The sequence below is a fragment of the Pinus tabuliformis genome, chromosome 5_1 (genome assembly GCF_031772625.1).
Source record: "Pinus tabuliformis cultivar Carrire ecotype Pingquan chromosome 5_1, CPIR1, whole genome shotgun sequence".
Lineage (NCBI taxonomy): Eukaryota > Viridiplantae > Streptophyta > Pinopsida > Pinales > Pinaceae > Pinus > Pinus tabuliformis.
The window spans coordinates 522,068,124-522,140,212 of record NC_142305.1 but is presented as its reverse complement, the minus strand read 5'-3'; the positions used below and the strand labels follow the sequence as shown (position 1 = coordinate 522,140,212).

The window sequence follows — 72,089 nt, the reverse complement described above, 5'->3', positions numbered from 1 at the left end:
TTCTGCTGTATTTACATACTGAAAAAGCAAAAATATCTGCAAGTGTATATGGACTTATAGTCCATCATTCCAAATGTTCGTCAAACGGCCGATGGTAGTACTGATAAAAGGTACCATCGATGTCCTCCTGGATCCACCACTCCTCCCCTATTCGGTGCGCTGCCTCTTTGGAGAGCAGGTCTGCAGTGGTGTTCTGTTCCCTGTAGATGTGGTGACAGACAAAAGATTCAAATGACGTGATCAATCTCTTAGCTTCATCAAGTATATGTCTTAAAGCAAATGCATGACAATGAGATGCATTATTGAGCCAATTGCAAACAACTTTGGAATCGCCAAAAATCTGTAAGTGTCTACATTGTTTTAGGATAGCAAAATGAATGATATGCTTGGCAGTGATGAGTTCTGCAAAGTTGTTAGTGCCTCTGCCAAGGTTAATTTGAATCTTGAAGCAGTGTCTGTCATTTAGGTGAAGTATGGCGCCTCCCCCGCACCCATCATCTTGGGCTGAGCCATCAAAGAAAGCCCAGGGCTTTGTGTGATCAATGGGGATAGGAGTGAGAGTTCTAGGTGCAGTGACAGGGTCCTCTTCAGGTAATAAGTTGTAATCTGCCACAGTGTGAAGTATGATCGAAGGCCAGTGTGGCCTCTTCAATTGGAAGATGGATTGGTTACGAGCTATCCATATAGCCCAACAGATCAGCAGAGGTAGGTTCTTGGCCTTGCCTGTATGCTCTGAGCACCAGTTTGACCAAGCCTCCTGAAGGGTGATCCCATGCCATTGCTTCAGCTGCGGGATGTGTGAAGAAAAGGACCGCCAGAAGTTAATGGTCGAGCTACAAGTTAGAAACAGGTGCTCTGTGCTCTCTTCAGCATTAAGACAAAGATGACAGCGAAATGGTCCATAGAAGGAGCGTTTCATGAGATTAGAACCTGTAGGGATCTTGTCAAAGATGATATTCCACATCAGAAGTCTTGTCCTGGGCGCAGCTTTGAGTTTCCAAATCGACTTCCAAGTGGGAAGGATGTCCGGTGGTTTATATGGCTCCATAAGCTTAAGGTATCCCAGCTTAGGTGAATACGCACCATGTTTAGCATATGCCCAGATGATCTCATCTGGTCCCTCCATAAGTCTGATATTAGCTTGAGTGAGAGCAGAAGTATAATCCTTCCAATCATCAAACCATTGGTGAGGTAGATTTAGAGTTCTGGCAGATAACCAAGCCTGCTGAAGGAATGAAGAATTAGCTTGGTCACCAATGTGTTTGATAAATATGATACCTCTGTCATGGAGATAGCGAATAAGATCAGCCGGCAGTCTGTGGGCATTCCCGCATCCGACCCAAGGGTCCATTCCAATACGAACCGCATCCCCTTCTTTGATCTGCCAAGTGATGCCTTCTCTCAGCAGTGGAATTGAATCAATGACAGCTTTCCAGATGTTGGAGAAGTGATTATTGTGTCCATGTCTGGTGCAGAACCAATCTAATATGGGTAATGGCTTAATGTACTTAGAATAAGCCACCCTGGTCCAGAGGCTGTCTGCAGTGAGTAAACTCCATCCGAGTTTGGCTGCCAGGGCTTTAGAGAAGATAGCCAGTCTCTTAATGCCCCATCCTCCCCAGCTCTTAGGCTTAGTAATGGTCTCCCATTTCACCCATGCAAATATGCGCCCAGGCTGGTGCCCTTTCCAAAGGAATCTGCAGCATATGCTCTGGAGCCGGTTCAGTATGCCCCTTGGTATCCAAGCCAGGGCCATCCAGTATACAGGTGTAGCCTCAATGACCGCTTTAATGAGAACAAGTCTACCGGCTCTCGAAAGATATTTATGGTACCAAACTTGAAGCCTCTTCTCTACTTTGGAGATGAGCCATAACCAGTCTGCAATTTTATAGCCCGATGGCTTCAATCTAAACCCCAGATACTTAATACCATCTGATAATTCCATGGTGACAAATGGGAATCGCTGCGAGGCATAGTTGATTTCATGTGCCGAACATCCAACTGATGTAATAGTGGATTTGTTATTGTTAATCTGCATCCCCGTGGCCTGCTGGAAAAGTAGGAAGGAGTTATGAAGAGCGGAGGAGTCACCAATACTGCCATTAAGGAAGATGAGAATATCATCAACGAATAAGAGATGAGTAAGGAAGAAATTGTCCACTATTTTGATTCCAGTGATAAGGTGTCGATCTCTGGTGGATGAGATTATCTTACTCAGCCCTTCCATAATCAGGAGGAAGAGCAGCGGTGAGAGAGGGCATCCCTGCCTGAGCCCTCTCTCAGCAGAGAAGAAGGGAGTTGCTTCTCCATTGAGGAGAACGCTATAAGATACATCAGTAATGCAGCTCATCATCCATTTGATAAAATCATATGGGAAACCAAGATGAGTGAGCAGCATTCTAAGGTACAACCAGTTTGTTCTGTCAAATGCCTTGGATAGGTCTACTTTGAGAATCATGCCTTTCTGCTTTTTGATATGTAGAGTATGCATGAGCTCCTGTGCTGTGGCTATGGCCTCATGGATCTGCCTGTGGTGGAGGAATGCAAACTGTTCTGATGATATATGCTGAGAGAGGATGGGCTTGAGACGGTTTGCTATAATCTTGGCAATAATTTTGTAAAGGCAGTTGCAGAGTGAGATGGGTCGGAAATCATCAAAGGAGGTCGGATCATCAGTCTTAGGAATGAGGGCGATGAAAGTGGATATGATGGCTGATGATATCCGACCTCTTTTCCTGCTGTCCTCCACAATACTCAATAAATCATGTCCCAGAATGTCAAAGAAAGAGATGTAAAATTCAATGGTCCATCCATCTGGACCAGGGCTTTTGTCCTTTTTAAACCATTTCAGAGTTGCTTCTAGCTCATCCATGGTCACTTCCTTCAAAATCTCTTCCGAATTATCCTGATCCACATATCTGGGAAAAAGTTCAGCCACTCTCATGATCTCCAGTATATTAACATTCCCTGGCGCCTTATAGATACCTCTAAAGTGATCGGTGGCCAGCCTGGTTAAATTCTGCTGATTGGAGATGGTGAGGCCCTGCTCTTCTTTTAATTCCCAAATAGTATTGATGGCTTTCCGACCATTGGCAAATTTGTGATAGAACTTTGTATTATTGTCTCCCTCGGTGAGCCAAATAGCCCTACTTCTCAATCTCATGCTCTCTTCTCTTTCCTTCAGAATTTGAGATCGTTTAGCAAGCAGATGGTTATACTGCTCCTTACTCTCCGGGGTGTTGAAAGTTCCAGATGAAGAGTTTTCATACTCAGTGATGATCCTTTCAGCCTCCATGAGAGTGTGGTTATCCTGGATCCTCTTCTGATGTGCCCACTTTTTAGTAATCAGCTTGAGTTCAGTTAACTTCCTGACAAAGCCAGTAGATAGATCCTCTTCTTCCCGGATCGGGTTATTTAGCCAGTATTCATGGACCAGCTGAATGAATGATGGATCTTGAAGCCATGCAGCATTGAATTTGAAGGGGCTCTTAATTTTGCGAGTGAGTCCATCTACCTCCAAAAAGATAGGTCTGTGATCCGATAAGCCTCCCGATCCTACCCATTGTCGAGCTCTGGGTAGATCACTGTATAACCGTTCTTTAATGAGGAAACGGTCGAGTCTTCTGGCCAAACTCTGATCTCCACTCCTATTATTAGTCCAGGTATACTGGAGTCTAGCAGAGGGTATGTCAACCCAGTGGTGGTCCTCCAGGAGGGAAGAGATGGAATCAGAGAGGGTATCCACTTGGGCCATATGCCCCCATGATTCACAATAGCCCAGGGAGAAATTAAGGTCCCCTCCCAAAATAATGTTATCAGCTTGAAAGATCCCCCTTTCAAGAAGGGATCTCCAGAAAGTAAGTCGATCAGAACAGGGTCCATAGACATTTATTAAGCGGAGATCCCTTTCAAGTCAATGTTCATGAATGTCGATGCCTATGAACCCCTTGCCTCCCCAAAAATGGCAAATGTCCATAGTCTTGTTGCAAACCCCAATAGCCAGACCCCCAGATCTGCCAGATGCATCAAGTGCATGGAAAGTCCAATTCGGGAGCCAAGTAGAAAGAGAGCGAATGAGGTGGTCCGCTTGGCAGAGGGTCTCCTGTAGAAAAATAATATCCAGACGATCCGAGGTTAATAACCTCCTGAGTGCTAGTTTTTTGGCTGAACTAGCAAACCCTCTACAGTTGTAAGAGAGGATTTTCATGAGGAAGGTGGGGGAGGGCCATCCTTCGCTCTAAGGGCCCCAAATATGGTGTGCTGTCGCCCAAGGGCGACCTCCTCATCCGCAGTCTGCCTTGCTTTAGTGATACGGGATGGACGACCATGAGTGGTCTTGTGGAAAGAGGGGGGACTAACAGGGTCAAGACCAATGACATCTGGTCCTCTGTCTTTGATCCGAGGACGAAGGGAATAACGGGGAGGTGGCTTGGATAGTGCAGAGGTCGAAGTAATCAGAGGGGGGGAGCCAAAGGAGGAGGGGGCGGGATCGTGCAGGTAAGTGATGAATGTGCTTGAGTGTGTGAAGATAATGAAACAGGGGGAGCAGAGTGAGCGGAGACCGATGTAATGCAGGATGCATAAGATGTCAAAGAGTTAGGTGGAGATGACATACCCGTAACCGCTGTGTCCGTCGGAGGGGTCAGTGCGTGCTCCTGAGCCTCTGAGGACGATGGCGGTGCCGGGGGAGGTGCAGCAGTCTCAATATTGGCAGGTCCAGGCCCATCCTGAGGCGCATCTTCCCCTGGTGAGCGCTGATGGGTCTCAGGAGGCTGAACCGGATGCTGATCCAAAGGTGTCGACCGGTTGATATCAGCGACCTCTTCTTGCTCATTCCTTTGCGCTTTCCTTAGAAGCGGACAGTCTCTGTAGAGATGCCCTACTTTGTGGCATCTGCGGCAGCGATAAGGGATACCCTCATAGTCAATGATCTGCCTGCGCGCAGAATCTCTCCACTGTATAGTAATGAATTCATAAAGTCCTCCCCGAGTATCCATGTGAATGAGAATCCTGGCATAAGCCATCATGCCCGTCTGTAGATAGGACTTGTCATAGCCCATATAAGTTCCGAGTGCATTGCCTATGCGCTTGAAAATTTCTTCAGACCAGTATTGAAGAGGGAGTCCAGGTAGCCGAATCCAGATAGGGCCAACCCCAATCTGCTCTGTCTCAGGATCAAATAAGGGTGTCCATCGCTTGAGGAGCACAGGCGCGTGGTCAAAGTGCCAATGTGAGGACAGAACCCAGTTAGTGTGATCGGCACGCGCGAACCTGAGTGCAAACCATCCCCTCACAAATGTCTGCACAAACGGGATATCAACCAAATGATGCCCCCAAATCTCAGTTGCCCAAGCCTTCAAGCGTGCCGCCGTATAGCTGCGACCCCTGATGCGCCCGACCAAAACCCGGTCCGCAAAATCCATCGCTTCGCCCCACTGAATGTCCTCTTCCAGTCTAAGAAAATAATCAACTTCTCTAGTTTTGAAACACTTAGATTTCCTTTTAGAGCCACCAGGGGGGATAGGGTTCCGCGGATATCTAGAAGCCGGAGGAGGGATATGAGCTGGTGCTGAAGGTTGAAAAGTTGCAGGGACACCAGTAGGAGAAGCGTGAGAGAAACCGGAAATGGGGCCCGAGAGAGGGGGTACGGAGGAAAAACAGCCTGACGAGGGGCCAAGGTAACCCACAGGACCAGTTGAGGCAAGAACCAGGTTAGGGTTGTGTGGAAGGCGGTGAGATGAATCGACAGTCTGTGGGGTAAACCCTAGGGTAGGGTTAAGGCTACCAGCAACGAAACCCAGGGTCGCCGGAGAGAGGGGAGGCGTCGAAAGAGCCGGCCAGGTGGGAGGTTCGTCCGGGAGGACCACCGGCAAGGATCTGGAAGATTCACCATGCGAAAACTGAGTGTAAACCCCAGAGTAGTCATCGAAAAACATACCTTCTGAGCTGGCATTGGGGGTTCGCCAGATGGAAACCCCTTCCAAGGGGTCAGCTGAGTAGTCCACGGTCTCCAGGTCCTCCATAGCTATTTGCTCCTCGTAACGGTGAGCGCTTTGCGGTGCAGTGGATCCCGGCGAAAACGACATGTAGCAGTTGAAGGTTGAAACCGCCGCAATGGTAAACGATAAACAGCAACAGGTAAACGAAATGACCCCCAAGTGTCGTGTACCCGGAAAGTGAAAGCGTTAACCAGCTTCAGGTTGACGTGAACCCCCGAATGTCGAGAAACCGGACGGTGACAGGAAAGGTAGGGTATCCGATGGTGGAAGTGCGCAGGTAGGTAAAACGGAGCCAGTTACCAGCGTCAGCAGGGAGGTGAAAGGTAAACGGAGCGGGTTACCAGCGCCTGCAGGGTTACTGAAACCCTAACCAAACCCTGTACGCACGGTAAACCCTCGCGAGGTCCGCATCGCCCCATTTTAACCCAAATCCAGAAATTTTGAAACCCCTCTTGTTTATGACTTATGTTTACTTATATGTATCAATAATCATATATAAATGTGAAATATAAGTTTTGAAATAGAGCTCTTTGCAAACAAAGGTTCTATTCTTACTAAAGAAATTATAATAATTTACTTGATAAATGTTATGTGCATTATTCACTATTCACAATGCATCATTCACTATTAAGGCTAATGAGAAATGTTTCATAGGTAAATGATTTGACCTTTTTGATGCATAAGATATGTGATTTCTCAATCGATAGTTTTCATAAATTTATATGCTTAAATCAATTAATGGTTGTAACTGCAATCATATTTTATTGAAAATCAACAAGTCACAAAGTCAGTTATTCATTGTTTACATATAAAATGCACTAATATGAGTGCGTAAATTTGATATGTAATTTTTGAGATAAAAATATATTGTAAATAATTTTGCATTTCTTAAAAAACATATATATGATGATAATGATTGATAAGTGGATTATCAAGGTTTGATTAGATAATATCATGGATGAATTATGTCATTGGACTTTTTGAACCATAAGGCATCTAATTTCATTATTTAAAGTCATTTTTTTGTAAATTTGTATTTTAAATAAACTGAAATCATATCACTTGAGCTATAATTATATATTGACTTGTACTTAGTTATGTCCATTAATATGAGTGTATAAATGTGATTTATAATAGCCATATACTATGATGCATTTTTTCGAAAAATAAGTCTTTTAATTTCTTGATAATAAGTATTAAGTGGACTATTTAGGCTAACGGGTGATGACTTATAAGTGAATACTACTCGTTAAATTGTATGGCATTCAATTTTTAACCAATATTTTTTTTTCATATATTCTTGAATCAACTATTTGTATATGCAATCATTTCATCTCATTTAATTTAATAAGGAATCCATTTATTGACTTTTATTTGTCTATCACGTAATCTATTAAGACTGTATTAATCTCATATTATATTGTTTTGAAACAAAACTCTATGAAAAACAAAATCCTCTTCTTAATAAACATGGAATAATTAATTAACAATGTGTTAAGTGGACCATCTAGACTCATTACAGAGATGGGTAAAAAATGGTTGTATTTAAACTTTTGCACCATAAGACATTGATTTTCCAATCCTTATTAGAATTTTGTCATTTTCAATTATTAAATAGTTTATTTGTGGTTTAAATAATTTCATAGAATCCAATATGACTTGAAGAATTCTATTTGGCTATATGCATTGATAGAAGTTCATAAATGTGATGCATTTTTTAAATGTAACTCTTAATGTAAGTAAATATATATATTTTACAAAACAAATTATAATTAATTGATAATGAGTTTTAAGTGGTCGACATAAAGTCATTTATCGACTTTTATTTTCATATCGTGATGTTTAATCTAAGTGTGTAAATGTGGCACTTTTTTTTTAAATAAAATTCCATGTAATATGAAATGTTTTTCCTAACAACACATGGAATAATTAATTGGTAATGAATGTTAAGTAGATTGTTAATGTTATTTCAAGGTACGGGTCATAAATAAATGTATTTAAACTTTATGCAACATATGGCATTTTATTTTCCCACCTTTATTAACATTTGGTAAATTTCAATTCTTAAATAAATTATTTGTAATTGAAATAATCTCATAGAAACCAACAAGACAAGTATGCATTAAATTATATTTAGAATGTATGTATGTATAAATGGAATTAATTTTTGAAATAAAGATCTCAATGTAAGTAAAAATATATATATATTTTAAATTAATAATTTAAAATCAATTATTTATGAGTTCTAACTGGTTTATTCTATTTTGAATTGACAACTTTTTCTAATTATGCATTATTAAATCAATTATTCCTATATGTAATCATGTCATATAAGTCAATAAGTCAAGAAAGCATTAATTGATTTTTATTTAACTATCATGTGGTTTAATATGAATGTATAAATGTGAAATTGTTATTTCTAGAATAAAAAACCATGTAAAGAAAATGAATTTTCTAATAAAACATGGAGTAATGAAATTACCATGAGCATTAAGTAGACTATTTAAGCTCATTCAAGAGATGGGCAATAAATGGATGCCTCTAAACTTTTTACACCATATGACATGCTTTTCCCATCAATATTAACATTTTACAAATTTCAATTCTTAAATACACTATTTTTACTTAAAATAATCTCATAGAATCCAACAAGACTCAAAAATTATTTATTGAATTTCATTTAGTTATATGTATTCATATAAGTTTATAAATGTAATTTATTTTTGAAATAAAGCTATTAATGTAAGTAAAGATATATCTTATACAAAACTATTTAGAATTAATTGATAATCAGCTTTAAGTGGTTTATTCAGACTACATGAAAAATCAAGTGTCATAGATGAATGCCTTTTAATACATATTTAATCTTCAAAATCAATATCTTAATGAAAATTTATTTGTATTTACATTAAGTATTTAATAATTAAAGAACACGAGGACTTATATAAATTTCAACTAAAATACATGAGTTATGTTTCACATTTATTTCTTCCCCATTAAAAATGCTTATCATTTTCTCTTCTTAGTGAAAGTAATGGTCAATCATGGTTTTCCATACAATTGGTTGACACTAAATTTACATCGAGACTATTATTGGTTTTGACAATGTTGACAAGGAGATATCAATATCCACACTACCATCAACTGTGCTAATATTTGAAAACCTTGCCTCCACTACTTACAAGAAGTCACCACTAAAGTTTCTTGTTTACTTCAATTTGTGACATTGTCCAGCATAATGGAATGACTTGAATACCCATTTAAGAACTCTCATTTGATGTACTTGGAATTGAGTGGAGATAGATCCATAGTGCCTAACCTTCTTGAAATACCTAGATCAACAATGTATAACTTTTATAGTGGATTCCTGCATGCTTTGAAGATGAATTATGCCCCCCTCATTAGTGCTTCATAAAGGCACAAAGGGACCATAGGAAATTGAGCACAAGAACATTTTACTAATGTTTTAGTAGACTAGTTTCAATGCAATGCAAGGGACACCTATTTTTGTCATTTACAATAAGATCCTCACATCACCATCATTCAATCAACAAATCCCCCGTAGGTTGGGGGAAAGGGGGTTAGAGTTGCCAGACATAAAATTTAAACATCGAGGAATCTAGTATGTTATCCATAACTATAATATCTTTATTGGATGTTTGACATACTAATATGATTTAGCTTAAGTCAATTTCTTCTAAGAGTTTGATTTCACACTCCTATTGTGTATTGATACTATTGTACATAACAACCCCATGTTTGACCTATTCATGATCTCTAATTGGTTTGAAATTACTTGCAAATTATTTTAATGTTGAATCAAGTTAATATGGCGATTTACAAAAGAATGAATGTTGTTGAAGGCCTTGTAATAAAATACTTCCAAATTTAATGAAATATGTGTTCTAGGCCTCAATAACAACAATATGTTTTCATCTAAAAATAAATAAATACATGAAAATTTAGTCAATTGTATGTAAGTTGTGTAAAATATGGAACATAGAGCTTGAGGAACCCGAGGAGCTGGAATTGGTTAAGGAAGACCAACTGTAAACCAAATATTACGTGAAGAAGTAAGAAGCATATGAACAAGATTATATGTAATGGAGATGGCACAAATAAGAAGAGTCGACATTGGAAACATCAACAATCCAGAAGAATCATAAGAAGACCAAGAATTTAACATTGAAGTGGAGACTCCATAGGAGAAAATGATCAAGATAATCGTGGGAATGAGTACCGAACCCAGGAGGTACCCATGTATGAGGGAAATTTATATGTTAAAGAGTTAACTGATTAGATCAATTCTATGGACAAATATTTCAAATATGAGAATGTAGGTGAGGAGAAAAAGGTGAAATTTGTAGTGACTAGATTGAAGGGACATGCGTCACTATGGTAGGATAACTTGAAAAAAGAAGGAAGAGGTGAAGGTAAGAAGAATATTACCAATTGGGATGGAATGGTGGCGTAATTAAAAGGTATTATTTTTTCCTCAAGACTATTAGATAAATCTTTTTATACAACTACAAAATCTCAAATAGAAAACAATGTTTGTAAAATAATACATAAAAATTATTTATAGGCTAAGCATAACATTTGTTCATGTAGAAGAAGGCATTGAAAATGTTGTTAGATATATTAATGGTTCAAGATACGAATTATGAGATGAGCTGAGAATTTTTCCTTTAAGAATTGTTGAAGAAGCATATCAAGTAGCTCTTAAGGTGGAAGAGAATATGTCAAGGAAACAAATACATAGAGAAAAGGAGTGAAGTACAGTAGGAAGTAGAGGAAAAACAAGTAATTGAGGAATATTTCCAGAGAACCCAAAAGAGGGAAGCAATTCTCATCAGCCAAAAAAATCGTCAGGAAGTGGATATTTCAGAGGAAGAAGACTCTATCAAAGAGGTAGAGGACAAAAATTTGATGTTATATGTTATACATGTAATGCAATTGGCCATAAATATAATGATTGTCTATAAAACACTTCCAAAAATATAGGAAATGTCCACATTACACAAGAAAATATAGAAGAGTCATCCATGCATGAGAACACACTAGAAGTTGGAGAATCTCTGGTAATGAAAAGAGACTTGTTGAAGTTTTCCAAGGAGAAAAAGGAGCCTCCACAAAGAAAAGCATTATTCAAAACCAAATGTAAGTCAAAACGTAAATGTTGTAAACTTATTATTGATAGTGGAAGTATTGAAAATTTGGTGTCTATAGAAATGGTAGAGAAGTTAAACCTAAGGAGGAAAATGCATCCTACTCCATACAAAGTGTCATGGCCATAGAAAGGACACCAGACATTGGTAAATGAGCAATGTGAAGTAGATTTCCAAATTGGGTGCTACAAAGATAAAGTACTTTGTGATGTCATGCACATGGATGCATCTCATGTTATGATAGGAAGAGATTGGTAGTATTAAGAAAAATAAATGCATGATGGGAGGAGAAACACATACACTTTTGAAAATGATGGCGAGAAACACATATTTCTACCATTAAAGGATGAAAGTAAAATGGCAGAGGTTTGTATTCAAGTGTTAATGATGAGTGAGAGGGAGTTTTGAAACAAGAAACTAAAGAGGAAGTAGGATATACATTATTTGATGAGATATAGACATTTGTTGAAGTAATTTATTTTCGTTCATAAAAAGAGATCTTTCTAAATGACCATGTTAATATGACGGTTGAACTAAGTGAAAATTTGGGTGCCCAAATTTCTATTGTAGCAACTGATTATGTTTCTTCCATTTGTTAAATACTAAACAAAAATATTTACTATTTCCTACAGTAAAAACCGAAACTAATACACTGCAGCCTTCACCATTTAAATAAAATGTGGAAACAAGAAACTAAACAAGAAAGAGATACAACACATCTACACAATTATTTTTGGAAAACTTTCCCCGTAAAACCCAATGCAGGAAAATTGGTGCAACAGAAGAGGGTTTGTTATTAAGCAGTAGTAATTTCTAAATACAATATCTGGATACCTTCCCAGAAATCCAGTTACAGAGAATGTAAATGAAAAAAATATAAGTGAGGTTACATCACACTATCATTAGAAATCCTAGCTAATCCAGCCACTAAATGGGCTTCCCCTGGTTGCCTCTGCACTGCCTCTGCGCAGTCACTGCGTCAGCCCAATGTCACACCCTCTAAGGATAGTGTCACCCTTTCAACTCATCGATTTACTGCACTGTAACTTCAACTTTCACCTCTCGGTCTCACACCCCGACTCCTGACTTCTTCAATCGATTCCTTCAACAAATTCTCAAATTCCCTCTTGGCTTCTATGATGCCTCTGCGAGGCCCTGCGTGGCTCTACGTTAGCCTCTTTGTCTCTGTGTTTCCACTGTTGGATCTTTCTCTACCTTCTCTGTTGAGTATTCTCTGACCAAGAAATATTTCCCTTTAGATACTATCCCTGCCCCTCTCTGCAAAAGATCACTATAAAAAATATCTCTGGTAGCTGCTTTGCTTCAAAAAATCGAACTTCTAATCTTCTCTCTGCGTGTTCTCCAAGTTCCCCTCAAGCCTCTTCTTATATCTTTCTGTTGAACAACCAACGACCCAAATTAACTTCTAATCAATGGCTTAGATCATTTAGGCTTGATTCTTGTCTTCTTCTAGAAGTTTTACCCACAATTAGTTTAATACCCTTTAATTATTTTAATTTCCTAAGTTTAGAATTAGGGTCCCATTAAAAATAATTAATTAATTTAATAAAACTGTCTCCAGGTGGAATCTCCCAAAATTATTTATGGGTATTGGAGAATGCACGCATCTAAGCCTCCCTACAAAATTTGAGACTTAGAGCACATCCAATGCTACCAGAAATCAACACTCACTCTTAGCGAGGAATGTGCTCTAGCAATGCACCTTGTTGAAGCATCACTCTGTTCTGTAACATCTCCTTCTGCATTGCTGATGTCTGAAATCCTAGACACCAACTAGTGCACAAATTCTACATTTGTATTGTTTCTGACCCTACCATTGTTAGCACTGCATTCGTACTACAAATCCCTCTCAATTCTGCTTTCGTGCTCCTACTCGCACTACCACTGTCAATACTACATCTGCAATGCAACTTTCTCCAACTACTACTGCTACTACAACAACAATGGAAAATCATCCCAAATTCCTAAAATGGTGTTCAGTATGATACATCTCGTTGCTAGAGTTATGACTGCTGCTACTCTCTACGCTGACCCTTTAAAGCTTCTACACTGTTGATGACTTCTTCTCTGTGCCAACTGCACTGCTGCCTAGGAAATATTTCCCTTCAGATATTATCCCTGCCCTTCACTGTAAAATATCACTATTGAAAATCTCTTTGGTAACTGCTCTGCTTCAGAAAATCGAACCTTTGATCTTCTCTAGTGTATTCTCCAAGTGCCCCTCAAGCCTCTTCTTATATCTTTCTGTTGGACAACCAATGGCCCAGATTAACTTATAATTAATGCATTATATCATTTTGTCTTGATCCTCATCTTCTTCTAGAAGTTTCACCCACAGTTATATTAATACCCTTTAATTATTTTAATTTCCTAAGTTTAGACTTAGGGTCCCATTAAAAATAATTAATTATTTTAATAAAACTGCCTCAGGATGGAATTTCCCAAAACAATTTTTGGGTATTGGAGAATGCATGTGTCTAAGCCTCCTTGCAAATTTTGAGAGTTCGAGCACATCCTCTGCTACCATAAATAAAAAAACTATTTGGTGAAGTCTCGATGAGAGCAGAAATAGATCATCGATGATATCTACTATAAAGGAGAATTTTCAAAAACAGATTATGATGGACCGAAATAGTGAATAAATTTTCATATTTGAACAATAGGAAGATAAAGAGCAAGATGTTTTCTTCAGAGCCAATGATGGGTTTTTGTGTGAAAAACCTAAAATTGATCTTGAAAATAAAGTTTGTTGTGAGTAGATTATGGAAGAGGAAGTATTTGTGGGTTTGAGGAAAGATGAGCATGAGAAAGTGATATAGATACAAGTCCATGAGGCGTAAAATGAGATAGTGGAGCATAAATGAGTGGAAGAAAGGAAGGAAGGACAAATGAATATGAAGACAACTTCCTTCCAAATTTTCCTGGGAGTTATATACATGGAAATGATATTGATGGCTAAGGATGGGCCTCATAAGCCTAATGAACATTTTTTTTTCTTTACTGTGTTTGTTTCATGTGCAATTGAAATCAAAGAAGATGGGAAGCGATTGAAGATAAAAGTTGAATAACTAACTCATGAAAATATGTCAGTTATGTAGATAAAATTATTATGCTTTACTCAAATTCAAGAAGAAATTAACATTCCAAATCAAAACACCAGAGTACAATTAAGAAGCAAACTAGGTCTACATATAACACATAAACCTTGGGATCTAGGAGGAAAATAATTGAAAATAACAACTTATGCACTTGAATGATTTCAAATGAAGGCAACATTAATGAAAAATTTATGGACAAGGGTCCATGAATAATTTTGTTCCCTAGGAGTAGCATCCTAATGAAATGTGTATTTAATTTTCTAAATATAAGAAATTTTAGAGAATTCAATATTTTGTATATTTTTAGAAAATACTAGACTATGTAAAGGTTAGAAACAATTTGTTTTAGGAAGAAGTTATGATATGTTCCTAAAATCAAGAGGCTTTCTCTCAACTTCCTCCAAAAATAAAGAGGAGGAATTATCTCTTAAGAAATTCTAGATATTTTCTTCTCTAAGTATAAATAGGAATCTAATGTATTTATTGGTCCAAGCAAGAAGGGGCAAATGTTCCAAACTCCATGAATAATTTTTTTTGTTGTTTTGTTTCGGCTATATCATTTAGTTTTGGTTCATGTGTAGCTTTTATTTTGGCACTCTTACATCAACTAATCACTACTAGAAAGTTATCACCTCATAGAATGTAGTGAGAACTTCCGGGAACATTTTCCTTAAGGTCAAAGACCCAAAATTCCATTCTTTGACCTTAAACCAAATGATTATCAATTCTAACCTATTTATGCGATTTTTAGCATTTTTTCTAAAGTGTTCCTTCTTGGTCCCAAAATTTATCTTATGTACTCTAAAGCGTTAATAAATTCATATAAAAACTATGTACATCTATTTTAAACCAATGTTCTAAAATTTTACACATGCAACATCCACTCATTTAAAATAATAAATTAACCCTAAGTTTTATTGTTGCTAGATGAATATATATTAATGATCCATTTTTATAGTGATCATGTTAACGAACAATAAAAAATAGGAATAATTAAGAATTAGCATGTAGGAGACCTCTTGCATTGAAACAATATATTATCTCCCACATCTTTCACCTATTTTCCCATAAAATGGAACCATAAAATGATTTCACAACCAGAGTTTTATATATTTAAAACATGCAATGGTAATATCCCCTTAATGGTGTTTTTAATGCATATACACTTATGCAAGCTACACCAGTATGTTCCTCGAGTCATCAATATTAATTTACCTTGTTGTATTCATTATTGATGTAGCTTTCCCAGGTCATAACCAGAATGAGGGAACCTAACAAGTATGTTGTTGGCACGACAATGACAATAGGGAAAAGACCTTAGGTTCAGGCACAAGGGGCCAACAAGACTCTGCAATAGTCTAGGACAATGCTAGGATTTTCACCTTACCCAGAAAGGCAATGAATCTCACCCGAGACGTGTCACGGCTAAAATTAGATGAGGTAAAATAAAATATCAAGGAATTTAAAACCAACATATATCAATACCTTACAATAATCAACCATCTACACTATCCAATCATACTATTCTACTCATATTATTACGAGAAACCATCTATCTTATAATCATTAATTAAAAGTTTGAAATCACCCACATAAAGCACATCAACACATTATAGATCGCAAGTTGATTCTTTCCTTAACTTGAACATAAAAGAGTAAATAACAGGTTACAAAAGAATCAAAGCTGGATCATCAAATACATAAAGAACATAACCAAATACAAAAGAATTTTATGCGAGTGATGGGACCCCAAAGTCTAAAACCGCCATTTTCTTCGGAGACAAGGAACGCACTACGTGAGAGTTAATATCAATCTATGTTTTGATAGAGATATTCTTAATTACTTTTTTATTAATTAATCACAACTCTCAGCTGGCTTCCCTCCATTGAGTATTGTTTATCGAGATTTTATAATCGCTACAACTCATTGCTAGCTTCCCAGAATTGTTATTTCACTTTGAGGATTCGTTGTGGAGTTGTCATTATCATGTTATTGGAGCATCATAGCAGCACTCTATTTTTTTTTTCAAATGGTTTATGTAAATAGGATGGCATGGGATAAGAATTTAATTAATTTTCAATTTCCATTATTCATTTTTTTTAATGTTGAATTTAATTTAATTTAATTATTATTAATTGTTATAATATAGATTAAATGATGTAATAAATTATTTTATATATTTGAAAGATTTTATAATTTTTTTTAATTTATATAAGTAATTTAGAAATAGTTTTATTTTTGTAAAATTTATTATCAACTCATTTTCACCAATCACATGTTACAATGTTACAAGTACGTTTCAATTTGTGCAAAAAATCCAAAACCTTTATATTTGTTAACAATTGGTATTTTTTCAATCAATATTTCTTTAATTTCTTAAACACTTATTTTAGCTATACAACATGCTTTTATTGAGTATAATAAAATATCAAAAAGTTAATAAGTATATGATGACAAATGAATCTATGGAAGCTCAGAGGGTTAATTTAATTGGTCGAGTTCTCATTGTTAAAGCACCTCACTAATGGGAGGTCACGAGGTCAATTCTTCTCGATGCCCTTGGGGTTAGGTTCTACTAATAAGCCAACAAGATGTGTTCCCTGTGGATTTCCCCAGATATTTCCGCAAAAAAAAAGAACAAATGAATCTATGAATGAGCATAACACACCAGCTTAGATCCATCTTAAATCCGAATCTACCAAGCATCAAGTGGGATCAAGTACATAGTTAGTGGATTGAGATGGATCGAGCCTAGTAATCTTGCATTCCATAATGGATTTGCTCAATCCTTTAAATAGACTCCATCATAAAAAATGCCATGGACAAACGATAATTTTATACTTTAATTTAACTTTATAATTTTAAAGTTAAAATTATAATTCATAATTCATAATTTCATATTTTTTATTTTTTAAATTTTAATTATATTTTCCCCTCTTACTCTTTTATTTTATTTTTAACCAACTCAAAATATTTATGTTGAAATTACAACATCACTACCATACTAGGCTAGAGACAGTCTCTTCTGCAATTATTTGTTAAATGCATAAAGTTATTTGGTGCACACATCTCTTTCCTTGTAGTGGACTTTATGATATTCATATTTCATATCCAACATGGTGAGGTACCTCAGATATTGCAATTAATCTAATAATTCATTTATTTGGGTAAGGATACTAATTCTTGATTGTGATCTCATTGAAAGCTTTATAGTCAATTCACATTCTCTAAGTCTCATCCCTATTTGTAACTAAAATAACTAAGGAATCACATAATAAGGTACTTGGTCTTATGACTCCTTCAATAATTTCTGTAATCAGTTCTTCACCTTGTTTCTCCCTGATATGGATTGGGTTGTATTGTACTATGTTTAATAAAGGAGAATATGGTAGTAACTTTATCTCGATTGCAATACTTATTTGTATGCATATAAAATATTAACAACTAGTACCTATATTCTTTGGTACATCTTCCTAGTGCTTCCTTCACAACCACTAACTGGAAATGTCATTGATTATGTCATAAGAAGAGAACTACATGCTTCTTATTTGAGCTAATCAATCTCTTAACTTAGAGGGAATGCTGGACAGTTGGCATTGTCTGTTTGGCTAGTGGCAGTAAGTGTGTTAGCATTGATGTCAATAGTCATGCTTGGACATCAAATTTGGCAGTTGGCATTACCTGACAGTTAGGCAAGACACCACTGATGTCCACTGGGCTAGTTGTGATAGCATAAGGTGTTAGCATTGATGTGCTTAGTGTATCAAGCTTAGGGGAGTCCTATGTTTGTTGTAGTCTTTGGTAGGGAATCACCATAGTAGAAAGCTTATTGGAAAACCATAAAATGATGACTATGGTGGTTGGGAGTCTCAAACTTTGAAGGATATTTTTTCTCAAGAGATCAACTTAGGTACTCTCTAAGATAGCACAACTAGTTAGTGTTTAGAAAGATATTTCCAATGATATATGGAAGCCCAATAATGAATCTCAGGATCAAAAGTTATTGATAGTCAAAGTAAGGGTCTTCAAGTCCTCAGGAGGAGGCTGAATTTCGGATGCAGGGAAGCAAGCCGAATTTCAGAACCATGGGACCTGAGGATGTCAGAAAATTAGAATGTCAAAGTCTCAGTCAATCGGAGCAAGCTAAATATTAGAGCAGGCTAAATTTTAGAAAGACGTCGAATTTCGGACCCTGAACCTTAGAACCTTGAAACTAGGGAAGGTAGGAATATCAGAGCCTAGAGATTTTAGATTTTTGGGATTTCGTAACTTCTTGTTAATTAAATTATTTTAAAAGTGCTGAGAGTTGCAGGGAACAAAGATTACAAAGGAATTAGTTGCAAAAACAAAGGACTGAGGGACCCTTTCTCTCTCCTCAGACAGGACATGTGGCAACAAGTGATTGGCCCTTGGGAACTGACAGTGGCAGATGACCTCAACATGATGTGGAAATATAGAGGACACATGGTAGTCAAATTTAACATTATTGGGTGGCCTAATGGGGCAAATATCAATCACACATGTCACCACTATGGAGACACCACGTGGATTTAATGAGAAAAGCATGACATCATCTCAGAGGTCGGGATTTTGTAACTCCTCTATAATTGAGTTTTGAAAAAGTCCCGATACTAGGGAGCTTTGATGCTATTGGCATTTGGTTGTGGAGACCCAAAGAACCAAGAGCGTAGAGAAGTCTTAGCACCTAAGTGCTATGGATCATATCAGAGGTTGGAGATTTTAGAACTCCACTATAAATGCATTTTGAGAAAAGTTTTGATGCCTGGGAGCTCTGATGTGTTTGGCACTTGCTCGTGAAATCCCAAAGAACCAAGAGAAAAGAGCGATAACATAAGGAGATAAGCCCTCAGTAGGATCTTGAAGGGCTTAGCACCTAAGTACTATGTCGGCGGTCATGACACCTCATCTTATGTTGAAAAAAAATAGGGGGTGAAGCAAAAGGGGTTAAAGGCTTTGGATTTCAAGATTTCAGGATCTTACAGTTTTCTAACATTTCACCTTAATAAATTTGTGACATGGGAAGCCATGAAATTGTAGCATAGAGGTGTAAAATTCATCAGTCATGGCACATGGTCCTATGGTGTAAAACAATAAGGGGCAAAGCAAAAGGGGCTAAATGCCAATCAAAAGCTCATGATTTCGTAATGTCACTTTAATAAAATTTATGAAATGAGAGGCTCTGATATTGCAACACAAAGGTGTATGAAGGATGAATGAATTGACAACTAAGATTAAATGCATTCAAGAGACCTTATTGCTGGAATAAATTGCAACTATCAAGTTTTCTATGGCAAGGGTGATGAGGACCACAATTTTCAAAGAAAAGTGTCGAGCCTATCTCGAAGTTGAAATAAGCTACCTCTAATCTCCCCTGCACACCTCATTAAATTAAATGAAGAATAGAGGATCCATGTTGAAGTACCTGTCAAGATATGTGAGCCATGAATAAGAATGGAGAGCCTTGCTGGAGTGTGCAGGTTCACCGAGAATTTATTTCTCAGCATGGAAACTCTCTGGAGCCCATTCCCAATTTTTAATGTGGCTAAAGAGATCAAGAAGTTTGATGCAACAATAGCATGGGCAACCATGCAGGAGTACTCTTGGGAAGCATGAATGGAAGGGTAATGGTCAACAGAGAGAGAGAATTGTTCCTAGTAGTTGAGATGAACAAAACAAAGGAAGAGAGTTGAGAAAAATGGGAGAATGCAATATTATGGTGTGAGTTGAAGAGAGTGGAGCTATGTATGTAAAAGTTGAGAAAATGGCCCAAGTGTTGAACTGAGGTAGAGTGTTGTAGAGAGCTGTGATTAAGAGCTAAAGAAGTGGCAAGGAGCACAGTTCGAGGAGAACTGCAATGGATCATATTTGTATTTCTCTATGTTTATATTTTCCCCTGTTTTCAGTTTGAAAATTGTATGAAAGGTAGAACAGTGGCTAGAGCAGAAGGTGGCCTGCATTCATAAAAGTTTGGTGCCTCTTGGCAAGTAGGTGCTTGCTATATTATGGGGGCTGGTGCCTCCTATGATTGGGTTCTCATAAACAAATTGATGTAATTAATTAGGTGCTTAATTCACATCATAACAACAAACAAATTGGTGGCTTTTTCGCTTTGGGTTTCGATGTAAAAATACATGTGACAATATGTGTATGTTGATCATGTGATGGATTGTATGTACATGTGAATGCCTTATCTTGCCGATTATTTGTATTATGTATGAAAGCTCTCACGAGCAACTTATTGTAGTGAAAAGAGTTAAATACTTATACCTTAAATTTGAAAGAACTTCACTATTACTAATTCACCCCCCACTAGTAATTCCTTATTCCAATAGGGAACTCATGAAATACATCATAGCCTTCCCCTTATGTGCATTACTGATAAATAAATGTTTACAACCCTTGACAATGAAGTATTTTTTCCCTTATAATGAAAATTTCATGCCTCTTATACCTATTGGGACTACTACACATTACATTGCAAGGATTAAGGCATAATTCATTGACTTATGAATAATATTAAAAACTAATAAAAACTGAAATTATGAGAGACATGATCCATGGCGGAAAATGAATAAAGCCTTAACGTATATTGTATCTCACTCACACAAAAAATGATAATCATACAATATATAAATACATCAAGAGTATGTCTCAAGATAATGTGTCTATCTTGAACACAATCACTTTGGTTGAGTAAATATCCCAACCACACACCAGTCTAGGATCCTAACTAGTTGGAGAGAATATCTCAACCAACTAGACTTAAAAAAACTCCCAAGTTTGAGGAGCTAACTCATTCTAGAATAAACAAGTAGGAATTGAATCCAAGTTTTATAATTTTAATTATTTTGGATATTTTGGACTTATTGATTGTTTTATGTGAGAGTGAGGCTAACATTCCCCCCATAAATCATAATTCCAAAGTAAGAACTTGGTACCATCTCCAAGTCTTCATGTTGTAACTACTGAGTTCATCCTCAATGAAGAACTACCTGAAAAACTGCCAAAACTGGATGTCGAAAAACTCCAATATGAAGAGAGCACACTGAGAGAAATGAATTAGCTGCAAATCTGATACAACTCTGAAAATTCTTGAAAACTCCATCAAATTCCAAGCTGCAATGTGAAAGGATCCATCTGTCTTTTGCTTGGTCCAATGACCATCAAAGTGAACAAAAGAATGTCCACAAATGCTCTCAATCAGCATCTCAATCGCTTGTCCACTGAGAAAATTTCGATGACGCCCACTAGCATATTTGTTGAAGTTTAGAATCCCAATCGCTTGTCCACTGATTTTTTTTTTATGACGCCCATTCGCATATTTGTTGAAGTTGAGATTCCCAATCACTTTCCCACTGGAAAATTTGACGATGCCCACTGGAAAATTTGTTGATTTTGTCGAAACTTTTAGTCTGACAATCATATCCAATTCCATTATCATTTGCCCCCTTTTTCAGAAGGAGAGACAATCATCTACATTTAATTTTTGAGCTCCCCCCCTTAAGGTGTAGGAGAGTCTCTAATTCTTCAAGAAACTTTATCTCTACCTCTGTCTTAAGTAGATTGTAGGACTTATGCAGTTTTTTCATTTCTAGATTCCATCTCCAAGGGTTTATCCATCCATAATTAACTGTCACTTTAGTCTTCTTTGGCATTAGATATTTCTCTGATAAACGATTTGTCTTCCCATAATGAATACAAGGATGGATGTTGAAACATTTACTCTCCATATAACCATTTCTCTTACAATGGTTACACATAACATGGTTCTGGGTATTTTCTAGAAAACCTACACTTACAAACTAAACTAGTTTTGAGAAATATGGAACGTAAAAAGTGTTTTCTTTGTTTTATCCCAAGCCATGTCGATCTTTGTTGAAATAAATTTCTTCCCAAGGTCTGGTCACCTTCTTTGAAATATCATTTTCTTGTTGTTCTTCATACCTGCTACTGTTGTTGATATTATATGCTTGATTCATTTCATCTGTATCACACTAGGCATCAATCATCTCTATTAACAATTCATCTATATCACCTGTTGCATCAAACTTTTCAATTAGATCTTCAATACTACTAGTTTCATCATTTAGTAGCACAACTTGGTGGATGAGATCATCTGTGTCAGAACTTTCATCAATCTATTGGATTAGATCATTTGTGTCACAACCTTCATCAATCTGGTGGATTATATCATTTGTGTCACAACTTTCATCAACATGCTGAATGAGGTCATTTGTTTCACAAATTGCATTTGTTGTTTGGATGGGGTCTTCTCTGTCACATATTGCATCTATATTTTTTGTACATCTTGCATCAAGTAGATCTTGTTTTTCACTTAATTTTATATGGAGTGCATTAATGAGTTGTTCTTTCATATCTAGTTCATTTTGAAGATCTTTTGTTGCTTCTAATGTGATAGTCATTTGATTAATTATGTCTTGATTTGGCTTTAACTTCCATACAAGTACTTTGATTTTCATGTGTAATTCATCATTACTTTCAATTCTTTAATTTCTAGCTCCGCACTTTGAAGACATTTTCCTCCTTTACCCATTTTGGTCTTTAACATGCTCACTTGTACTCACTCACCTCATTATCACACTCACTTGCTTTCATGCTCGCTTGATTTTTTCTTCAATAGGATGAGGGTGTCAGATACCACTGAAAATGCACCCAATAAAATTTTTACAATGATTTAATGACTTGACTTACTCACTTGAAAAATGACAATGATTGACTCACTTGACTTAATTGACCCCTATCAATTTTGAGTTAATGATTCAAGGCTTGGGTGTCGGGTTCAACCGAGAATGCACCCGATACAACTCAAAATACCAAAATTTGATGCAGTATACCAAACTAAAATTCTTACATTTCAAGACTTGTGAGCAATGCTTTATGACCTTGATACTTGACATGGACTCAAACTTCACTCATGAAAAAAAATAAAAAATTCCCTAAACTTTGGACTCATTTCACACAAAATACTACACCTTATCACTCCATTACAATATGACTCCAAAAATAATTTTTACATGTCATCAAGGGATATAAGACATTTTATTACTTTTATGAAAAGTAAAAAAATATATTTTCAAAATCTTATGTCAAAAAATGTGCATTAGGTGTCACTTTAAGCATACCTTGAAGAGAAATTGCATGAATAACGAAGAAGGATTTTTCTTGCCCAAATATATGTAGGAGGGAGAGCATTGAATAATAAATACGTTGCGTGGACCTAAAGTTACTGGCCTTGGGATTTTGTCAATGTACGTGGAGCAAAATAATTCTTGGGGACCTCCTCCATGTATTGGGCTAAGCGATTTGCTGAATGGGCAATAACATTATACAGAGCTGAACATGAATGGCTAAAATCCATGGAATCTGGTCAATTTAATAGTTGCAATAACCCCATCCAACATTATGTAGAGAATGACATTACAGAACATTATTGGAATATGGTTCATGACCACTCTAAATGTCCTAAGAATAAGCAAATTTTGACGTGAATCAGTTCAAAGTAGCTCCAAACAAATATAGCGTTGCAGTAAAATTTTACCTAACCTAACATCTTAGACCCAATTCCAAAAAATTGTCTACATGATCAAATGCCATTGCTGAAAATATGAAGTAAATGGGCACTTCTCAAGCTATAACCTTAACAATTGCTACAAGTATGGCCTAAATCCACCCTATAACGAGCCCAATTCTCATTCACCCTCTCTTTCTCAAAACGAAAGCCCTCTCTTTTGTAGAATATGAAATGACTTATTTCCAGTCAACTGATAAGCCAACAATACTATGAAGAAAAATACATATAAAACAAATAAAACACAGTTACTGTGTGAGCTAAAAACTGCTACAAATCTCATATATTAATTTAACCATTAACTACATTCTTAAATAGTAAAATTATTACTAAAATGTTTATCAATCAAATCTTAAATAAATCTACTGGCATTACAGCTAATTTCCAACACTACTACAACTAATTTCCAGCACTGACCACCCTAACAATTTGTTGCCTTAATTTTGCAAAGAACACAAAATAACAATTTACATAACTAATTAAGCATTATTCCCAACACTCCCCCTTAATGATTAATGAGGATTTACTATCTTATCTCGTAGTGCCAAAAACTAATATTTTGCAACTGCTTTGGTGAAGATATCTGCTAGTTGATGCTGAGTATTTATATGCTTCAATTCAATATCCTTATTCTGCACCAAATCTCTAATAAAGTGATATTTCAGGTCAAAATGCTATGTCCTGCTGTGATGAACTGGATTCTTTGCTAACTTGATGGCATTTACATTATCACAATAAATTATTGTAGGCTGAATTTGTTTTTCTCCAATTTCTTCCAAAATTTTTCTGAGCCAAAGAGCTTGTGTACCTGCCGAGGTAACTGCAACATACTCCACTTCTGTGGATGAGAGGGCAACAATGCTTTGCTTTTTTGAGCTCCATGTAATCAAATGAGAACCAAAAGAGAAACAATTTCTAGATGTGGACTTATGGTCATCAAGACTACCTCCCCAATCTGAATCACTAAATCCAATAAGATTGAACTTTTCAGAAGAGTAGTAATGAATACCAAAATTTAGAGTGCATTTCACATACCTTAAAATCCTCTTGGCTACCTTCATATGTATTTAAGATGGATTTGTCATATACCTTGAAACAAGTGAAATTGAATATGTAATATCAGGCCTTGTGTGGGTTAGAAATATCAAGCTCCCCACAATACTTCTGTAAGTTTTCTCATCAACTAAATCAGCATCATCATCTCTACATAACACCTCTCCATGAGCACTTGGATTAGGGGATGGATTACAATCAATCATATCAAATTTATTTAGCATATCCTATGTATACTTTGTCTGACAAATGAAAATCTCATCCTTACTTTGATAAACCTCCATTCCTAGAAAATATTTCATGATGCCTAGATCTTTCATCTCAAATTCATTCATCATAGCAACTTTGAATTTATCATTCATCTTAGAACTACTACCCATATACAATAGATCATCAACATACAAACTTATGATTAGAATATCAATACCTTCTTGTTTGTAGTAAAGGGTAGGATCACTCTTACTTCTTTGGAAGCCATTTTCCTGAAAGTATCCATCAATCCTTGCATACCACGCTCTTGGTGCTTGCTTGAGACCATACAAAGCCTTCTTCAACTTGTAGACATTATTCTCCTTTCCTTCCACTTCAAAGCCTTGTGGTTGCTCCACATATACTTCCTCTTCTAAGTACCCATTCAAGAAGGCACTTTTCACGTCCATATGATGTATGCTCCACTTTTTCTGAGCAGCTAATGAAATCAACATTCTAATGGTCTTCTGTCTTGCTATTGGTGCAAATGTCTCTTCATAATCAATTCCATACTTCTGTGTGAATCCTTTAGCAACTAATCTTGCTTTGTGTCTTTCAACACTCCCATCACTGTTATATTTAGTCTTATAGACCCATTTGGTGCCAATATTTTTCTTGTCATGTGGAAGCTCTGTCAACTTCCAAGTGTCATTCCTTTGTATGGAATCCATCTCTTCTTACATGGCTTGCATCCAAACCCCATTAGTACATGCATCTTCAAAACATGATGGTTCAAATTTAGCCTTGGCTAATAAAGCAAAATTGACTATCTCACCTATTGGGCTTTCTTCATGTGCTTGATTTTCACTCCTCTGATAAATATCACTCAATCTTCTTACCTTCCTTGTAGAACTTGGAGAAGAAGTTGGACTTGAACTTGATGTTGAAGAAATTGATGAAGGGTTGCTTGGTGGAGTTAAGCCACTAGTTATAGAAACATTAGTTGGCTGCTCATGATCATTATCAACAATTATATCATCATTCAAAACAGATTTTGTCTTCTCAACATGGCCTTTTTGATGACCATAAACTCCCCCTTCATCAAAAATTACATCTTTTGAGACAATAAGCTTGTTATTTAGAGGATTATACAATTTATAAGCCTTTATTGTCTCACTATACCCAATAAAAATACATAACTCACTCTTTGCATCTAACTTTTTTCTATTTTGATCAGGTACATGCACATAAGCCAAACAACCAAAAACTTTGAAATGATTAACCTTAGGCCCTTTTCCATACCAAGCTTCATAAGGAGTCATCTTTTCGAGTGCACTGGTTGGGCTACAATTGAGAATGTATATTGATGTAGCAACTGCATCTCCCCAATAAGATTTGCTCAATCCCTTAGTTTGTAGCATGCATCTTGCCATTTCAACCACAGTACGATTTTTTCTTTTAGCTATGCCATTCTGTTGGGGTGTGTATGCTGTAGTATGCTGCCTCCTGATGCCATTCATATCACAATAACTCTGGAAATATTTTGAGCAGAATTCTCCTCCACGGTCAGTCCGCAAACATTTGATCTTGCACCCTCTCTCATTTTCTACAAGGGCTTTGAACTTCTTGAATGTATCCAAGGCTTCACTTTTGGCCTTCAAAAAATATACCCAACAATTTCGTGAGTAATGATCAATAAAAGTGATGAAATATGATGACTTACCCAAACTCTTAGTCTGCATAGGACCACATATGTCTGAATGAACAAGCTGAAGTGGGTGATGAGCCCTCCATGCAGTTCCCTTTGGAAACCTTTCCCTTGCATGCTTTCCTTTAGCACATCCTTCACAAACCTCCTTATGCTCTTCTACCTTGGGCAAACCAGAAACTAATGCATGTGAGGTTAGAAACTTCAAACTGTGAAAATTTAAATGCCCATACCTGAGATGCCATAACCAACTTGAGTCCTCATAAGCCATATTTGCAAGATTGTTGTTATGTTCATCAAACCTCAAGGGAAACATCCTATTTCTTGTCATAGGCACAACAGTGATCACCCTATTTCCCTTATTCTTATCATAGATAGTACATGTCTTATTTTCAAAGACTACTTTATAATTTTTCTCACATAGCTGCCCAACACTCAACAAATTATGCTTCAATTGTGGAGTATAATAAATGTCATGAATACTCTTTAGAACTTCTTTTGTTTGGACCTCCATAGCTCCTTTGGCAGCAACCTCCAATGATTTATCATCACCAAGCTGGATCTTGGATTTGAAACTTCCATCCTTTGCTGAAAACAATTTCTCATTCCCTGTCATATTGTTAGAGCATCCAGAATCTAGGTACCAAACTTCTTTACTAGCATTTTCACCTTTGGCATAAGATAAAAATAAGTGATCTGGAGGATACTCACCACTTTCTTGAGCATAATTAGCATTTTTACCTTCTTTCAATCTGCATTCTCTTTCAAAGTGTCCATACCTGTTACAATAGTAACATTGAACATTTCTCTTATCAAATCTACCTCTACCTCTTCCTCTGAAACTACCTCTTCCACTTGAGCCACCTCTTCCTCTACCTCTTGAAAATTTTTGGCTTTGCCATTTACCTTGACCTTGATTGCTTTTGGTATCGCTGCTACTTGCATCTTCATTCTTTGTAATTTGTAATTTCGAGGAAAAAGCTTTCTCTACACCTTCAAAAGTTTCCTTCAATCTTTCTTCATGAGACATCAAAGATCCAACCAATTCATCAAACTGTAGTTTTGTCAAATCCTTACTTTCTTCCATGATTATTGCAACATGATTCCATCTATGTGTTAAAGATCTCAATACTTTTTTAATTAAAGCTTCATTACTTAAAGTTTCTCCAAGTGTAGCCATTTTATTGACCACATCGTTGACTCTCACACAATAGTCACTCACACTTTCAGCTTCTTGCATCTTCAAATTCTCGAACTCTCGCTTCAATGTCTGAAGCTTGACCACCTTAACTTGATCACTACCTTGGTAAGCTTCTTGTAGAGTCTCCCAGGCAGCTTTGGCAGTTTTTGCTCCTGATATTCTTGGAAATAAGCTCTTATCAAGATTTATCTGAATGTGAAACAAAGCTTGAGCATTCTTCTTCCTTGCTTCCTTTCTTTTTGTTCTTTCATTGGCTGTAAGGGCATTCCAATCAGCTATCTCTTCATATCCTGATTCAACAATCTCCCACAAATATTTTCCAATCAAAAAGGTTAGCATCTTAATGCACCAATAATTACAATCGTTCCCATCAAATTCTGGAACTAGCACCTGGTTAGAATTCGACATGATTAACTTTGGTGAAATTCCAACAATACAACTTTAGCCCAAAATAATTTTACCTACTTTGATACCACTTGTAGAATATGAAATGACTTATTTCCAGCCAACTGATAAGCCAACAATACTATGAAGAAAAATACAGATAAAAAAAATAAAACAAATAAAACACAGTCACTGTGTGAGCTAAAAACTGCTGCAAATCTCATGTATTAATTGAACCATTAACTACATTCTTAAATAGTAAAATTATTACCAAAATGTTTATCAATCAAATATGAAATAAATCTACTGACATTACAGCTAATTTCCAGCATTACTGACCACCCTAACAATTTGTTGCCTTAATTTTGCAGAGGACACAAAATAGCAATTTACATAACTAATTAAACATTATTCCCAACATCTTTCTCAAAAAAAAGTACTATATTAAACGATATTTGTTGAAGAAGAAAGAAAAGTTGCATAGGGTTTGAAGAAAATACACAACCTAACACACATTCGTTGGGATTCGAAAGTGGAAAATCTTAGCAAATGACTGGCAATGGCGGACACTCCTAGACGAAGGTATTCACGTTCTCCTTCACCGAATAGCATGTATTCACGATCTCATTCTCGTTCTAGGTTGACATCTCAGACTTGACCCGTGTATCGGTCTCGTAGTCCTGTGAGGAGGTATATTGATTCAAGGGGTGATGTGAGTAACCCTGGGAATAACATATGTCACTGGACTCTCCTCTCGTGTTGTTGAGGCTAATCTCGAAGAACTCTTTTCCGAAGAACTATTTTCCCAAGAAGGCAACGGAGTTGATTGTTGTATTGTGGTCGATCCAAGATCTTGTGGATTAAGAGGCTTTGGATTGGATTTGTGACCATCGATACTTTCTAGAATGTCAATCGTTGTTTCAAGTACTTGAGCAGATCTAAGTAGAAGGATGTATCATCACAGTTGAGAAGGCAAAGCGAAAACAAGCAAGGAAAACAACATCTGGTTCTTACCTTGGTGTACGGGCCATGGTTCGATCACCATCCTGTGGGCGACACAAAGACAACCACAACTCACGTCGATCACCTCAATCTTCACCATATCACGAAATTATCCATACACCAACCACAATATACTGCTCTGCTGGGGAAGCTGAGGAACAGCAACACACTAGTTTTTTTGGGAAAGCTTCACTGCACAAACAACTCCAGCTCCAGCTCCATCTCTTCGAGCCATGAAGAAGGAGGATTGCGATGAATTCAAAAAATATTGTTCTGCGAATAGGGATGTATCAAGTTGGATTCACTAAGCTGTTTCTGCGTGCATTTGAAGCTAGTGGACAGTTTAGAAGTCCTAGTCTGATTGAGATTCCCAAGCTACCCCTTTTGAGCAGGACAACTTACATTTGAATCAGTGATAACCCTGATTGTTGTTTCATTATCATTAATACTGCACAGAAAATTGATATTCCAATTGAGGCCCGAATTGTAGATCAGCCCCAGATTCAACTTCCTGAAGTAAATTGAAATCAACCTCTTTGATGGTGCAATTCAGCCTCCATGAATGAACAACTAAAATCGGTCCTCCAACAAATATATGCACTCGCTCTTTAGCAATCAATAAATCGACCTTTTTTGGTTCTTTGGTACCAACAATTCAGCCGATTTCATAAACAAACATTCACAGATAGGCTATCGCTCATTCAATTTGGTCGCTTTGATACCAAATGAAGAATTAAAAAACTAATAAAAATTTGAAATTATGAGAGAGAGGAGCCATGGCTGAAAAGGCATAAATCCTTAATGTATATTGTGTCTTACTCACACAAAAAATGATAATCATACAATATATAAATACATCAAGAGTATGTCTCAAGATAGTGTGTCTATCTTGAAAACAATTACTTTGGTTGAGTAAATATGGCAACCACACACTAATCTAGGAGCCTAACAAGTGGGAAAGAATCTCTCAACCAACTAGACCTAAACAAACTCCCAAGTTTGAGGAATTGGCTCATTCTATAATAAACAAGTAGGAATTTAATCCAAATTAAATAATTTTAATCATTTTGGATATTTTGGACTTATTAATTATTTTATGTGAGAGTGAGGCTAAAACTTAATATAATTCATCAATAAATTTTTTGCTAATAGAAATATCTAAGCTTACATTTATCAATAACATTCAACTCTACATTCTTATACACTCAAAAGGATATGCATGAGATTTTGATCACTTGTCTATAAACCAAGCCTACTTATTGGGTCCTTTGCAATGAGGTCTGCCAATGAACATAGCATCCACCTTCTTCTTCTTCATCTAAATCTTGATATAGAAAAATTTTCTCATCTTCTTGTCCTCATTGTGATAGAGACCACTCAGGTTCATTGCCTTTTATACCATTGTGAAATAAATTATATCTTCTACATCTGAGCTTATATATCTCTCTAAATGCATCCACATCTAGAAAATTCTTCTTCCTAGATTCCTTTCTACTATTATTTAGGTTCGACATGAGAAAAAAGTTCTCACATTTTTTTTTAGTGTGATAATCAATGCTAGAATAGTTATATCAATCATTAGTGTACCTTCAAACATGTGTACTGGAAACATATTCTTATTTTCCACTTCCCTTCCTTCCCTTTTTACCCTTTGCTATAGAACATCCAATTATTACAATAACAGTTGAACCTATTTAAATTTTTATTATAGTTTTAACACCCTCTCTTAGCCATGAAGGTTAGGGTTTTTTATATTATTGTGATGCTTTTAGAAATATTTAATGGATTCCCATAGGTTACTAACTATATTTGGTGGATCATGGTGAATTAGATTTATTACTATATAGATGGTTTGTTGGGCATAATTGGAATGATGCATTATTAGGGCATAATATTTAAATGCAAACTTGATGCAGGAGCATCCTAATAAAATATTTATTTAATTTTCTAAATCTATGAAGTTTTAGAGAATTCTAGATTTTGTAGATTTTTAGAAAAATACTGGACTACGTAAAGTTTAAAAACAATATTTTTTTTTGGAAAAAGTTATGATAGGTTCCTAAAATAAAGAAGCTTTCTCTCAACTTCATCCAGAAATCAAGGAGAGGGATTATTCTTGAGAAATTCCAAACCTTTCCTTCTCTAAGTATATATAGGAATGTAATATATTTGTTGGGCCAAGATAGAAGGGGAAAAGGTTCCAAACTCCATGAATACATTTTTTTTTCGTTGTATCATTTGGTTTTAGTTTGTGTGCAACTTTCGTTGTGGTGCCCTGCCATCGAATTCAAAATGTGATATATTCAATGTATACAAGAATTTGTTGTGTGTGAGTAGGTTATTTGTAATACTTTGTTGTATGTGGAAGGAGATTTGGAGTAGATTATTGGACAATTGTGTGTAGTGTTGAGGTGGTGTATAGGCTACGAAAAAGATGAATCTATGTAGAGATTGGGTAGAGGTTGGATCTGCATTGAAACCTATGTGTGGAACCAATGCTTGCATGGAATAACAAGGAGTTTGTGGAGCACACATCATTGAAGTTGAATTTCCATTCCTGGAACTATCCAAGGAAGACATTATAAATAACTTCAAGGCAATAGTGGGTCATGGCAAGCAAGATCATAGTAAAATCAAATTGGCAATTATATTTGATAAAAAGGCTAGTTTGAGGGGTTGGTAGGGCTCATTAGGTGTAATATTGTATATGTGTGCTTAATATATGTTATCCTAGATCCTTATTTGATACAATGTTAGTGTTACAAATAATAATGATATGGATTTTAATGCTAGGCCTCAATAATAATCAAAAGTTGTAATCTAAAAATAAATAAATATAGAAATATTTAGTAAATCATTTGTAAGTTGTGTAAAAGATGGTGCATAGAGCTCGAGGAAACCTTGGAGTTGGAATTGGTTAAGGAATACTAGATATCAATCAAATATTAATCAAAGAATTAAGAAGCATAAGAACAAGATTAGGTGCAATGGACATGTCACAAAGAAGAAGAGTTGACATTTGTGACATCAATGATCCAAAAGAATCATTAGAAGATGAAGAAGTTGACATTGGAGAGGGGACTCTGGAAGAGAAAATGATCAAGATAATTTTGTGATTGAGTACCAGACCTAGGTTGGAGGTACCCATGTATAAGGGAAATTTAAATACTGAAGAGTTAAGAGATTGGATCAATGTTATGGAAAAATAATTTGAATATAAGAATGTAGCTAAGGAGAAAAAGGCAAGATTTGTATTGACCAAATTGAAGGGACATGCCTCAATATGGTGGGATAAATTACAAGCAGTGCGACGAAGCAAAGGCAAGAATAAGGTTACTAGTTTGGATTTAACGGTGGCAAAATTAAAAGTTGATTTTTTACCTCGGGCCTATCAACTAGGCATTTTCAGGAAAATGAAAAATCTCAAGTAGAAACCAATGTTCGTAAAAGAATACATGTAAGAATTTTATAGGCCAATAAGTTTTCCATCATGTTTAGTTCTCGTAATACATGTACAACTTGGTGTTTTAGAACATAGGATAGGCTTGATTTATTCCTCTTATAAATGGTTTGTATCTTTAGATATGAGGGTGTGGTACCCAATTTTAGGTTCCTTATAATGTTATTGGAGTCACCTACAATAATTATCCTATGAATTTGAGGATTTCCTAGCTATATTAATACCTTATAGAAATGCATACAATTTCATTTGATTGTTTGATATAGTGCCTAGGCTCTAGGGATATGTTAATTCAATTTTCCATCTAGTTCTAAATAATTCCTCACACCCCACACCATCCACCCCTTGAGTGCATAAAGCATCACCTTTAAATAGCTCTTTTTATATCATCTTGAGTGAATCTAATAATTAAGAAACATGTTTCCTCCAAAGAGGTCATGAGTTCAAATCTAGATGGAGGGTAGGCTATGTACACCTCTGTTGAATTTTAGTAGTCAAATCATCCCTTGTCCCATAAACAAGGGGACCTCATACACCAATTTGGTGTCTAGCAAGTCTCGTGTCCTAGAAATAAGGGGTTTCTCTTATGCCATGACAAGGGAGCCTCATACACCAATTTGGTGTCTAACATGTCATTTTCCCCACAAGCAAAGATGTCTCATAAACCAATCTAGTGGTTGACTTAACTGACCTTAAAATTAAATTATTATTAGAAATTAAAACACAACACACTCTGTGATGTGATTTTTGAAATTTAATATTTTTACGAATTAATAAAATGCAAAGTTTCAAAATCAAATTTTCAATTTTAAATTATGAAATGAAAACATAAAATAAAATAAAATAATGTGAACCTTAATTGTGGGAGAGTCTTATTTATGGAAGAATTTTATATTTACAAATTGATTGAGAACTGATTCCAAATTAAGTGGTGAGTAGAGGGGCCAACGAAGAAAAAAATGTGTGTCGCGGAGCCAAAGGATAACCAAATGGAAAAATATATTGAATGGTGGGTAATGAGAATGATAAATTAAGTAGAATATTCTATCTGATCTTGAGAGGGATTAATGAACTAAAAAAGAAATATGTTGAGAAATAAAATATATGTTGACCAGTGACATGTCAGGTATTTTATCCTATCTCGATGGGAAGGCTACTAAACAAAAGAGTTTAGGCAAACTTGATGGGGGTGAGGAACAAAGAGGAGGATGTTCCTAAGGGAATGCGTGGGCGCCTATGGTAAGAACGTGGCTAAATGATGATGGGTTGGCCTCACGACCCTCCCATATTACCTTGAGTATGAGAGACAGTAAATACCGACATGGAAAACCTCAAGTCACATTAGGTCTTGCGGAGGGTGGTGAGCGCATTAACATTACGAAGGGTGACAGGGGTGTTCGATGGTCATTCTGCAGTGGAGAGAGTTTTGGAGCCTGTGTGTGGGAGGAGGGTGTTGCAGAGGTGCTCCGGGACGGTAAAAGAGTCAACATTGTTGTATAAGTTTTCACCCCTACTAGTGGGTGTGGGTAGCTGTCAATTACTGAATTGGGATTGGCATGAGAAAGTATACAAGGAATGTGGTGTATCTGGATCTGACAAGTGTGGTTTGTTGTGGCTTTCGATTTATTTGGTATAGTTTCAGTCTGGGTTGGTTGTGAATTTTCATTTGGTGGAGCGAGATTATTGAAATGTGCCTCCCCATCTAGTTCACATGGTCCTGGGTTGTGGGGTGGTGCCATTGGCGAGCTTGACGTGGGTTTTGGTTTGCTAGAATTGGGAGGGGTCGTTTCAGGGGGGGTGTATGTTGTTGATTCAAGGTGGGAAATAGCTTTGTAAGTTGTGGGTGCATGGCGCCGAAGGGAAAGGAGGTTCAGTCAGAGATGGTGGTCTTGACCCCTACGCGGATTTTTTGGGAGCTATTGGAAGGGTGGTATTCATCTCACTTAGGTGGTGTCAGGGTTTCAAGCATGCGATCAGTTCCTCGCTCAGGGCAGTCCTCAACCCAGGTGCCACCTAATTTGGGCAAGCCATACATGGCTAAGTCTCGGCCTCAGTTCGAGCTATTCTATGGTGGTGGTGGAGGTATTTCGAAAGGTATAAGTGTAGAGGGTTCAAGACGCGTGGATTTAGAAGGTAGAGGTGGTGGTCGGTTAGGGTGTTATCGACGTATGGGGTCAGCAGCTCAAGGTGCTATACGTGGGGGCTCAGTTGGGAGTTGGGGTCGCTTCACTCTACCCGTTCTAAGTGAGGGGGTTTTGTTCGTCATGGTGGTTCTAGGCATCGAGTGTCGGTGTGTCAGGGTAGCCCCGGTCATTGACAAGGATGCTACACGGAGCATTGTTGAGATGTGGTTCAGTCAATTATGGATTGTGTGGAGAATTTAGAGTCGGTTAGACAGGAAGAGCACGCCGAATTGATAACAACAATTTAACAAAATGAAATATTTCCAATGTCATACCTAGGAGCGTGTTATGGTGGTCCAGCGTGGCCATAATTTTCTACCAGAGAAGGTCAAGAAACTAGAGGCGTGGATGGCCCATTTTGAGGAGTATGTCCAATGCTCCTTTTATCCTCCGCCACCTCCTGGTACAACTCCGGACAACCAAGCCTCCATCATCTCTGATGACTAGCATGGATATAGGTGTTTTATATGTTTTGTTTGTTTACTAGGGCCTATGGCCTTTGAAATTGTGGATTGGTTCTCTCTTTGTTTTTTTGTTTCATTGTCATATGCTTTCGACGGTAGTCAACAAACATGGCTAGGGTGAGACTACCTGCGTTTTTCCTCTGATGTATTTCTTTTGGAAACTATGAATATAAATTTGACTTACAAAAAAAAAACTATCGAGAGGTAAGGAATCAAATCACTAAGAAAACAAAACATTAATTTATAGGTATGGGATTTGTGAAGTTTAGTATTTCTACAAATTAATAATAATGAAAAATTTGAAGATAAACCTTTCAATTTAGTAGTGAGTAGTGGGATTAGTGAGGATAAAAATTAAAAATAATATGTTGAGGTGAGCGGTGGTATTTATAAATGGAAAAATATGTTAAATCGAGAATTGAAGGATTGTTAAATTATGTAGGTTAGAATAATGGAGAATTCTAGAATTTATTATTGTCAAGGATTGTTATTATATTTTAGGATTGATTGTTTTAATTAGTCTTCGTTGGTTTACAAATATTATTTTCTATATTTTTCTTCAAATATATTGTAATTTTATATATGTATATGATCACTCGCCTCCTAAATGTATGTGTGAGTTTTAGCACTCTGCAATATGAACCTTGTTTCATGTGAGAGTTGCAACTCATCTTCCAAGAATTTTGTCTACGTATTTCTGATTAAAAATACATCCAATCTTAACAGGGATTAGTGAACCAAAAAAATCACATTGAATAAGAAAACAAGGCCAACTCTACCACTAACTAATTGATTACAACAATGCGGGGTACAAGTTTTGTTGTTATTCGCACCTCCACACTACCCATAAAATACAACATGTGTGATTTTTCGTTATTTGAGAGTTTTTTATTCTGGCTATCATTGTCACATCTTCACTTCCACATTGTGCACAATGGAAGATGACTTCACACAATTTTCTTGCACTTACACATTTCGCACATGTGGCTAGTTAGCAACATATCTTAGAACTTTTTATATATTGTCTGAAGTGTAGACTTATGGATTAAGGCCATGCTTCTTTCTATAATGCCCACATTTTCTCATTATTTGAGAATGCTTGCATTTCCATAATATTACGTTACTTATGCGTTCACATCTTCAGATTATGCACAATGAAACCACCTTCACATAGTTTTCATTCACACCTTCGTATTCTACCTAATGAAATCCATCTTCGCATAACTTCCTCCATTTATCCAATTACACTAGGAAATATAAAAATAGATTTTATTGCGGTTGCATTTTTAGTGTGCCTAATGTTGGATCTGATGAATTATCCATTGCAATCATAATTGTGAATCTATTGAACAATCCCTCTATAACTGCACAATTACTTCTTCGCACTCCCTTATCTATGCACATACCCCTTCACCTACACATCCTTAACTTTATACACATTCATGACTCCATGTACCTATTATCCCACATATCAAATCTTGAAAAATTTTAAGATGAAAAAATGTTTAAAATGAAGAAGAGAAAAATGCACTAGTAATGCCTATCATAGTGTTAATGTCAATCCCATTTTTAGAGCGCGTGGGCGGGGAGGGGGGGCTGTGGTGGTGTTGAACAGATATGTGGATGAAGGAGAGAGAGTTTGTAGAAAGTGCGGGAAGTGTGCAGTGCAAATGGGAAGTGGACGTTTTCATTGTACGAAGTGAAGAGGTGGAGATAAAGTTTTTATTATGCGAAGTGCTTCTCTGTAATCCCTTATCTCTGTAAATACCCATATTCCGCACACAATTTATCTACACACCCTTTCTCCTTCCTTCCCATATCACAAAATTATCTTTTTTTTTATGCCTCAACTTTGCATACTAAATTAACATTATGTGGAGTGTAGAGGAAGAAAGCTTAACTTGATATAGTCCCTGCTGTTTAACAAACTCCCCTGCACACATAGGTTTCATACCCACGATAAAAGTTGTTGTCGACACAATGAAGAGTTTATTGAGCTACTTTCGCACAATCAAAGATTATTCACATTATCTGAGGCATAACAGTGTTATTGCACTCAATAATGAAATGGCCACTCACAAAATTAGCCTTATTTTTCCATGCCTCGATTCTGCATACTAAATTAGCTTACTGCTAATTAATTGATTAACACAATGTGGGGTATGCATTTTACTACACATAAAATGAGAGATATGTGTTTTTTTGTTACTTGAGAATTCTTCATTTCAACAATCATTTTTACTATCTGTTTTTATTCTCACATCCGCACTTTTTCATTGTGCATTGTTATAGTGTTTTCCCCTTAAAGATATACGAAAATAAAACACTTAAGACTGAGGATGACAAACAGTCTCAGCAGTATAAAGGGATGTTAAACATTGTAGATCTGCAGCAACTGATAGAAAAAAAAACCTGCCAAAGTCCTGATCTATGCCACATACATAGTTAAACAACAAAAAGAAACAATAATAAATCCAATCATCCAATGCAAACCACATATACAAAGAATAATTTTTATAATAACACCTCTGAAGGGAACAAATAAATGTTACCAGTCCCCCTCTATGGGATGGGTTCTTGGCTATCCTCAAACGTCTTCAGCTTTTATAGAGTCTCTCTCCTCTATAATGTGAAAACCCAACAAATAATATGTTTGAGCGCAATGGGAACTTAAATGGAAGAAAAATGGTGATCGACAATGAAAATAATCAGAGTTACAACAATGAGCGCAACAATGAAAATAATCAAAAGTGAATAATGAATGGAAAACCCTTCTATTTATAACAAAATATTGAGTTATCCTCGAATAATGAGCAATAATAAAATATTATTAACCCCATTCTTGGAATAACCACTTGGAATATTTTATTATATTTGGTTAGGAGGGAAAAAGTATTTAAACTTTTATTTAGAAATAATAAATAAATAAATGATTTATTTATCATCTCAAGGAATTGGTTAAGGAATAATAAAAGAATAATGATTTATTTAATTATTCCTAAGGGATTTAGTCAAATTTGACAAGGAATAATAATTAATTAGTGATTAATTAATTATTCCTAGAGAAAAATAAGATAATTAATAATTTGTCTGTTGATTTTTCATAATTGGGTCAAATATGAAAAGGAATAATAATTGAACAATGGTTTAATTAATTATTCCTAGAAGAAAATCAAATAACTAGTGATTTATATAATTATTCTTCATGGGTTTAACTATAAATTACTTAACAAAGGTGGTTTTTAAAGTAATTTCTCACATTGAAAGCAATTTTACTATGGTAAAATTGGCTTTACATGGTGTACTTCAATCCATCTAGTAAATTAGGTTAGATGATCAATTTTTTGGTGATAACAAATTGCCCCCCAACGTACGAGTGTTGGGAGAAGAATATATGACCGAAGTACGTTATAAAGACACAATCACTAGACAACATAGTGGAGAGAGAGAGAGAGTGTGTGTGTGTGTGAGAGAGAGAGAGAGAGAGACCAATAAAGCTGAAGTGAAAGAGGATAGGGGCATAGGGGGTGAGATTAATGCAAGTCTCCTTTTATGTTGTGGTACCAGACCTCAATAAGGCGGGGGAGGCATACCCATACCCGCCGAGATAACTTAGTACAAAAATAATGGTGTGCTAGAAACATAAAAATGAGTAACGAAGTACATGTTGAATGGTACATGACATGTTGGCATAACTGAGCCAGAAAAATAATACAATGTGTCCCATATACATAATGCACATGGTAAAACGTGAGCTAGGACTGAATAATATAATATCTGAGTTCATGATATAATGGCCCTTTCCTCAAAAAATGGGTGGGAGGGAGGGTAGAACAACCAAAGAAGCCCTATTGAACAGGGAAGGGCTCTGCAAAATTGAATGGATCATTTGAAGAAGACGTGCATGCTATGAAAATTGCGATCAACAGGGACCAAACCCATCAAATCTACGGAATTGCATATGATACTATAGAATAATAGGAATTCATCCAGGCATGTGGGGGGCTACCTGAAGGACCACCCCCTCATGAGTTCTGAAACATCTCACACACACCCGGGAATCACTTATACAATCTGTTGCATCACTAGACCATCAAGTGTATGGATCACGAACATGAAACAACCAAGTCAAAGGGAAATGATGAGTCCCTTTGCTCGATTCAAGATACTGAACAAGAATGGAAGTTGGAACCAAGATACACGGCCCTCTAGGGCGTTCTTCTGGAATAAATGAGTTGATGTCGACAGAATAGGGCCCATGATAGGTGAGGGAATGAGGTTCCTCAACTAAATCATGAGGGAAAATAGTAATGTGACTGATTGAATGACACTAGGGATAATGGAAAAAGTGGGATTGAGGGACAAACATACGACTTCCCTTGTCAGAGCATAAAGTGCATGGTGGACCTGGCAGCCACTGACTCAACTCTGGAGGGGATGGGGAAAGTATGACTAGAGGCCAAAATGGGCAACACGGGATGAACGTTATGAAAATATGGATGGAATACCATGACATGATACAATGGGACGTGAAACAGACTCCATGGATGCAAGGGTGACTCATCGCGGATGCTTTAAACAAGGGTTACTCGATGATGCTGCCACACAAAATAGGCCTAGTGGGGACGATCAAAAAATGAGTAAATCATGGTTACTCATGACGAAAATCGACACATGGTACAAAAAGTATTAAGATGAGGTGCACCTAAAAGTATAAGTGTTTCTTTATGAAGAAATTTGATTTTGAGAGGCGACGAAGTGACCCTTCTTGTAAAAAAGACTTCTTGGTGAAGTGTCAAATCATCAAAAACTGAGGAAGACCCATTATAGTACTCAATGAGAGATTTCCAATGGTGCTGACGGTTCGTCAAACTGAGTTATGGTTTGGTCGCATTGTGTGACAGAAAAGTTGTGGGTTTTCCTATAAAAGGGTGTTTTCCCTCCAATTTGAGAGGAGGAGAAGCCCTAAATCTTGTGGATATCATAGTAGAAAAACCAACCATCAGAATCAGGATCTGTGACTTTTAGGCAAGTGGCCTTAATGCTTCTTGGAATGATGGTTCCTACTGAAGAATTGAGGGAAGAGGAGAATGAGAATGAACTACTAGAGGAGGTATAGAATCATCCTCACCCACAAAGTCAAACATGGGGACTATGTGGACATAGAGTAGAATATTTGAAGATATGGTATCAAACGTCTAAGATATGCAATGTGCATATGGCTCACCGGAGAGGCCGGTAGGAAAAACTATCCAAGGAATGGGAGGATAATCGACTATACCTAGATCCAGTGAGATCTAGGCCAAGACTTATGTTAATCAATTGGGAAGATGTCTCGGGGAAAAACCATCATGCTCCCAAGCATGGGATACTACCCACAAAGATATGTGATGGAGGGGACTGATATGGTATGCAAAGGTGGGAATAATGCCCCCTAATAGGAGTTTGTGGAGCGCCATTGTGTTCCAAGTGCTCGAAAAAGGGATTCAAGCATCTCAGGCCAACTTTGCACGAGATCCTCCAAAGGATGATAAGTAGATGTAGGGGTGTATGTGCCCCCCTAGTATGTTATGGGCGTACTGGATGTATTTAGAGTGGTGGACTCCAAATATGGAAGGAATTATGCACGATGCTGCATATCGTCCCAAGGATAATGAGGGGTAGTCATGACTTCCATGATGTCCTCATCAGAATGGAAGATGGGCGAATGGGAGGAAGAATGACTACATGATGTGATAGTTGGACCTGGTGCATCAATATGAGAAAGAAGGTTCACATAAGCATAATCTTGAATGGTAGATGACGAGATGGTATATGGAGGATCTACAGATGTTAAGACCTGGGATTCCGTCGAAAGAGCTTCAATAGAAGCGCACGCAAAAACCTCAGAAAGGCTTGTCTACGAGGAACTCAAGGATGACGACAAGTAAAGGATATGGCCTGTGGTGTCTGTCATCTTGACACCAGGGGTAGGGGTCACGATGGTGGGACCAGAGTCTCCTTGTTCTGGTTGGCTAGTGGTACCAGAATCTATGGGTAGAGGAGTAGGTGTTCCACTACAAGTGGCCTCGTATTCGCGAAGCACGTCAAGGAAATCACGAAATTCATTGAGACGAGGGCAACAATGGGAATAATGAACATGATTATCACACAAGGCACAAGGGTGATTTGTGTGTAACGTTCATAGTTTCTTGGGTGGACCTGACATGTTAACATGGACTTCAGGGATATTTGACTCAAGGAACGTTTCGTGAACTAAAGGATTAAGATGAGGAAGCTCTGGATAGTTATCGGTCATGTGCCCAAAAACTTTACACAAAGCGCATGGAGGTGATGGCTTTGGGGCCTTAGGGGTTGGAGGAGCTTGGGGAGCCTTGTCCTTAGGTTCTTTCCTTTTTGCTTTGGCCCCTTATCTGGATTCTTTTGCAACAGGAGTAGGATCCTCTTGAGGTTGTGGTGGAACTGAATTAGGGGCAGGGGTCGTAGGGATCGATTGGACCGGGGTCAAAGCATGATAAGGTCTTAGCTGACCAGGTAGAATTCTTGTAGGGGGATCGATGTACCATACTGGGATCCCCAAGGTCATGTTAGGAAGGACCAACGAAGCCATGAAAGGGACAAAAAATACTCCCGAAGGGGGAAATAAGAAAGGTATCTAGTCTACAGGGTAATGTCTCGGTAGAATAGCTCATGGATGGTTGAGACATGGAGGAACAGTTCCTGGTGGAAACATAGGAGATGCACCCACAAACAGAGGAGGTCTTTGGGGGGTGGATCTAGAGGACTCAGTTGGGATGGTAACCGCAGGGTGTTGAGGAGCTGGTTGCGGATTAGATGTACCAGACTGCTTGAGATCAACCTGCGATGCTTGTAACATGCAAACACTCATAGATTTAGGGTCTGAGATGAGAGGGGGAGGACCAAGGAAAGCACCCAACAACAAAGAATCTTTATAGAATCCAGGTGAGACACCAGTGAGAGGAGGTGAGGACTACTTATCTGACATTAACGAGATAATGGACTTGGGGGAGGTCACAAATGTTGGTTCATTGTAAGTAAACTGATTGATGGTAACGATCTTCCCTTCATGGGGGAAGCACATCTTGCGAAACACCAGAGATGCAATGACTAACATGGCATATGTGTAACTACAACCTAAGAGAATGTTGTAATCCAAAGGGGCATCAATAAATCCAATGTCAACATGGACAATCTTGCCAGTAAGGGTCACTGGACAATTGCGGTACATGCCAAGAGGCTGGGAGGAGTGTTCGTCCCAAGCACACAAAGTGATGGTGGAGGGGAACAACTCAGGTGACTTGAGTTCTTTCCAAACAGTAGCAGATATCACATAGGTGGATGCAACTTCGTTAATAATGCATTGGGAGATGATGGCATTACGGACTCAAACTGATCCCTAGAAAGCAATGGACGAAGGAAATGGGGGATGTTCTAATGTATCAACAGGGAAGACAATAAAATGATCATTAGAAGGATCTACTGCGCCCAAAGAAGTTAGTAGATATTTCTTTTGAGATGGGCATGACTGGAGGAATTCAAGTGTCGATATGGCAACAGGTGATCGCGCTAAGTCGTCTACTATACTGTATACATGGGCAGCTCGGTTAGAAGCCACATTACAACGTAATGGTCCCTTTGGGATCTTGGGAATGGCCTCAACTTTGGGTTGAGGGATCTGTAGCATAACATTTGGTGTCATAAGAGTCTCAGTATATGCTTTGATTTTGGACTCAGTGGCAGACGTAGTCGATGGCTTGTCATATTGTCGCGAGCGAGTTTGCAAGTTGATATCGAAGGGGTTAACCTCATTAGAATTCATCATAAGGATGTGGTAGTCACCAGGACTAGAAGGTTGGCAGGGCTAGGCTACTTGACCTTGATGAGGTTGAGTAGCGACAAACACTTGCCGAGGGAAAGGATTTGTAAGAATTGCTGGTTGAGATGGTGCAGGATTATAAGGTGATTGTTGACCTCTAGAAGCTGCTTGAGCTTCCCACATTTGGTGCATCTGGGATAAGAGAGGACACTCATGTGTATAATGGCCATGTACACCGCAACATGCCCAAGGGTTGTTCATACGAATAGCCTTTTTCTGCTTGGGTTGGATGCCCTGTTGCTGGTTGTTGGTGTTAGGTTGGTTCCCCTGTAGTTCACTAGGTTGATTACCTTGATTACCCTGGTTACCATTATTACCCTTGTTACCCTTCCCCTTATTCTTTTTCTTCAAATTTTGGGGATTGGTCGCACTCTGCTACACAAACAATTGACCCTGAGAGGGCGGTGGCTACTGGAACTGAGGACGCATGGGAGGATGTGGCGCTAATGCTTGAGGGGCTGGAGCGCTCGGCTGTGCATAAGGAGGAGCAATGGTTTGGTAGACAGGTTGGGGCCTTGAAAATGTGATGCTAGCAGGAGGGGCATAAGTGTTGGAGGAACTACTACCCCCCTGCGGATCACCATAACTTTGCTGAGTATATGATGAAGGGTGTGAAAGGGTTCCAACGATACCGTCGGTGGTGTGAGATGGCCCCGGTGCATTGGCACTTCCAGGAAGGGGAAGGTCTAGAATGATGGTGTAGACATAACTGGATTGCGCAGAAATCAAGTCATATCTCAGAGAGGTTTGGAGAGCTTCTTCCTCTGTATGAGGAAAATGGGACGCAACATCTTTTCTAATGGGTGATAAAAGGCTCCTAAGAAACCAATCTAGGTAGACATGGTCTTCGAAGGGTAGGGCATGACATGTGCTCCACCTTCTATGCCATTCTTGAACATGGTCAGAAAGGCGAGTGGCAGAGGACTGACGGAATGAGGTCAAAAGCTCCGTACCATTATCGTACCGAAAAGGAAACTAGAAATATGAGAGGAACGATTTAGCAAGCATCGTGAAAATGGAATGAGATGCAGCGGGCTGGTGTTACACATCATTTTGTCACTATCCCTGTACTCCCCATTCCTTGATACTGGAGGACCTCTACAGTGAACCTCATGTACTTTTCCTTCATGAAGAAACTCCCATTGTGTCCCTCTTCATGAGCAGATCATTTCCCTTTTGTACCATTTCCCCTGAAACTTCTGTTTTGCCCAGTTTACAAGACCGATGCTAATGGCCTTTGTCTCTGCCACGCTGATGTGCAGAGATTAGCACTACTCCTTGTGCCGACCGGAGTGATTGAGCTGTGTTCGAGTCGCGCCGGTCCTGATATGGAAAGTTTTTTAAATTAGAGCCGAATCTTCTAGCTCTAGAAGGTCCGTACCGAAAGTCTAGTAAATGGTTTGGCCGGATGGGTTGAGGATGACAGTTTGGGCTCCTTTCCCCTATAATAATGGAACTACCTCAAGGGATAAGTCCTTATCCCATGGGAAGAGGATCCATCTCCCATCCATATTTCCTATATAAACCTCCCTTATTCCCAAGCACAAACTAGTGTTATAGTTGCAGAGTTTTGGTTGAGTGTTGATGCTATTTTGGTTTGGAGTAGACAAGCAAGCTATTACTAGTTGTAGCTATCTAGTTGTGTGAGGGAGAATTGTTTTTTGGTTTGGAGTGAAGCCTAAAGGGAAGAGCTTTAAAACTATTGTTGTTTTAAGCCATCATGGAATTCTAGCAGAAGTGTGTGGGAACCTAGTCTTCTCAGAGGAAGACTGCAACGTCAAGATGAATGGTTGTAATCTCTCTTTGATATTAATATATGCAACTATCGATTAATTCCCTACATGTTTTGTAATATTACATATTAATGGCTTAATGTTTCTTGATTTGTTAAGTAGGTTGAATTGCAATTTGTCTATTATTATGTTTGTGTGTTGTTGTTGTTTACTTGTTTCAGGAGCTTGAAGAAGGAAGCGAGAGATTGCTAGAGCGAGCAAGCAAGGACATCATTAAGCAGGATAAGTGACCAAGAGGTAGGCCCTCTTGATTGATTCTAGCCTAACGAAATCTTCCATAGAATGTATCTATTGTGGCTAGACCCATTGTCAGGCTAGAGGAATTCATTCATGTCCGCACTTATCATTTTACTTCACCATAAATTGGCGACTCCGCTGGGGATCCCAATCCTTTTGTTTGTCTTGGATTTCATGATTTCATGAGAACTTTCCTAGTTTCACGTTTTCCCTTTGGTTCTGTTTCTTTTCTCCTATTTACTGGTATGAGTCTAAAATTCATAGTAGTAGATCTGGTCCCTGTTTTGATTTTTTTTTATTTTTCCTTAGCTACCTCGATTAGCGTGCTTAATCCGTTGACAGTCGCACCGACCAGCATGAGTTGCTAAGAAACAATCACGCCGACCATCCTCTGGCGCTTGTTTTCAGTTAGGCAGTCACGTCGATGCCAGTAAGTGAAGATTAGGGCTTGACCCCAATCTTGGCCAGTGTGTTATGCTCTTGTGGTTTTGACCCCATAGACCTTTTTTACCGTTTTCTCCCTGATTAGAAAGCTACTTTTTATTTGGTTTTGTTTTCTTGTTGGCTTGTCATCTTTCTACTTGATTGATTGAGTCATTAAGTGGCTAGCGACACTAGTACATCTAGTTGGTCGTCCATTCAGCTGTTTGAGAACTCACTAAGTCAGGTTGTAGGTGTGTTTACTCATTGCATTTTGTTTTTGGTCCTTTTTACGACTTTGAACTCTTTTTGCACAAGTTCGAAAAAGTTTCATTTACTTGCCTGAACGTTTCTTTTTCGACATAGATTACATTGTCAGTCTTGTGTTCGATAAATTCTGTGTTTCATTGACCTGAACGAACTTCTCTTTTCATGTTTTCATCTGCTTGCAGAGCTCATTGTCTCGAGAATTTTTGCACTGAAAGATTGTATGCAAAGATTGTTTCGTTGTTTCATGAAAAAGTATGAAATTCTAGTTTGTTGCATCATTATGTTATGATAATTTGCATCTTTAAAAGACTAGAATTGCATCGGCATTTGAAAAAGGAAGAGAATTTTTGTTTTTGAAAGGACTAATAGATAAGTGCTTGTCAGGAAATTAGGAATTGGAATGCATTTTTCATTATTTTATTTTTTGAAAAAGTAAGGTAGTGAAAGATCATTTCCTTTTCAATTGCTTAATTGTTTGCATTTGATTGAGTAGTTTCTATCGTCTCAAGTGTAGGCATTTCATCGAATTGAAAGGGTCTTGTCTCATTTAGTTGCATTTGAGTTTTTTCAAGTAGCATCACTAAGACCTGAAAACTGAAACTTAACTCAAGATCAACTTTATAATGAATTCAATTAACCTAAGGTGCATTTGACATTAACAATCATATCTAGAAGGTCTAGGCTAGAGACGTGTTCCAACATCTTTAAACCTAGCAGCTGTCGTTAGCTTCGGCATTAGACAACGCTAGTACGGATTTGTGCTCCTCGTACTGTCAAGTATATAACAAGAGACCCCACTAGGCTGCAATCCTTTTATCCTTAGGAAGCTGAGTCGACCGTCTTGCAAACGTGATACACCAAACACAACATTCGGGGAGATTGCCTGCTCGTAATTCTTGGTTTTTTGGGAGGTATTCCACAGTTCACGGTTGCCTAGTAATCTTGTTTACCTAGATCATCCAAAGCAGTCATTTGATCTTTTTGACTCATTAAATTTAAAAGATCATTCGAGCACTTGTCCTTTCTAGCTCGTTTCCAATTGAAAGCGATAGAGTCATCTTTGTCTCTTTCTCGACTCTTAAAAAATGAAAGAGCATCAGCCTTTTATGTGTCTTAATAATTCATCACCCACAATCCAAAACATCCTGTTAGTCTTTTTGACCAAATTGTGAATTTCCTTAAAAAGACATTCTAAAGCCTTGAAATTATTTGTTCCGTCGACTAAGACAAGGTCATCATGGCTGAACCATCTGGTTCACCCAATTCCTCTTCCTCTCCTCTGTCGGAAAGATTATATGAGGAGCCATTTCTTGAGTTACCAGAGTCACTCGAGGACAAAAATGTTGAACTCACAATTGTTTTGAGTGTTCAACCATTGTCATCTCGTCCTCCGCCTACTTTCGATACTGGGTCATATTGTGATCTTGGACGGGAATCTCCGGACAATCCCGTTTGAACTCTAGAGAACTCGCCAACCATTGACACTTAGCTTGGACTAGTTATCATTCCTTTGAACCCTCTATTTGACGTTGTCGAGATATCACCGCAGCATCCTTACAGTCTGTACGACCAGCCAGGTGTTCCTTTGGAACTATCCCCTCATACCCATTCGGCCATTCTTCATCATTTGTTTTCCAACATGGAACCTGAAGGCGATGCTCCAGTCACATCTCCGGGTGAGTCCGAAGTTTCTACTCCACACACTGTTGAGGGGGAAGAATTGCAATTGTAGTTTCCTCCAGAGGGTTTCCCTTTTTTAGAAGGTATTCCCGCTAGTTTTCCACCCAACTATGTGTCTTTGGGCCACTTGGTTTCAGGAACACCTAGTGCCTCATCACTTTACCATAATCCTATATGGGCGTCAGGCATTAGGCCTACGTCAGGTCCATTCGTTACAAACACGACCTCCCAACAGGCTGTTACTTCAGTCCCGGTGCAACCCACAGTTCTGAACACTCTTGTATCATCGATCCCAGTTAGACATCAGACACAACCGGCAGTTTCAAAGATTGTCTCTGTCAGTTCCTGCATCCCGCTAGTCAGTGGCCAGATTGTGCCACCGCCTGGGGGGAAAAACCTAAATGTTTCTATGGTGTCAAGTGCCACTAATGTGAGTAGCTCACAAGCTCACATGCTTGGTATAAACCAGCCTTCTTCTGGTATTATTTATAACCCTGCTGATCCTACTAGATCAAGCAATGTCCAGTACCAACAGGTTCAGAATCCCATTGGTCTGTCTGGATTGAGAAATGTTCAGTATCAATAGCCTTATGGGGCTGAGGTCCAATACCAAAATCCTTACGTTCCATATGGTTCACAAGGATTGGTTAATCAACCTTACACCCTCCAATCTGGGCAGTACATCCAGCCTGGCTACGACCAGTTTCAGTTCGGTAATTTCCTGGACACTGTTACCCTTGCAACAATAAGGACAACCTCTACAACAACAAGGGAAGCCTTTGTTATCGCAGGGGCAACCTTTGTTGCAGCAAGGGCTCTCCGCAAAACAGCAAGGGCAAATTATCCCGCAGCAAAGTCACCTACAACAACCGCAAGGTCAATCCTTACAACAGTTGCAGCAAGCCGCGCAACAGCAAATGCAATATGCTCCGCACACCTGTCAACCCAAGTCCTCGTAGGGCCAACCTCTGTAACGCCAAGGACAAATTTTGCAACCGCAAGGTCAACCCTTGCAATAGAAAAACCAACTAGGGCATCAACAACCCTTGTATACATATCAACAAGGTCAACCCTTGCAGGGGCAGGGTCAAGGTCAAGTCTTGTAGCAGCAAGCCCAAAATCCTCATGTCTTTGGCCAATAGGTTCATAATCCTGCCAGCCAAGGGCACCAGGTATAAAATCCCTACATCCACAAGCAACAAGTGTATCAAACTTATGCCCAAGGACTATAGGTCTAGAATCCTCTTGTTCAAGGACAACAGGTTCATCAGCTGTATGTTCCAGAACAATAGATCCCATATCCATATGTCCAAGGTCAACAGGCTCAACAACCTTTTAACCCATACGTTACTTATCAACAACCTATTCCTGGACAATTTCAAGGTATTCAAGGTCAAAATCCTCCCTATGGTCAAGGTAATCAGCAATGGGGGCAGCCTCAGATGCCATATGGCCAAAATTCCCCCACTATGGAGCCAAACTCCTTACCAGCAGGGATGGGCTCCTCCCTATGGGTCTGCTTATCGACCTCCCATGCCTTTTAACACTGATCCAGGTCCGGGTGTGACAAAGGACCCTTCCAAGACCTTTTACTTTCGTGATGTGTTAAATTGCATTTTTTAAAAGAACATTAATGAATACATTTGGATGCTGTAAAGAAGACGAACATGTCAATCATCAACACATGAAAACATACGCTGTTGATAATGGAGTTCGTCTAGTAGGGACTACGTCTCTGAGCCTCGGTGTCAAGATGGTGTAGGCCACTACATTAAGTGCTGTCAATAGTGATGATGTACATAAGAGGTGATGTCACTATCATACAAGGAAAATTCCCTCACGCAGGAGTGGCTCCAAGAGATGTTCCGCTATAGGAACTCTCAGTAAAAAAGGACTCCTATCAGTATAACATAAACTAGTGCATGATGATCATCCCGCCAACATGGCATAAAAGGTATCTCAATGCAAACATACATGGTGACAACATGAGTATCCCATCAACATAACGACAAAGGTATCTCAAATAAAACATGACGAATCATGAAAACAAGTACATCACAAAAATGATTACGCGTCACATCAAGCAGGAATCATGAAAACAAGTAAGAAACAAGATCCCACAGGGATCTATGCAACACAATGCATAGCAAAAGAAGTACATGAACACTCTGCATATACCTCACATCCTGTGGCCATCTGAAGAAGAGGATGTTAGACTTCTAAATTTTTTCGAGCCATCAATCTCACGGCATAAAATCACATGGAAATGACTGCTCGCAAATGAATGCTTACACCTGCATTCCACTTAGAAAAGTGGCCAAAAAATGAAATGAGAAAATGGAAAATATGAACACACCATCATATTTGTGGCGTCGAATAGTGAAAAATTGACTGTCAAATTTCTGAATTCTGAGAAAATGAAAATATGGGGCTCAAGGATCTTTTAGATTCCCCCTAGATTCCTTAAAGATTCCCTCCTCCGGGTCCTCTACAAATCGGCTGCTCATATGAGGAAACTGACTATGCCATCGGGTTCGTGTCACTGAGAGGTGTAAGATCGACATAAAGTTTGTCCAATTTGGACACTGCAAAAATTTCACCCTCTTGGAAATTTTGCTCAGTCATGGTTCCACCTGCAATAAATTAATTAAAAAAATATCGCCTCGATTTCCATGCCCACTCCTGGTTCTCCATGCTTCCTGTGGCACACTATGCAAATAAAGGTTAATATAATTTTTCCCGGCGGAGTTTACAAAAACGCCCCACTCACCCATTGGTAAAAACGAGAATTAGTTATGAGGAGGGCGGGGGATCAAATCCCGCCCCCCCAAAAATCCGCGTAATATTTTTGTGGGGGTCGGGTCCGCATTGGGCGGCCCACCCCTTAACTTCCTGTTGTTTGAATGTTGGCGCATTAATTGGGGGTTTGTTGGATTAGTTTGGTGCTATGGGGTAAAATGCACGGGATGAAAACTACCCTGAAGGTTCTTCCTGGGACCTTCGACAGACAGTAAGGTTATCTACAAAAGTTACCTGTTACACACATGTTCATCTATCAGACATATATTGTCAGGGTATGGAAAGAGGATCACTTTTGGTTCCTTCTAGATTCGCTTGGGGATTTCCGTGCGGCAAGAAGAACTCCTTCTAAGACGGCTCCAAGATGATTCCTGCACAAAGGACAAAGCAATCCAGTCACAGCATACACTTCTAAAAATTAATGTAAGAATCCATAACAAACATGTATAAATGTATAACTTATCTACTCAATGCAACAAGCATCAAAATGAACAAATAAATGCACAATATCACCGACACTTTGGAGTAGGGAACACAACCGCAGTCCTATATTCAGAATGGAAGAGTGATTACAACAATCCGTTGCATCAGCCTTCCTTACCCCTTCTTCCTCTCTCTCTCTCCTTCTTTCAGCTAGCTCCTTCAAGAATATGACAATTTCACAACAGCTCTATGGGCTATCCTTCTAAATGCTCTGACCCTTTTGCAATGGCCCTCTCGTTGCTTATGTAGCAATCGAATTAGGGCTGCCAAACTCCACCTGTAGTTTATTAGGGCAAAAACCATGAACCTTCCCTGTTTACAAGCTTTTTCCCATTTGCCTTCATTCTCGAAATAGAATTTCTCCAAATATCTTGATTTTTGGAGTTTCCTTGCTTTTCTTGCATAAATATAGGGATTTAATATCTAGATATTTATGAGCAGATTCATTGGCAGAATCTTCTGAAAATCAATTAAGTTCACTAACACTCCCCCTGGTCTAACAACAAGAGTTAGCAGGGTGACTAACGCTCCTTTATGCTTGGTAACAAGCTTTATAAAGCAGGTTGTCAGTGTATAGAGAGCGTTAGTGTGGATTTTGGGCCTGCAACTGTGGTCATTGAATCAGTCATCTTGTCTTTCTCCTCTAAGTTGATTAGGAGGTCAATTTGTCCTATAAAAGATGCCCCCTAAAGTATGAGATCAGAGGCAGAGACGATGGCTGAAATACTTTATGAAAAACACTGTAATTTGCGGTCAAAATCTTTGTAGAGAGAGAGAGAAGTTTTAGGTGGCAAGGAAAACCTGATACAACAAAGATACATATATATAAATTGCTAAAATCATGTCTTGAGTCGGGCATTCCCATGCTCAATAGCTATGTCAAAGTAATTTTCTCCTCAGAGATATAACAATGTTGGTCACCAATATGGCACAGGGTGGATCCAGTGTCATAATAGATCATCCTAAAATAGCTGTCTCCAAAGAACAATATCACAGCTTGGGAGAGGAAACAAGGCTGAATGATGCAAGCCTCTACCCAAGGTCTTGATTCTCGCTTCACCAAACAGCATAGATCGGTACATGTGATAAAATGAGTTGACGTCAAACATGCACGAAATCATCTGATTACCAGCCAATAATGGAGACTGTTAACAAATGCGAGGAAGGCCACCGATAATGGTGATGGTCTCCAAGATGCACAGTGAAAACTAGCGAGTGTGAAAGATTTTTTGTCGTCGAACACTCATAGAATCGCTTAACCAGGAGCCAATAATGAAAACCCATGATCAAGCACAAGGTAACCTGCCACTAATGTCTACAAGCACCAAGGCACTGAATGTGTTTCTGGGTTATCTTCCTAGATAGAGTGTTGAAGTCGATAGGAAGAAACCTGTCGAAAGGTAGGCAATGACGTGTCCTACATCAGTCGACACGAAACCAGACAAGGATGATTTTGTTTTTTGAAGAATCTTTTGAGCTTTTGGGTCTAAACAACGGAGGGCATGATGAAAGGATATGTAGGATCGGTTGATAGAGGAAACAAATAGGGACCCTTGAACAATAGAAGGCATGACAACAGTTTTAACCAGACAACACTAGACTCATGAACACTACAGAGTGTTTAAGATACGGAGATGCAATTACATCAGGGTATATAGGCTAAAAACTCATAGGTTGGTAGGGTTCATACTGAGAGGCTATCAAAATGAAGGTTTATCTGAGGGAGTGCCATGTTCAAGGGAACGAATGCTGCCAAACCACGCTTTCGAATACAGGATACAGTTGTATTGTCCACTTTCCCCGTCTGATTTTTTAATGAGTCCAGATGGGTAAACTCATCGATCTTTTCATGTTTAAAGAGTCTGAAAAGGATCGCAAAAAGAACGACTCTTTGCCCTGTCTAATTAGTTTAATGAGTCCAGACAGGCAAACTTGTCGATTTTTTCATCTTTTAAGAGTCTGAAAAGTATCGTAAAAAGAATGACTCTATATATTGTCTGTGTATTTAAAGAGTCCAGACTAGACAACTTGGTGGCCTTTTCATATTTAGAGAGTCTGAAAAGATCGTAAAGAGAGACTCCATGGTGGTCCCTTTGTCATAGTTGTTAACTAGGTGCGACAAAAGGTTAATAGTATACCCGGATCGGTTACTTTTCCATATTTTAATCTATTGAACCCAGATAAAGAGAAACCTTTTTCCAATAGATGTCAACCTCATTTTGTTACGAGTACGAGGTGACGAACTAAACTCGTGTTTTGTCATGACACTTTAACGAGCTCAGTAACAAAAACTTGGGATTTTTCATTTTTTAACGAGCAAGAAAAAGTACCTAAAAGAATGCTCGGGTCATCTTTAGCATGTTTAACAAGCAGCAAGACATAGCTCTTTTTCAGTTTAAAGAGCGAGAAAAAAGTGCCTAAAAAGGATGCTCCGTTGGTCTTTTTCAGTTTATGAGCTGGAACAAGATCAAAAAAGAGGTGCTCAGAGCATCGTTTGCATATATTTAATGAGTGAAAATGATGAAAAACTCGGGGATGTTTATATTGTTTAAAGAGCGATAAAATATCCCTAAAAGTGCTTTACTGATTGTGGTATAGATGTTTAATGAGCCCTACTACAAAAACTCGGAGATGTTTATATATTTTAAAGAGCAATAAAATATCCCTAACAGTTCTCTACCATTGTTAGATAGATTTTAACGAGCTTAATGATGAAAACTCGGGGATGTTTGTATTTTTTAAAGAGAAATAAAATATCCCTAACAGTGCTCTATTGCCTAAAATTACACAGTATATGCTTAGTGCAATACTAGGCATAATACTTCTTTAGGTAGAGCCCATTCCTGGGCTCCTTGAGCGGGACTCCTTCCCAGTCCTCTAATTCGTATGCCCCTTTTGAGAGGACTTTCTTGATGATATAGGGACCTAGCCATAACAGTTGGAGTGTGCCTGCCCCCAAGAGGTCGTGTTTTTTATCATAGACTAACACAAGATCGCCTTCTTGGTAAGAACAAAGTTTTACTTTTTTGTCGTATTAGAATTTGACCCGACGCTTGTGAGCTCCGAGTGCTAGTTCGGCATCTCGACGGGTTTTGACCAACTGAGCAAGGTATAGTAAGCGTTCTTCTTCAGCAGTGGTGCCAAGTAGGAGCTCAACGGCTAGCTTCAGGGATGGGATCTGACACTTAATGGGTAGAACAACTTCTAGGCCGTACACCAGTTGAAAAGGTGTAAAGCCCGTGGCAGTCTTTACTGAAGTTTGGTATGCCCATAACGCCGAATATAACATTTGGTGCCAATTGGTTTTATGGTTTCCTACCAACCTTCGGATCATGGTTTTCAAGACGCCATTTACGGCTTCTACTTGACCATTAGCTTGGGGGTAGTAGGAGGAAGATTGATCCTGACGGAAACCAAGTAGCGACGTTAAATCAGACATCATATGGTTCTGGAAGTGAGATCCATGGTCTGTAACGATTGTACTGGGTACACCAAAATGACAGATAACCTGATTAAACAGGAATAGCACTACAGTTTCTCCATCGGCGCTGTAGGTAGGAAGGGCTTCGGCCCATTTCGTGAAATAGTCCACAGCTACTATGATATAGTTGTGTCCAGCAGAGGAAACAGGATTACAGGTGACGAAGTCGATCCCCCATTTGGAAAACGGGCCAACGGAAACCACCGGGTGCAGTAGGGCCGGAGGGGCACACATTTTCTTTGTGAATACTTGACAAGGATGGCATTGCCGAATGGCCTTGACACAATCTTTGAACAAGGTTGGCCAGTAATAGCCTGCGTGCAGGATTTTCTGTGCAGTAGATATGCCAGAAAGATGACCGCCACATGCCCCAGCATGGCAGTCATTTAAAATGTGCTCTGCCTCTTCATGAGTGAGGCACCGCCAAAGAACTGTATCTGCACCGCGATAATATAACGTATCGTTAAGCACTAGATAGTGTCGCACTTGGTGACGGATGCGACAACGGTTGCCTGACGTGAGTTCGGGGTGGAACCGTTGTGCTTGGAGGTAGACAAGAATGTCTCCATACCAAGGATCGGTGGTGTCGATAAGATAGATAGCTTCATCTGGTAAAGGATTGTGGGCTATCTCGTTCGGATCGACAATGGGAAGGTCCTACAAGATTTCGGCGAAGACTAATGAGTTCTTTGCCTTGGCAGCTGTGAAAACCAAATCAAATTGTTGGAGGATGACAATCCATTTTGAATATTTTCCTCCAATTACTTGGTGAGACAAAATATGTCTCATGGGATTCTCCAAGGCAATGACAGTAGTCTGTTGCAACATGATATAGTTTCAGAACCGTTTGACAGCAAAGACGACTGCCAATGACAGCTTCTCCACATGTGAATATCTGAGCTCGGGTCTAACTAGGCCTTTGGACAAATAATAAATCACATGTTCATTTCGGTCATCGTGTGTTTGAACCAAGACCATTCCAAGAGAGGATGGCGAGGCTGCCAGATAAAGGCGAAAGTCGTGACTATAATCGGGAGCACTGAGGAGAGGAGCGGATATAAGTTCCTTTTTCAAGGCATCAAATGATCGTTGAGCTTGCTCGTCCCATATATACGGCACTTCTTTCTTGAGTAGGCGCATGAAGCCTTTCATCAATTCGGCATAATTTATGATGAATCGTCGTAAAAAGTTTGCTTTCCCTTGCAAACGTTGGAGCTGAAGGACAAATTGTGGTTCTGGCAATTGAACAATTGCTTTTACCTTATCGGGATCAACCCTAATCCTGTACTTGGAGACAATGAATCCAAGTAAGCGTCCAGATTCGACGAAGAAAATGCATTTATGCAGATTCAGGTGGATGTTGTAAAACCGGCACCTTAGAAAGATTGCTCTTAAATGATTGAGGTGTTGCATTCGTAACTTGGAATGGGCTAGGAGGTCATCCAAGTAAGCTTGAATGATATGCCTGATATCGTGCAATGCATAATCCATGGCTCCTTGAAAATTTTCTCTTGCTTTCTTTAAACTAAATGGGAGTTTTCTATAGGCAAAGACACCCCACAGGCACACGAAGGTAGTTTTATGCTAGTCGTTGGGTTTTATAGCAATCTGGTTATAACCTGAGAATCCATCCATAAAGGAAAATGATTCACAACCTGTGCAGTCATCGATGATTTGGTCGATGAACGGTGTCAGATAATTATCATTTGGACATGCAGTGTTCAAGTCTCGGTAATCGACACATACTCGGATGGTTCCCTATTTCTTATCTACAGGAACCAGATTGGAAACCCATTCTATTAAAGGAACAGGATAAACGAAACTAGCATGTAACAATTTTTCCACTTCGGTTTTTATTGCTGCCATTTTACGGGGATGGACTGGTCGAAGTCTTTGATGGACAGGTTTTACATTGTCGTAAAGCTTGATCTCATGCTCGATGATAGAAGGATCTATGCCAGGCATTTCCTCATAAGACCAGGTGAATACATTGCAGAATTCCTTAAATAGGCATGTGAAGCTTGCAATTTCCTCAGGATTGCAATCTGCTCCAACCTGGATGTTTTCCATGATGCCTGCCTTGATAGAAATATCGATGAGCAATGTCTTTGAAATATTGCCCATGTTTCCTTCCGCATCCAAAGTTTGGGTGGTGGTATAAGGAGAGGAAACGATTTCTGACATGTCAGGAGACAGGATTTGAAGAGGCATCATGTTTGAATCAGAGATCGAAACACGATGATGCCAATCCTCCCAAGGTCGATCTTCTAAACTCATGACCTCTTTGATAGCTTTGTCCGTAGGTAGGAATTGATCGAGGAGGTCGAAATAAGGTGCAGTTGTGGAAGGGGCGGTGGTACCGTCAGCCGTAACCGACATGACCGGAGGTTCGGATGCGGATTGAATGGCTTGGTAGGCCAACTCAGCTGGTGACAGCAGCATCTGGTCTCCGAATGTGTCAAGGTCCGAAGGAGCTGGCAGGATCCATGGATCAGTCTATTCATGAGGAATAAATGAAAGCATGTTGACCAATTGTGGGACCTGGGGCAGCGGTAGAGGAAAACAACCCATCAGGGAGGAAGCCTTCAACACACTGGTACCTAAACTGACATAGCAGTCAGTTCCACCTCCTACTAGTGGTATAGAGCTACTTGGTAATGGGGAATAATCAAGGGTGCAGAGAGACAGTTGATCCATAGTAATGATCTTTCCATCCAATGGAAATTGGATGATACGAAAGACAATGGATACGACGGCCATCATGGCATATGTCCAACTGCGACCCAGCAATAGATTATAGTCGAGTTCCTTGTTCACGACTTCTACGTCCACCGTTACTATTTTCCCAGCCAAAGTGATGCGAAAACTAGCTAAGTATCCTTTTGGGACAAAGGTGTGGCTGTCGAAAGCTGTAAGGGAGTTCGATGGCAGGGAGAGGGTTAGGGAACCCAAGGCGAGCCAACATGAAGCCGACATGACGCAGGTTGAAGCACCTTCATCGATGACAGTTCTGTGTATACCTTTACCTTTCGTGGTGATATGCACCTGAAATGCAAGCTGGTGAGAAAGGGGAGGTTTACACTTGTCCATGTCGAAAATAGCAAGCATGGAATCCGTAGGGTCAATACCTCCGATAGCTGAAAGTAAAGCTTTCCGTTGGCTGGGGCATGTTTGTAATACTTCGAGTGCCGACATAGCCGATGGCGCTTGCACCAAATCCTCTATGATATTGTAGTGTTGGGCGGCATGTGCAGATGTATTGTGCGTTGTGCATCGAAGTGCCCCCTTGGGTGGTCGAATTACAAAGTCCTCAACCGGCCTTTCGATATGTAGATCATTGGGCGGCGATGGGTTTTGACTTGAGGAAGGTTCCGTTGCATGAGCAATAGGAGCTCCATAAGATTTGGCTCTTGTGGCGAGATCTACCATTCCAAATGTGTAAACGGAAGATCCTTCTCCAGCTGAAGGATGTTGTGAACCGTCACTGCCCCCTGACGTGGGTTGCGGTTGGTTGGTAACGAGATTTTGCTGTTGTTGATTAGGAAAAGGATTTCTAAGGACAGCAGGTGCCTTACCAGAATATTTCTTGGCAAGGTAATCCATACATTCTTGAAGACACGGACAACACCAGGTTACGTGATCTTCAAGACAGAGTTTGCATGAATAGTTGGTTCCTTTATCCTTTCCCGCATCAGTAGGCACAACAGCCTTCTGTTTCGGGTTGGGCTGCTTAGATGACTGCTCCTCTGAAGGAGCAGTCTTGTTATTATTCTTCTTATTCTTGCTACTGGATTTCTATGTAGACTGCATAGAATTAATCACAGTGGTAGGAAGAGAAATCTCTTTGGTAGAGGGGTCCATTGCCAGCTTGGCAACAGAACCACTAAGTTGTTTTACAATGACCCCGAAGGTTGCACCGACGATCCCGTCGGCATGCACTCTAGGGTGCTGAGTGGTGGGAGGATTGGGGTTATCGGGAGCATAGGGGATAATTTTGTAGAGAGTGCCAGACTGTGAATAAATCAAATCTAAGTGTTGGGTACGACGTATGGATTGGTCTTCTGTGACCGCACCACCTAGAGTGAAATCTCTAGTGATTTGCGGACGTAACGACTTGCAGAACCAGTTCGTTAAGAGAAAGTCTGGGAGGGGAGCTTTGACTAACCTCCTCCTACGTCTCCATTCATGTATATGATTGGAGATGTGGGTGGCGGTATCCTGACAAAAATGAAGTAAGGAGCTCTGTCCCTGTCTCATAACTGATAGGTAACTGAAAGTGCTTTAGGAACTCCATCGCTAAAGCGTCAAAGGTATTCACTGACGTGCGTGGTAACTCAATATACCACTTTGCAGCATTGCCAGTGAGGGTGCAGGGAAAAAGATGTAACTGGAAACTGTCATCCACCATAGAGTTAGAAACACACCAGAGATGGTAGGCGGTGACATGAGTGCCCGGATCCTCCCCTTGTTTTCCGTCGAACTTAGGAATGTCTGTCGGTATTTTATGTGGGTTCGGCGGCCATTTTAAGTTGTGGTAGATGGGGTCGTTTGTCAACTTGTATAAGTTAGGAATATCCAATGTTTCCAAAAAAGGAAAATTGTTGGGTGCCCTCGACTCGGACCATGGTGATGACGGATGACCTGAGGAGCTCTATGCTCCTCCCATCGTTTGGTTCCCCATGGTGTACACAGGCTATGTGGTATAGTAGTTGCTTTGCGGTACGGTGTTGTAGAGTGGATTTCCATGAGGATTTTGATACTGGGGTATGAAGTTGCCCCCAGTATAAGCGGTGCCCCCTTGACTCATCTGAGTTTGTGAGTAGGGTTCCCCCATGGATTGGGTGGGAATCCCTTGTGGATTCCCAACTGACACAGAACTAACCATATGGCTTTGATTGACAGAGGGAACACTCATGTCAATCAGCAACTGTCCATGCATGCCTAAGAACAGTGGGGGAACTGTGACATTCCCCGCCGGCATGTGCATATTGGGAACCACCCCAGATATCTGAATCTAGGGGTTGGAACTATACATTGGTGGCCGACCTTGTTGTTGGTAAACTGGAACTGTGCCCATAGTGCCGCATTGAGTGTTGTATGGAGCACTATATGTGGCACTAGTCGAAGGTATGCTTTGTGGCACCATAGGAGTGGAACCTGGCATCTGCTAGGTTCCACTTATAGAGGGTGTTATGTGAGTTGCAGTATCTGGGACGAACGGGATTGCGGGATTCCACATTACCAGTGTTGTGATGATCGTCAATTGGGGAAGTGGTAGAGGACCAACAGTGTCTCTATAATTCCACAACCCTTGAGGCGTCGACTAGATAGATGGGAGAGTTCCTCCTACTGAAGAAGGAAGTACAGGTACCACGGGAGTAACGATAGGTTCCAACAGATCTGTAAGCGGAGTGTTAAAATGAGGAAGAAATCCTTCTGTGAAGAAATCCTCCGGCAAACTAGAATCGTTAGTTGTCCATACAGATCCTGTGTGTGATTTAGGAGACTGATTCCTTGAAGATGAGGAATCTGAGTCAGTGGAACTCGGCGGATCCTCCACAATGAGTGGAGGAAGTCCTAACAATCGTCTATATTGACGATGAGGGCCGGATGTAGCCACAGTGACTGTTAAGTTTTATCAGATAAATTTTAATGTGATATTCTTTAAAGTCTCAAAAACGATAGCACTCAAGTACCAAAAAAGAAAAAATACACTAAATATGTCAATCAGCAACCAGAGTGAAATTACCTCATCTGATAAACACCGATTACTGGAGATGAAACCCAGTCTCTCAATGAGTAACAGAGAAGGATGGCCAAATGTACGGTTACGATTACTTTTGAGCTTCGCCCGAACCTTAGCTTGAGGGGCCAAGTACTCTCGTGAAGATGAGCACCCTCCCAAAAACTGAAGATAAAGTAGATCCGTCCGTTTAAGGTACCAGGACAGCCTGTCCCAGTCACCTTAGGTAAGTACCTAGAAGTTTTGGCCACTAGAGATACCTCAAATCATAAACGTTACTAGGGGGGACATAGTCGTAGACAGCACGCTGTGTGGGTAGGATACCTGAGTCCCCGACTCAGTTCTGAAATCCCCGAAGGGACCCCCAATACACAGAATGCCCAAAGGAGTTGTAAGAGAAGGCAGGCTACCTTCAATTACAATCCGATGTTGTCTCGTATTTCGCTCCGTTGTTAGTGGAGTGGTCTTGGTAATATGAGTGCAGAAGGATTTTTCACTTGTTAACGACACTAGTTTTGATTTTCAACCTTGGGCAGTTGACTCACACTCTTATCCCAAGGTCCTAATCTAGCTAATGTTGGTTTGCTCAAAAAAGAGTAATTGATTGATTTTAATGTAAATTTTAGTGTACTTGCTTATTTGTCTTCGGTAGGGGTGTTAACGTATGAATATGATGAGACTCTCGACTCAATAAACCATGCAAAACAATACTCTGAAATCTTTTTTCAATTTCTTATGTAAACAAGTCTTATTCTACACATGTATCATTTCACATATTCATGGATTCGTCAGTGCATCTAAAGCCATTCAAAACTTGCATAACCGAAAGTTTCTTTTCTCAATATTTCCTAATAACTACTAAAAACCAAAATGAAGCAGCCTACAACTATTTTGACAGAAGGAGATATATAGTTTATCAGCATTTCTTTCAACAAAAATGACTTTTATGAGAGAAAAACTAAAACATTTTCTTAAAAAAAAAAGTTTAAGACACCAAATTTGTTAGCATGATACTGTTGCAGATCTTACTTTAGCCCCTGAGACAAGTTTCCCCCCCTTTTGGTCCACAAAATCTCTTGAAAAACATGGAAATGGGAGACTAATGCTCTGTCTGTGTGTAAACAAAGAGTTAGTTTGGCCACTAACGCTCCCTGTGCACAGTCAAAGAGCTTTATAAAGCTCTGTGTAGACCAGCAACCTGCGTTAGTGAGGGAAATAGCTCAAAAAGAGGGCTTTTGGGATAAGTTTCTAAGGAGAATGCAACTTTGCAGGATGCAACAAGGTAGATGGTGGATCAGAAAAGGATTTGAAGAAATAGGAAGCTCATAGAAGAAAGAGAAGATCTAAGAGGAGTCCAGGTAACCGGGAACTAGATGTATAGTCCCCAGTGGAGTCGACAATTCTACTATGGGGTAAAATGCACAGGTTGAAAGCTACCCTCAAAGGTCTTCCCGAGACCTTCGACAAACCGTAAGGTTATCTGCAAAAGCTACCTATTACACACATGTTCATCTATCAGACATATATTGACAGGGTATGGAAAGAGGATCACTTTTGGTTCCTTCTAGATTCGCTTGGGGATCTCCGTGCGGCAAGAAGAACTCCTTCTAAGCTGGCTCCAAGATGATTCCTGCACAAAGGACAAAGCACACCAATCATAGCATACACTTCTGAAAATTAATGTAAGAATCTGTAACAAACATGTATAAATGTATAACTTATCTACTCAACGCAACAAGCATCAGAATGAACAAATAAATGTACAATATCACCGACACTTTGGAGTAAGGAACACAACCGCAGTCCTATATTTAGAATGGAAGAGTGATTACTACAATCCGTTGCATCAACCTTCCTTACCCCTTCTTCCTCTCTCTCTCTCCTTCTTTCAGCTAGCTCCTTCAAGAATATGACAGTTTCACAACAGCTCTATGGGCTATCCTTCTAAATGCTCTGACCCTTTTGCAATGGCCCTCTCGTTGCTTATGTAGCAATCGAATTAGGGCTGCCAAACTCCACCTATAGTTCTTTAGGGCAAAAACCATGAACCTGCCCTATTTACAAGCTTTTTCCCATTTGCCTTCATTCTCGGAATAGAATTTCTCCAAATATCTTGATTTTTGGAGTTTTCTTGTTTTTCTTGCATAAATATAGGGATTTAATATCTAGATACTTATGAGTAGATTCGTTGGCAGAACCTTCTGAACATCACTTAAGTTCACTAACGCTCCCCCTGGTCTAACAAAAAGAGTTGGCAGGGTGACTAACGCTCCTTTATGCTTGGTAACAAGCTTTATAAAGCAGGTTGTCAGTGTATAGAGATCGTTAGTGTGGATTCTGGGCCTGCAACTGTGGTCATTGATTCAGTCATCTTGTCTTTCTCCTCTAAGTTGATTAGGAGGTCAATTTGTCCTATAACATTTGAATGTTACGTGTTATGTTGTGTCCTGTGGTGTTAACAAACCCACTTATATTTCATTCCTCCATGTTGGTAAAAAACCATAATATCAAACCCATTATATTTAAGATGGTTTGTTTTTATTTCATTCAATTATATGGAATCACATTAACCATATAATGACTTGAATTTTGTTAAATGGTTATTAAATTTTCCATTTGTTTTTATATTTAAATGATTTTCCTTTTTTATGGTATTTTAATAATAATTTTTTTTCTTTTTTGTGTAGGGTTAATATGGGAGTTCCAATAAAAGGGTGCCATGTGTCAATGGTTGATGGGTTGTCATGTGGGTCCCACTTGTTGACTGGGATGCCATGTGGCACACTGTGGCCCCCATTTTTTTTTCCCTTGTCATGTCAAACTTTGAAGAGCTCTATCTTTCACATACGAGCTCAGTTTGATGAATCATTCACACCACCATGATCACGACGACGAGATATTCAACATGAACCTAGTTTGAGCATAATCCAAACACTTTGATTTTTATCCCTTTCTGAGTCCTCTTGGACTTGTGCATGTGTCTGGAGCCACCTGGATCAAACACTCAATTACCTTTCTTGGCTACACTCGAGTTGCCAAATGTATCGTGCCTTACGAATGATTTGATCCTTCATTCACCGTACTAGCCTCCAGTGTCGTCCAAGATACCAAGTGATTGCCCAAAGTTCGATGGGAAAGCTAAAGAAGATCCTCATGCCCATGTGATGACATATCACCTCTGGTGCTCATTGAACTCGTACGTGGACGATTCCATTCGTCTTCATCTTTTCCAATGAACCCTCACCGGTGCTGCAGCAAAATGGTACATCGATCTATCTCGAAGTAGTTACCATGCCTTTAACTCGTTAGCCATGGCTTTCCTCATGCATTTTCAATTGCCAGTTTGATATGAAACTAGCACCTATTTGCTCACATCGCTTAAGAAAGATACTGCGACACACATCTCTGATCACATCCATGAATGGAGACGTAGACATCACTTGATCAAATTCGAGATTGTTGATCAGTTGCTTACTAAATGGTTTAGCAAATCATTCATAGCCCCAATTGCTCGCGATATAACTATGGGTGGATGCATCACTGAAGAGAAGGCCATCGCTCATGCCCAGTTTTTGGATCTAGTTTACTCTCAGTCTGGCACTCTATATGAGTTATTACCCAATGCTCCACGACCATCATCCGATCCCGCAGCATCAAAGTGACCAGTTGTTCCTCTCGTCGATGGAGTTATTGGTTCAATATCCTAGACCCTTGCTAAAAATTCTTCCAAATAGAAGTCGGTCTCAAATGTTGTACCTAATAGTTCATCCCAGAATTGATCCATCCAGAATTAAATAGGAACGCAACAAATTACAGAGATAACCATATACACAAAGATGCAGAGGAAATAATACTTTATTTCGTTAATGAAAAATACTGAAATATGCTTACAACCAGAAATGGAAATAAACCAGCTAGGGTGATGGTAGCTTATCTCTGAGAAGAGATGTGTGGCTACATGCCTCTGAATTGTGTTACAATGAGGCTCAAAGGCCTATTTATTGTTGAGAAACAATGGAAAACCCTTCACATTCCAAAACCTAACCCTAGAAGATGAAACGCCAAATTGTGGGCCCTGTTTTTGGGTAAGTTGGTACATCAACTTCCCGGGGTCGCGAATTGGTCGTATTATCTCCGTTTGACGTGCATGATAGCCCGTTGGAAAGATCTCTCCGAGGACTACGAAGTAAAAGACGATTTTTGTGACAGAGACCACTCAGGTTCATCACCTTTTATACCATTGTGAAATAAATTATATCTTCTACATCTGAGCTTATATATCTCTCTAAATGCATCCACATCTAGAAACTTCTTCTTCCTAGATTCCTTTTTACTATTATTTAGGTTCGACATGAAAAAAAAGTTCTCACATTTTTTTTTAGTGTGATAATCAATGCTAGAATAGTTATATCAATCATTAATGTACCTTCAAACATGTGTACTAGAAACATATTCTTATTTTCCACTTCCCTTCCTTCCCTTTTTACCCTTTGCTATAGAACATCCAATTATTACAATAACAGTTGAACCTATTTAAATTTTTATTATAGTTTTAACACCCTCTCTTAGCCATGAAGGTTAGGGTTTTTTATTATTATTGTGATGCTTTTAGAAATATTTAATGGATTCCCATAGGTTACTAACTATATTTGGTGGATCATGGTGAATTAGATTTATTACTATATAGATGGTTTGTTGGGCATAATTGGAATGATGCATTATTAGGGCATAATATTTAAATGCAAACTTGACGCAGGAGCATCCTAATAAAATATTTATTTAATTTTCTAAATCTATGAAGTTTTAGAGAATTCTAGATTTTGTAGATTTTTAGAAAAATACTGGACTACGTAATGTTTAAAAACAATATTTTTTTTGGAAAAAGTTATGATAGGTTCCTAAAATAAAGAAGCTTGCTCTCAACTTCATCCAGAAATCAAGGAGAGGGATTATTCTTGAGAAATTCCAAACCTTTCCTTCTCTAAGTATATATAGGAATGTAATATATTTGTTGGGCCAAGCTAGAAGGGAAAAAGGTTCCAAACTCCATGAATACATTTTTTTTTCGTTGTATCATTTGGTTTTAGTTTGTGTGCAACTTTCGTTGTGGTGCCCTGCCATCGAATTCAAAATGTGATATATTCAATGTATACAAGAATTTGTTGTGTGTGAGTAGGTTATTTGTAATACTTTGTTGTATGTGGAAGGAGATTTGGAGAGTTAGATGATTGGACAATTGTGTGTAGTGTTGAGGTGGTGTATAGGCTACGAAAAAGATGAATCTATGTAGAGATTAGGTAGAGGTTGGATCTGCATTGAAACCTATGTGTGGAACCAATGCTTGCATGGAATAAGAAGGAGTTTGTGGAGCACACATCATTGAAGTTGAATTTCCATTCCTGGAACTATCCAAGGAAGACATTATAAATAACTTCAAGGCAATAGTGGGTCGTGGCAAGCAGGATCATAGTAAAATCAAATTGGCAATTATATTTGATAAAAAGGCTAGTTTGAGGGGTTGGTAGGGCTCATTAGGTGTAATATTGTATATGTGTGCTTAATATATGTTATCCTAGATCCTTATTTGATACAATGTTAGTGTTACAAATAATAATGATATGGATTTTAATGCTAGGCCTCAATAATAATCAAAAGTTGTAATCTAAAAATAAATAAATATAGGAATATTTAGTCAATCATTTGTAAGTTGTGTAAAAGATGGTGCATAGAGCTCGAGGAAACCTTGGAGGTGGAATTGGTTAAGGAATACTAGATATCAATCAAATATTAATCAAAGAATTAAGAAGCATAAGAACAAGATTAGGTGCAATGGACATGTCACAAAGAAGAAGAGTTGACATTTGTAACATCAATGATCCAAAAGAATCATTAGAAGATGAAGAAGTTGACATTGGAGAGGGGACTCTGGAAGAGAAAATGATCAAGATAATTTTGTGATTGAGTACCAGACCTAGGTTGGAGGTACCCATGTATAAGGGAAATTTAAATATTGAAGAGTTAAGAGATTGGATCAATGTTATGGAAAAATAATTTGAATATAAGAATGTAGCTAAGGAGAAAAGGCAAGATTTGTATTGACCAAATTGAAGGGACATGCCTCAATATGGTGGGATAAATTACAAGTAGTGCGACGAAGCAAAGGCAAGAATAAGGTTACTAGTTTGGATTTAACGGTGGCAAAATTAAAAGTTAATTTTTTACCTCGGGCCTATCAACTAGGCATTTTCAGGAAAATGAAAAATCTCAAGTAGAAACCAATGTTCGTAAAAGAATACATGTAAGAATTTTATAGGCCAATAAGTTTTCCATCATGTTTAGTTCTCGTAATACATGTACAACTTGGTGTTTTAGAACATAGGATAGGCTTGATTTATTCCTCTTATAAATGGTTTGTATCTTTAGATATGAGGGTGTGGTACCCAATTTTAGGTTCCTTATAATGTTATTGGAGTCACCTACAATAATTATCCTATGAATTTGAGGATTTCCTAGCTATATTAATACCTTATAGAAATGCATACAATTTCATTTGATTGTTTGATATAGTGCCTAGGCTCTAGGGATATGTTAATTCAATTTTCCATCTAGTTCTAAATAATGCCTCACACCCCACACCATCCACCCCTTGAGTGCATAAAGCATCACCTTTAAATAGCTCTTTTTATATCATCTTGAGTGAATCTAATAATTAAGAAACATGTTTCCTCCAAAGAGGTCACGAGTTCAAATCTAGATGGAGGGTAGGCTATGTACACCTCTGTTGAATTTTAGTAGTCAAATCATCCCTTGTCCCATAAACAAGGGGACCTCATACACCAATTTGGTGTCTAGCAAGTCTCATGTCCTAGAAATAAGGGGTTTCTCTTACACCATGACAAGGGAGCCTCATACACCAATTTGGTGTCTAACATGTCATTTTCCCCACAAGCAAAGATGTCCCATAAACCAATCTAGTGGTTGACTTAACTGACCTTAAAATTAAATTATTATTAGAAATTAAAGCACAACACACTCTGTGATGTGATTTTTGAAATTTAATATTTTTACAAATTAATAAAATGCAAAGTTTCAAAATCAAATTTTCAATTTTAAATTATGAAATGAAAGCATAAAATAAAATAAAATAATGTGAACCTTAATTGTGGGAGAGTCTTATTTATGGAAGAATTTTATATTTACAAATTGATTGAGAACTGATTCCAAATTAAGTGGTGAGTAGAGGGGCCAACGAAGAAAAAAATGTGTGTCGCGGAGCCAAAGGATAACCAAATGGAAAAATATATTGAATGGTGGGTAATGAGAATGCTAAATTAAGTAGAATATTCTATCTGATCTTGAGAGGGATTAATGAACTAAAAAAGAAAAATGTTCAGAAATAAAATATATGTTGACCAGTGACATGTCAGGTATTTTATCCTATCTCGATGGGAAGGCTACTAAACAAAAGAGTTTAGGCAAACCTGATGGGGGTGAGGAACAAAGAGGAGGATGTTCCTAAGGGAATGCGTGGGTGCCTATGGTAAGAACGTGGCTAAATGATGATGGGTTGGCCTCACGACCCTCCCATATTACCTTGAGTATGAGAGACAGTAAATACCGACGTGGAAAACCTCAAGTCACACTGGGTCTTGCGGAGGGTGGTGAGCGCATTAACATTGCGAAGGGTGACAGGGGTGTTCGATGGTCATTCTGCAGTGGAGAGAGTTTTGGAGCCTGTGTGTGGGAGAAGGGTGTTGCAGAGGTGCTCCGAGACGGTAAAAGAGTCAACATTGTTGTATAAGTTTTCACCCCTACTAGTGGGTGAGGGTAGCTGTCAATTACTGAATTGGGATTGGCACGAGAAAGTATACAAGGAATGTGGTGTATCTGGATCTGACGAGTGTGGTTTGTTGTGGCTTTCGATTTATTTGGTACAGTTTCAGTCTGGGTTGGTTGTGAATTTTCATTTGGTGGAGCGAGATTATTGAAATGTGCCTCCCCATCTAGTTCAGAGGGTCCTGGGTTGTGGGGTGGTGCCATTGGCGAGCTTGACGTGGGTTTTGGTTTGCTAGAATTGGGAGGGGTCGTTTCAGGGGGGGTGTATGTTGTTGATTCAAGGTGGGAAATAGCTTTGTAAGTTGTGGGTGCATGGCGCCGAAGGGAAAGGAGGTTCAGTTGGAGATGGTGGTCTTGACCCCTACATGGATTTTTTGGGAGCTATTGGAAGGGTGGTATTTATCTCACTTAGGTGGTGTCAGGGTTTCAAGCATGCGATCAGTTCCTCACTCAGGGCAGTCCTCAACCCAGGTGCCACCTAATTTGGGCAAGCCAGACATGGCTAAGTCTCGGCCTCAGTTCGAGCTATTCTATGGTGGTGGTGCAGGTATTTCGAAAGGTATAAGTGTAGAGGGTTCAAGCCACGTGGATTCAGAAGGTAGAGGTGGTGGTCGGTCAGGGTGTTATCGACGTATGGGGTCAGCAGATCAAGGTGCTATACGCGGGGGCTCAGTTGGGAGTCGGGGTCGCTTCACTCTACCCGTTCTAAGTGAGGGGGTTTTGTTCGTCATGGTGGTTCTGGGCATCGTGTGTCGGTGTGTCAGGGTATCCCCGGTCATTGACAAGGATGCTACACGGAGCATTGTTGAGATGTGGTTCAGTCAATTATGGATTGTGTGGAGAATTTAGAGTGGGTTAGACAGGAAGAGCACGCCGAATTGATAACAACAATTTAACAAAATGAAATATTTCCAATGTCATACCTAGGAGCATGTTATGGTGGTCCAGCGTGGCCATAATTTTCTACCAGAGAAGGTCAAGAAACTAGAGGCGTGGATGGCCCATTTTGAGGAGTATGTCCAATGCTCCTTTTATCCTCCGCCACCTCCTGGTACAACTCCAGACAACCAAGCCTCCATCACCTCTGATGACTAGCATGGATATAGGATTTTTATATGTTTTGTCTATTTACTAGGGCCTATGGCCTTTGAAATTGTGGATTGGTTCTCTCTTTGTTTTTTTGTTTCATTGTCATATGCTTTCGACGGTAGTCAACAAACATGGCTAGGGTGAGACTACCTGCGTTTTTCCTCTGATGTATTTCTTTTTGAAACTATGAATATAAATTTGACTTACAAAAAAAAAACTATCGAAAGGTAAGGAATCAAATCACTAAGAAAACAAAACATTAATTTATAGGTATGGGATTTGTGAAGTTTAGTATTTCTACCAATTAATAATAATGAAAAATTTGAAGATAAACCTTTCAATTTAGTAGTGAGTAGTGGGATTAGTGAGGATAAAAATTAAAAATAATATGTTGAGATGAGCGGTGGTATTTATAAATGGAAAAATATGTGAAATCGAGAATTGAAGGATTGTTAAATTATGTAGGTTAGAATAATGGAGAATTCTAGAATTTATTATTGTCAAGGATTGTTATTATATTTTAGGATTGATTGTTTTAAGTAGTCTTCGTTGGTTTACAAATCTTATTTTCTATATTTTTCTTCAAATATATTGTAATTTTATATATGTATATGATCACTCGCCTCCTAAATGTATGTGTGAGTTTTAGCACTCTGCAATATGAACCTTGTTTCATGTGAGAGTTGCAACTCATCTTCCAAGAATTTTGTCTACGTATTTCTGATTAAAAATACATCCAATCTTAACAGGGATTAGTGAACCAAAAAAATCACATTGAATAAGAAAACAAGGCCAACTCTACCACTAACTAATTGATTACAACAATGCGGGGTACAAGTTTTGTTGTTATTCGCACCTCCACACTACCCATAAAATACAACATATGTGATTTTTCGTTATTTGAGAGTTCTTTATTTTGGCTATCTATTTTTATTGTCACATCTTCACTTCCACATTGTGCACAATGGAAGATGACTTCACACAATTTTCTCCGCACTTACACATTTCGCACATGTGGCTAGTTAGCAACATATCTTAGAACTTTTTATATATTGTCTGAAGTGTAGAGTTATGGATTAAGGCCATGCTTCTTTCTACAATGCCCACATTTTCTCATTATTTGAGAATGCTTTCATTTCCATAATATTACGTTACTTACGTGTTCACATCTTCAGATTATGCACAATGAAACCACCTTCACATAGTTTTCATTCACACCTTCGTATTCTACCTAATGAAATCCATCTTCGCATAACTTCCTCCATTTATCCAATTACACTAGGAAATATAAAAATAGATTTTATTGCGGTTGCATTTTTAGTGTGCATAATGTTGGATCTGATGAATTATCCATTGCAATCATAATTGTGAATCTATTGAACAATCCCTCTACAACTACACAATTACTTCTTCGCACTCCCTTATCTATGCACATACCCCTTCACCTACACATCCTTAACTTTATACACATTCATGACTCCATGTACCTATTATCCCACATATCAAACCTTGAAAAATTTTAAGATGAAAAAATGTTTAAAATGAAGAAGAGAAAAATGCACTAGTAATGCCTATCATAGTGTTAATGTCAATCCCATTTTTAGAGCGCGTGGGGGGGGGGGGGGGGGGGGGGGGTGTGGTGGTGTTGAATAGATATGTGGATGAAGGAGAAAGAGTTTGTAGAAAGTGCGGGAAGTGTGCAGTGCAAATGGGAAGTGGACGTTTTCATTGTATGAAGTGAATATGTGGAGATCATGGAAAATTTTAGGGGCTAATGTTCGCAGTGGGCTAATTTTCCATGAAGATTGGATTCGGGAATTCGCCAACATTATATAGAGACAATTTGTATATCAATAAACATTTATAATTTGCATATTAGGGATTAGCGAGATTCGCCAATGTTTTAAACTTCAAGAAAATTTTCCATCCTTAAAATTTTCCTTGGAGATAAAGTTTTTATTATGCGAAGTGCTTCTCTGTAATCCCTTATCTCTGTAAATACCCATATTCCGCACACAATTTATCTACACACCCTTTCTCCTTCCTTCCCATATCACAAAATTATCTTTTTTTTTATGCCTCAACTTTGCATACTAAATTAACATTATGTGGAGTGTAGAGGAAGAAAGCTTAACTTGATATAGTCCCTGCTGTTTAACAAACTCCCCTGCACACATAGGTTTCATACCCACGATAAAAGTTGTTGTCGACACAATGAAGAGTTTATTGAGCTACTTTCGCACAATCAAAGATTATTCACATTATCTGAGGCATAACAGTGTTATTGCACTCAATAATGAAATGGCCACTCACAAAATTAGCCTTATTTTTCCATGCCTTGATTCTGCATACTAAATTAGCTTACTGCTAATTAATTGATTAACGCAATGTGGGGTACGCATTTTACTACACATAAAATGAGAGATATGTGTTTTTTTGTTACTTGAGAATTCTTCATTTCAACAATCATTTTTACTATCTGTTTTTATTCTCACATCCGCACTTTTTCATTGTGCATTGTTATAGTGTTTTCTCCTTAAAGATATACGAAAATAAAACACTTAAGACTGAGGATGACAAACAGTCTCAACAGTATAAAGGGATGTTAAACATTGTAGATCTGCAGCAACTAATAGAAAAAAAACCTACCAAAGTCCTGATCTATGCCACATACATAGTTAAACAACAAAAAGAAACAATAATAAATCCAATCATCCAATGCAAACCACATATACAAAGAATAATTTTTATTATAACACCTCTAAAGGGAACAAATAAATGTTACCAGTCCCCCTCTATGGGATGGGTTCTTGGCTATCC

At 38.5% G+C, this 72,089-nt stretch overlaps 1 pseudogene; it reads left to right on the top strand.

Annotated features, from left to right (window-relative positions):
- The first annotated feature begins 28,991 nt into the window (after positions 1 to 28,991).
- On the top strand, positions 28,992 to 29,671 carry LOC149165796 (serine/arginine-rich splicing factor SR45a-like; annotated as a pseudogene).
- Positions 29,672 to 72,089: the final 42,418 nt, after the last annotated feature.